At 42.2% G+C, this 70,544-nt stretch overlaps 5 protein-coding genes across 5 annotated transcripts in view; all 5 read right to left on the bottom strand.

Moving 5' to 3' along the window:
• HTATSF1 (HIV-1 Tat specific factor 1) overlaps positions 1–9,844 on the bottom strand; it is a 13,108-nt gene extending 3,264 nt beyond the window's left edge. The window contains exons 1-7 of the mRNA XM_055727414.1: positions 9,437–9,844; positions 5,411–5,615; positions 5,040–5,087; positions 3,692–3,846; positions 2,764–2,927; positions 1,022–1,121; positions 417–506 (exon numbers count right to left, since the gene is read on the bottom strand). Of these exons, the coding sequence (XP_055583389.1) occupies positions 417–506; positions 1,022–1,121; positions 2,764–2,927; positions 3,692–3,846; positions 5,040–5,087; positions 5,411–5,615; positions 9,437–9,604 (930 nt within the window). The 5' untranslated portion in view covers positions 9,605–9,844. The remainder of the gene's footprint in view (positions 1–416; positions 507–1,021; positions 1,122–2,763; positions 2,928–3,691; positions 3,847–5,039; positions 5,088–5,410; positions 5,616–9,436) is intronic.
• A 5,803-nt stretch (positions 9,845–15,647) lies between these two features.
• On the bottom strand, positions 15,648–19,594 carry BRS3 (bombesin receptor subtype 3). The gene is made up of 3 exons (XM_005436033.2): positions 19,164–19,594; positions 16,621–16,972; positions 15,648–16,055 (listed from the first exon to the last, which is right to left on the bottom strand). The coding sequence occupies exons 1-3, from the start codon at positions 19,592–19,594 to the stop codon at positions 15,648–15,650; spliced, it is 1,191 nt and encodes a 396-aa protein (XP_005436090.1).
• A 12,921-nt stretch (positions 19,595–32,515) lies between these two features.
• On the bottom strand, positions 32,516–37,481 carry LOC129737415 (adhesion G-protein coupled receptor G2-like). Its single transcript, XM_055727503.1, has 4 exons — positions 37,441–37,481; positions 36,465–36,568; positions 34,945–35,066; positions 32,516–34,162 (listed from the first exon to the last, which is right to left on the bottom strand). The coding sequence occupies exons 2-4, from the start codon at positions 36,531–36,533 to the stop codon at positions 33,886–33,888; spliced, it is 468 nt and encodes a 155-aa protein (XP_055583478.1). The 5' UTR covers positions 36,534–36,568; positions 37,441–37,481; the 3' UTR covers positions 32,516–33,885.
• A 2,618-nt stretch (positions 37,482–40,099) lies between these two features.
• Positions 40,100–43,182, bottom strand: LOC129737434 (adhesion G-protein coupled receptor G4-like). The gene is made up of 3 exons (XM_055727696.1): positions 43,002–43,182; positions 40,418–40,583; positions 40,100–40,310 (listed from the first exon to the last, which is right to left on the bottom strand). The coding sequence occupies exons 1-3, from the start codon at positions 43,148–43,150 to the stop codon at positions 40,134–40,136; spliced, it is 492 nt and encodes a 163-aa protein (XP_055583671.1). The 5' UTR covers positions 43,151–43,182; the 3' UTR covers positions 40,100–40,133.
• An 11,859-nt stretch (positions 43,183–55,041) lies between these two features.
• Positions 55,042–59,646, bottom strand: LOC129737432 (adhesion G-protein coupled receptor G4-like). The gene is made up of 3 exons (XM_055727694.1): positions 59,556–59,646; positions 55,841–56,458; positions 55,042–55,097 (listed from the first exon to the last, which is right to left on the bottom strand). Exons 1-3 carry the CDS (start codon positions 59,644–59,646, stop codon positions 55,042–55,044), a joined length of 765 nt encoding a protein of 254 aa, XP_055583669.1.
• Positions 59,647–70,544: the final 10,898 nt, after the last annotated feature.

Below are 70,544 nucleotides of genomic sequence, written 5' to 3'. Positions count from 1 at the left end.
CCATTAACCTGGCTTTTAGTCCAACATCTTTTAGACTGTGTACAAGATCGGTCAGGATATAGCTCCTCTCCAATCATACGTGATCATGTTTGAAAAATTCAAATGGCAAGTTTACAGATTTTATTCTATTGGTACACAGAACACACTTTTTGAACACAGAAAACAAATGTTTCAGCTAGTTTAGCTACAGATAAATGTATTTTTACATAGTTTGCCTTCACACAGGCTGAAATAGGTGCTTAGAAATTCATTTCAAAAACGTTTGATTTTAAAATACTGAAAAATTACGTTGCGTTTCCATGAAATAAACACATAAACCCAAATAAGTGCTCCACTCTTATTTAAAGAATTAAAAATGTTTTGCACATTTACATATTACATCGATTCTGCCAACACAACATGTAAAAAATACCTACATCAAATATGAGAACCTTCTTTACTTGACCAAACTTTTCACACTCTGTCCGCAGATCTTCTCTGATCTCATTTAGCACTAACGGATCCTCCTGCAATGCAAGCACACAGGTTAAATTAAACAAAAGCACTTCTCTCAGCTTTATTTTTGCTCAATCACCAATGGAGTGCATCTGCTAATCTATTAGAAGTTGATGAATTAAGTGTTGTCACACTGCATTTTCAAAACCACTCAGGAGCTGGCAGACAGCCCTTACCTGAATTTAATAAATGGTACTTACTGATCAGGCTATTTTGTGCTGGTTTCTCCATTCTAACATAGTTACTGTTTACTCCTCTTTCCAGCCCCAAAATTAATACTTTCAGGACGCACACAGAAAAAAAGGCAGATTCAAAAAATACATTCTTACCAACATCTTTTTCTTGCTTTTTGGAGATAGAGAAATGAATTTTAAGCAGATGCTTGGTACAGAAAAAAAACCCTGCCTGAACGGTAAGTTTAATTTTGTTCTCATCTGCTTAGAATTTTGCTAAAATTCTTATAGCAGAGTTCAGACAACATTAACTGTAACAGCACAATCTAGAGTAGCAAAGTGCATCTTCCTACCTCAAAGTCCTTTGGGTGAAACATATTCCTGATAATGACAATGCGTTCATGTCGCATTCGAGTTGTGCCATCTTTCTTCTCAGGCCTCCAATCCAGCTGTCTAATGAAATGAAGCAACAGTAAGAAGATATTGTTGCGGCTCTCTTCAGTTTCTACAAGTATTTGTTGAAAAAAAATGATTAATTTGACATTTCTTGCAATACATCAACTAAAACATTTGTTTTGACACAGAGTTACATTATTCTTTTACAAAATGCAATAAACACCCAGTTTTATCACTTCTACAAAGCAGTTGAGGTTTTCAGGTACTTAAATGCTCGTAGAGGGAATACAAATTATTTTAAAAATCAAAGTATTTCCTTAAAAACATTAAAAAAAAAAATCTTCAATTCCTTCCTAATATCAGCTCAGATACAGGAACCAGCTGATGCCAAGTATAATGAAACTATTGGTATTTTACCATTTTTTCCTAATTTACTTTGTAAAAAAAGGGATCCACTATTCCCCTTGGTAAAATTTAACTGCTTTTATTCAAACAAACATGCAAGAACACCTTCAGTCTTACGCAGGCATTGCTGCAAGATGTATTTTGTTCCACAGTGTACACAGCCACTGCCACAAACTAGCAATGTAACCCAGGGCATCTGTTCTATGACTTTGCCTTCTCACGAAAAATGTTACTTCTCGTAGAAATGCCTACTTCATATCCTATTACAAAAAAAAAAAAAAAAAAAGGACACATTCACTTACACTTTAAAATCTCACAATCTTATATTGTGGGGGAGGAGGGGAGAAGTGGAATCTTAAGTTCCTTCCTGTACCTGCTACTTTAGCTGAAGAAAACTTGGATTTCCAATGAAGGTAGTTTTGCAAGTAAATTATGCTCTTCCACTCAAAAGGAACACCAGCTGAAGTGAGTTTATTCACACAAATCACTGTCAAATGCAATTTCACTATTTTCATACGTCTCTCTCCACACTGGAGACTTCTTACAGCAGGCACTGCAATGTACCTTCAGGGCAGGTACACTTCAAGCTACTTTTATTTTTAATTAAGATACAAAGTAGCCTTTGCTCCCTTTTAATTTGGCAAAATGCTTCTGCATCACTATTAAAAATGTTTAGTGGAATGCTGCTTTCATTGAGATATTGGGGAGTCCTATATACTCAAACTTCTTTCTTCTTTAGTCCTCATCATCTTGGTTCCAAAAGGCAGAAAAAAAATTTTTAAATGACAAAAACAATGAATCTAGGTACAATTGAAAAAACAGTGTATTTCATACCAGAGAGAGATGTCTCGGGGAATCTACAGAGATACTTCAGTATTTGCTCCTATGGCAGCTAACATCTCTTGCCCTTTGCAACTAGTACAGTAGAAACAATACGTGGACAGCCAGAGTGTTATTACCTTATAAAATTAAGTCTAGATATCGTGACAGGACTTGCGGTCTCACACACTGAGAAAAAGTCTTTTATTTCCCCAGCGTTGTAATACTTTCTTCTACATCTGAAAGGATCTGGGTTCCCTATGTATTATTTTAATGTGTCAATCATAAAGAAGTTCATTATGCCAACATTTAATTTAGAAGTTTCTTCCCTCCAAATGTATGTTAAGAGCTATTTCACTGTCAGATAAAAATTCAACTTTTGCATAACTCTTAGCATTGCATTTGAAAGAAAGCAGCGCTTCACTAACAGCACTTAGAATTCAAGCAATATTTAACTGAAATAAAAAATACAAACTTCTGCTGTTGGGACAACTTCTTCTTGTAGTCTTTACATTTCTTCTTCTTTTTGCTTGCATCATACTCCCCCTTCAGTTGAAACTTTGCAACTTCAACATGCAATTTATAGCCTCTAATTTCTGCCTCATCCAGAAGTCTCAATGCAAGTTGAACTGATTCTCTCTAATTGAAGATAAAACAGAGGACAAGCTTTAAAATACATGGCACAGTCAAATTATTCCAATAAAATTTCATAAAGAATATTCTGCTAAGAATCAATTCTCTGTCACCGAAAACCATAATGCCATCTCTTCCAAGTCTCTTGACACACAGCTGGCACTGCTTTTTTTACCAAACCCCTGTATTTCTTCACCACTGCTATAGCAGATGAATGCTCCCGAAAGCAGCTGCATACATTTCATTCAAGTATTTCAAAGAAACCCACGTGCAATGGTCAAGCAAGCTGAAGAATTTAAAAGACATGAAGGAAATATTACTGCAGCCTAAAATTTTATAGTTTAATACAGAATGCAAGAACAGTCCTGAACCTAACCAGTTCTCAGCTAAAAGCAGTAAGTACAGGACTACAGTATGTTCCTTCCCATCTCATTATTTTGTATTCTTGGCCACACAGTGGCATATTTTAGAACTAAAAGGCAAAGAGGTCACCCTTTTCATGCCGTAACCACCAGCACCCCAGGCAGGAGCATGCAGACACATGTTCAGCAGGTATTACGGACATTTTCAGGGGGAAGGTAGGCATGGATAGGAGGAAACAAACAAGGTGCACAAGCAGATAACTGGGTATTTCTGGAATAAAACTTTAAAACAGACACCTAAACTCTTAAGTTATACTTCAGGTATTTCAAGAATCTTCTATGATTCAGAAACAGTGGCCACAAGTATCTGCAATGGGAAGGAAAGCTGCATTTCAGTGCATCGCTGACCTTTAGATAGCAACAGAGGCCATCTCCTTTAAGATTTCCTTCTTTATCTTTGTACAATTTGATTTTGTGTTCTTCTGTCTGAGGATCTCGCATAATGATACCACATTTTGACATGACTTGTACAAACTCATCTTTTGTAATGTCTGGAGGTAAACCTGCAAAAATTAAAACAGAAAGCTTGAGTATGTTCAATTCTTTTAAAAATTGCATTAGAAAAAAAGACCCCCAGTGTTTCTTTAAATGAAATATCAAAATTAAGAACAAAATTTTACATACACTGTAAGGAAGCACTGCCCTTGGGACCAGTATTTTTTATATTACCTTTTAAACATTACATCATACTAATAATTTGCCAATCCTTTTATTTTTTAATAGGTGTAACACATAGCAACATCTTTGTGCTCCCTAATAGGCAGACCTAGAGCTTTAGAGCTATACATGATACTGACACTGCACTGGCATGATACTGACAAGGCCCATGCAAATATAACTATCCTGCCCAAGTTTCAAGTTCCAGTCAACCTCCAGGAATTTGAGGCACAAACCCCCCCCCAAAAAAACAAACCAAGAAAACCCAACTTATGAACAACTATTTTCTCCATGCACAAATTCGACCAAACAAGCCAATGATGATGTATGGAGTTTTTAAAGTCTCACCTTTGAATTGAGAACAAGAAAAAGAAACAAAACTGAGAAGAAAATCATGTGAATGTTCCATGCTAGTTTGTCCTGAATGAAGATTTTTGAGAACTCAAGTGTGCACATTTCTGTGAATGCTCAGAACCACCAAATGTACCTTTGTGCATGCACCTAAACATAGCACCTCAGCATCCAAACCAGGTAGAGAAATACCATAACAAATGCACAGATAGTTTCATTTAAGCTTCCCTGTTACCTGCCCATTCTGTTCCCAGCATTTTCTTGTACTTATTGTTTCCTCCTTCTTATCTAATAATGATGTATTTATTAAATCAAATAAAGATTAAAATATTAAGTGATGCGTATAGTCAATGCACTAACTTACAAACTTGTTCTCATTACCCAATTCCTTAGGAGCTTGCAGAAATTGATTTTCTTGGCTGTAGCTTACTTAAAAAAACTAGTATTAGTGACTTGGCTGACACAGCTCACAGAATATCACATTTAAAAGATAAAAGCATGGAATACGTCCCTTATATTATTTCCCCATATGGGCAATTTAAAGGTCACAAAGACATTAAGCCGTCAGGAACATAACATTAAGTAGCTTGCAAGTGACAGACTGAAAGATAATACGAGAACTCAGTGAGACCTATATGAGTCTCTTTTTACCATATTTAGCTCAAAATAGATAAACGCTATTACTTACCAGTCACATAAACATTTGTGTTTCTGTCTTCTTCAACATGAAACCATCCTAAAAAAAAAAAGATTTAATACTCAGTTACGCCAATATATTAAACATGGGAGCATACACTAATGTTCGCATTCCATCAGATTTCTAAGAATTTTTGCTTGCTCACAGGAAAAGCTCTTAACATGCCTTACATTTGCCTTTTTTCCCCACCATGTACACAGACTTAGGAGAATAGCTGTGAACTACCATACAATTTTTAAACCATTCTGGAAGTTTTCAGAACCACCCGTATCTTCACTGTGTGTAACACTGAACAATCGCCAGTTACCACTCAGTACTACACAGGTTACAGCTTACACAGAGCAAAACCGTTTGGTACCTACCTGGCTCAAGCTTTCGTTTTTCTGGTTTTTGTTTTGGATCTGTTTGTTGTGGTCCTTTCTCATTTGCTGATGGTTGTGTTCCTGATGTCTTAGAACTTACTGGTTGCTTACTTTCAGTTGCTGTGCCAGAAGCAGAAGAACTGTCTTTATCATCTGCATGGAAGCCATAGTTGGCATGGTATGTTGCCAGGAAATCTTCTGTTATCTGAAAAGAAATTAGGAAAAATAATCCAAAATTTTGAAGAATTCAGGTTTGTAAGTGTTTTAAATTTAATTTAGATAGATGATGGTCATTTTCTAATCTGGCAACACAGAAAATAACAGTATTTTAAAACTGTCTTTTAATCATCTCTAAAGCCATACATACAAGAACAATCAGTTCAGGCATTATCTGAACTAGACTAACACACTAACCCCATACAGCACACGAAGTTTTAAACAAACGTTTCACTTCTGCCTGTTTTCAAGCAATGTTTTCTGCCTTCCAGACAAATTGGTATTGCCTGAAGGACAGAAACCAAGGGCTCCTGACCATGTTGAAGAGATAAAGTGACACTGACAGTAAGCCAACGACTTCTTCACAGATTATGAACGACTGATATTTGTAGGCATCTGCCTTTTCATAGAAACATTTTCAGAGGTGACACATTTGCACTTATAGACAAGAAATATTGCACTTAGATGGAGAGGTAGCTTGACACACTGTTTATAAGGCTGTACACCCTATACCCTATTAATACATAAATAATTAGCTTGCTCTTTTCTACAGCGAGACAATATCTGGATAAAATGTAAGATTGGCTAACGTCTACCTTTTAGAGACCAAAAAATCCCTACAAATTACACCCAGCATTTCTAGCCAGGTAAGTTTTAATACCAGCCATCAGCCATAACATGCAATGAGATAATAAATCATAGCTGCTTTTGCTAGCATCACTGCACTACAAAGTATTTTCTGAAGTTACACACTCTGAAATGATTTATTCCCAAAGCTGAGCCTTAACCTTTGAAAATTTACCTGACACTTACCTGTGCTGCACTTGCTTCATCCATGTTCAAAAGAGAACAAAACTTAGTATCATTAAGCTATTGTAAGAGAACAGCACAATGGACAGTACTAAGTGTCAATGATAACGTAATCTTTTATCTTCCATAGTGATTTGAAGCTTGATATTTCAACTCTAAGCTTTTATTATGACAAATCAAAAATGCAGAATGCACAGGCTTGTTGTGAATAACGCAAGATGCCATGGAGCCTCATCTAACTTAAAAGTCTAGCATGAAATAGCTCCTACACTAAAGAAGATCTGCAACACACCTCAATCAGAAATGTAAGTGGCTGCTCCTATAGACACGACACAACGCCAAGAGAAAGGAAGAGTACAACCATCTTTAGTGAAGAAAAGAAGACTCTGTGTTCTAATCAGGTTCATTATATTTGACACTAGCAATCTTAGCAAATCCTTGGCTTCACAGTTGATGAAATCCAGAGAATTAACATGCTTCTAAACTTTCCTGTGAACAGTATTACTCATTTTCATCAGAGAACCTACTGATAAATTACTGATTAAACCTGCAGCAACTAGCCACCTTCCTGCAGCAGTATTATTTTTCAGCTTCATGGGGAACCACCTTCTCATGTAAAGCTAAATTTATTCTTAGCAATTTACCTAACACAGACTTTCAAATTTTGCCAGTCTTTTTTTCCCCCCGTAATACGCTATCATCCTACCATATATACCATTACAACTACTTCAACATAAAATGCATTTTTGGAAGCATAAAGGAATTCATACAAGTATAAAGGCTTTTGTTGGAACTTAATGTGGTACCATGTCTGCACAGAAAACAGTCACAGAATTTCTTTCTTGGGGCTCCAATCCAGTTGTGGTGGAGAACATCACAGAAAGAGATCAGGTCTATCTCCATACCCACACAGTTGTACAGTCTGGAGCAATTAAGCTTATCGAAAAAGAAATACAATACTACAGGACATGCTAGCATGCAAATAACTACTGGCCACACCGAAATGGAAAGGAATAGATCAACCAAATGAAGAACAGATACCCTACACTTAAAGAAGACATCCATCTGTTTTTTCATAGCAAGTGATGACGGCAGATGAATTCAACATGCAATTCTGTGCTATGTCTGTGAAGGATGATAAAAACACCCTTGTATCCATCAAGACAGTACCATTGAAAGAAAAATTATGAAATAATTACAGAAAGTTGCAATCGCTTTTATTAAAAATTCGCCTCCATTTTTTTCCGGAAAATATCAACAGTTAGTATCATTAACTTTTTGCACTTCTTTGAAATGTGCTTTAGAAGTTCAGCAGATGCCCAATTCCTGAAGTAGAGTAGCAGTGTAATACTAGTCTGTAGATTGTGATCACTCAAGACCAGTCAGAGTATTTTAATCTTTTGTCAAAGAACACTAATAAGAAATTTTATTACTGCTCATGGAGTAGAGAAAGAACTACAACTTCTGGCTGCTGCGGTCTCTTAAAAACTATTTAGATAAAACATTCTGTTGAATAATCATCAGCAAAATGAAGAAACCTGAAATATGGTATCTAGCTCAATGTCCTATCTACGACACATAGTGCTTCACAATAATTCTTTACCAACTTCTACTATACATCATTTTTACTAAAGAACTTTGCTGTTCCTATATAATCTGTCCAACCCTTAACGTTATCTCCTCTCCAAGACACAAATTTGAGGGAAGAAAGGCATTTAGAAAAAACTAATGTCCTGAGGAGACAAATTTTTAAAAGAGGTGAGCAAAAGGGGAAGAAACAGAGCAACGGGAAGGAAGGACCCTTTTACTATGTTTACTTGGATATAGCACTCCGCAGGGAGCCAGGGATACTCGGTTATCCACTGCTCCATTTTCTGAGTCTGGATTTTTCACATATTTTTACCCCTCCGTAAGCCACCTGCTACATGGACACCTTACTAGGTTTACAGACATATAAACTTGGCACTACGGGGTTCACTCTCACTCAGATTCTCTGAATTGCAATGAATTCAGAGCCACAAATAAGAACTGGTATATTATGTTTATCAAGTATAAACAAACGTCTTAATGCTTCTAAATTAAGTAATTGCCCTCATTGATTGTTATGCAGTAACAAAACTACTGTTTCACTTGCAGATCAGTAATTGGCTCAACACATTAAATCTGTGCTCCCTCTCACTTTGAAGAGCCACGTTGTTAGAGTAAGTTCATTTTCTATACATACAATATTTAATTTAAAAAAAAAAAACCAAAACCAAGATGAAAAACTGCAACATGTTTCCATTCTGTGGAATGCCTCTAAACCAAATACACTTAATTTTCAAGTGCATTTCCAAGACCCAAGGAGAGGGAATAAGGCATCTTTTACACATGCATTGTTTCCAAATAGTAATAAAAGAGGGATATACTACTCCATTTTCACCTAGACCTCTTTAACAGACTAGGTCACTTCTTTCCTGCCAACAGAAAGACAGAGATCACCATAGTTACTGTGATAAAGAAACCTAAGCTTGTCAAAGGCAGTACCGATCCGTTTTGATCCATAAATATAACTGTGACTTCATGCCAGGCCCGAGCAATTCTACAGATTCACAGCCAAGGAGAAGAGCCAACCTGCAGCTCGTCATAACAAAAGAGCAGAAAGCAGCCGGTAAGGTTACAGACAGATGGAGACAACGCCAGCTGCCGTGGGTCTGCCTGCACATAACGAGTGTTTCAGAGCCTTCGCAGCCGACGCCCGTGTGGCTGGGTGCAGACAGGTGAGGCACCTCCGCGGTGAGGAGGCCCAGCATCAACAGTTCCTCGCTCTCACCGTTCCCCGAGGAAACCTGGGCACGCCAGGGGAAGGGCTGCCCCACGGCGGCCTGCGGGCCAGGCAAGCGCCACGCCGGACCCCGCGGGGGCCGCAGCCGGGCCAGGCCGCTCCTCACAGCGCCAGGAGGGGAGGGGGCCGCGGTGGGCCCGGCCCGGCAGCCCTCAGGGAGCTCCCCCCGCACCCACCTTGGGGAACCAGGCCTTCTTCTCCCGGTCCCACTCGTAGGCGGCCCCATCGGCCGGGTCCACGTAGGTGAAGGGGTCGGCCTCGCCCTCGCCGCCGGGCTCGGCCTCGTACTGCTGCTGGAGCTGCAGCTGCCGGTAGAACTCCTCGTTCCCGTCCTCGCCACTCATCCTGGCCCGGTCGGCGGGCCTCGGCGGGGGGCTGGGCTGGCGGAGACGCCCGCACCGGGCCTAGGCACCGGCACCGGCACCGCCGCCTGAGGCGCCCGCTCGCCCCGCCCCTCTCGGTGGCGGGGCCGTGGAGCGCGGGCACTCGCAGCCGGGAGCGGCGGGAGCGCGCAGACCCCCTACGCCTCACGCGGCCGGTGACCGCCCCAGAGCCCCGCCGCGCGCAGGAGCGGAAGCAGCCCCCCACCCGCGTACGGGTTTTTTTCCGCCCTCCCGCCCCTAACCCACGCTTCAGCCACTGAGCGGCGGGCTGACTGATCACGTGAGAGAGACACAGCCAATGGGAGGGAGAGAGGGAGGGAGGCAGGGGGCTCTTCCTGGAGCGGGCCGGCCGCCTGGGGGCGCGCGGTAGGGGGCGGGGTGTGCTTTCCCGCCTCTGGGCGGGCCGCGGCCTGCAGTGATGGCGCAGCGCGAGGGCGGTGGCGGCAGGCTGGGCCGCGCAGGGGAGGGCGCTGCTGGCTCCGGCCTAACGCCTTTTCCTCAGCCTGCAGTCTGTCTCACCGCAGGCAGGGCCTTGGCGTGAGCGCGGCTGGCCCTGAGGCTGGGAGATCCGTCTCGGCCTGCTGTGGGCAGGGAGCCGAGCCCGGAGAGGCCTTGCGTGGAGGCTGGTTTTAGTTACATGGAATCTTTTAAGTTGGAAAAGACCTTAAAGATCATCGAGTCCAACCATTAAGCTAGCACTGCCAAGTCCACTGCTATGATAAAATAAAAGCCTGCTAAGGGCCATGAAGCACTGAAAGTATTTCCCCCCTGCTGTGCCTTGGGCAGCACTGAATGGTCAAGTTGCTGCTGTCAGTTGCGCTGTGCAGTTAGCTGGCTGCCATCTGCCACTGCCACTGAAAGTCTGTATCCACACCCTACCAGAGGCAAAAATGAAACCAAGAAGAGGTAGGTGAGATGAAAATGGCTTGCTAAATATCAAAAAACCACATTGGTTCTTGCTTCTCCCTGGGCACTTGTTGGTGGTGCAAATGGGTTGAACAATTAAGCCTCCGGGGAAGAGGCATCTGCTGCCTGGATGTACCGAGGTGACACAAGTATCTGTTGTCTACAGGACAGGAGTGTGACAGCCTGAGGGTGACCAGCTACAGCTGTTGTGCTCCCTTGGGAAAGGGTTGATCCATTGATACAACGCAAAGGATGAAGCTTGTCTTCAAAATTTTGCGTTGGTTTGCATTAATGTCTGCATAAGTCTCGCAATGAGTTCTTAAGCATTGTAGTACTCTGTGGATAATTAAATATTTTAAATCAAATTTGCTTACTCAAATCAGTTCTCTTGAAATAACTTAATTCAGAGCCATCTAGTGGTTTTCACGGTGTCATCCAGGCAGCATTACACCAAAACCAAATTCAATTGCTGAAGTACCTACTTCAAAGTATTTTTATTTAGAAGATGAAGAAGCACACTTTAAGTTTTGTTTTGCAAAATTTAACACAGAGCTATAAACCCCAGGTATTAAAACAGTGCATGTGTTTTAAATGAAAATTTAGCTGAACAGCCCCATCGAAGCTGGCAGTGGCTGGTTGCCAATGACAAAGCAATCTTTCTACTCAGAAATAAAAACAATATTCAGTACAGAAGTTTTCTGGAAATAAGTATTCCAGGAACAAATATATCTTTACTGTCATACAGACTGGAATGATAATAAAATCAAAGACACAATCCTGAGCTTGCAAAGCTCTGTAGGGAGAGACCGATATCATCTAACTGGCTGGTCAACAGACTGTCAGATGAAATTGCTGAGGATATAAATATAGACTTCTAGTAACCTTTGGCTATTACACAAAGAACATCCAGCCTGGTTAATGACATCTTTCATGCTTCAAGAATTTTCTCTTGGCAGGGCTATTACGATAGTTGTCCAAAAATTGTTTTGTGATCACTTATAAACCGACAGCTTAAGAGGCATTTGTATTAGCTCTCAAATAGGTATTGGATTTTGGTGAGGAACATGAGAGGTTTAATATAAATTGTGCTTACTTAGAAAAATTGGGTAGATGTTTGGAGGTAGGGTAATCATAGCCTTAAACATTGTAAGAGCAATGCAATTTAAGTCTTAAACTACTTGTTCGATTTTGGCAAAGTTTGTTACTTCCATAACCTGAGTAAATGTGGTCAAGTTTATGCCCACACAGTACAGATTTCCCTAGTGTGCAGATCTGCCTACAGCAAGTGACTGGGGCACTGTCCTGGGGAGCAGGAGATCCAAATTTAATCTCAGACCGATGAAAGTGAGAGCATGTTTGTGTGCAGCAGGGTTAGTGCATGGTAAATCTGATCTGCACACTTTAATGTAGCTATGAGGACAAACTACCTCAAATTCCCTCACACTTTCCACAGATAACAACATGCGTGGTGGCAGCCACTGTGGCACAGTATCTTAATGTGTTGCCACCATCTGTCCTCTTCCTCTTCAGTAAAGACAGCACAGTGAGCCAGCTCAGGGAACTGATTCGGCTGGAAACTTGTCATTTTTTGGGTCAAGACAGCTTTCCTCTCAGTCACATCCTTGAAATATTATGATTCATGGCTGCACAAGCACTGCTGCAGCAAGCTGCGTGTTCTGGGGATGGTGCGAAGAGCTCCAGTGTTACTCAGCTCAGATAGTCTGAACTATCAAGAAATGGCATCGCTTGAGCGTCAGTGGGTAGCCCATATTTAACTATGTAAAATAAAACAATACTTTCTAAAAAAGAGGAGGGTGAGCATTAAAATGGCTATAATTTCATAACTGACTTTAATATTCTGTGCCATGTGCTGGAGATGCAGTCTGTTACACTACATCCGTGCTTTGACACAGTTTTGTTCTTTTTTTTGGAATTTTTGTTTTTTAAACTAAACCAGCATCTTGTAGTGACAGCACAAATTAAGAGAACTGATATTAAGCCTGTTACTAACACAAACATTATTACATTCGTATGTATTAAAGCTGTTAATGCGTGCATCTCAGTCACAAAACAAACTATAAGAAAGGTACATCCTAGAAATTGTATTTATTTACTCAGTAAGACTCCATATGAACAAGACCTTTGATAGCGTCTTGCCTTTCAGTATTTTTTGCTTTTTTTCTACCTATTTTTTCATTGTAGATATAAATAGTATACTAGTTATTCATGCCAGTTCTTTGCTAAATAATACTCATTATTTCTGTAAATAGACATTATTCCTTTATGCTCTTATACAATTACACTTGTATTAGCTAGGGGTGAAAGAACTGGTTTTTAGACCACTAGAAAAGATTGCAGAGGAAACAACTCTTTTCCCCTAAATCCGGGTATGGTAATGTGGAGACATTTTATGGGTAATTATATGGGGGGAATAGACGGAACGAATAATACCAACTTCCTTAGATAAAAATAAATGTTGACCAATATATCACTCCAATACAACATGTCATGAGGATTTGAAAGTACAGAATTACAAAAGCATAAAGTACAGAGAGTAGTTAAATTATGGCTCAAAATATTGCCAGTCTTTAACCAAAACATGTGCAGCATATAGCAAAACCATCAATTTTATAGCAGGATATGTTAGCAATAGACCATCCAGTTAGCGTAGTTACACAAGCAAAAAGTAGCTGCATGCAAAGCAAGGAAAATGATGAATTAGGAAACTGTGGTATTAAGGGCTACTGTGAGGTGTAGCCAAGGATTTTGCAGCGGGAAATTTGGTTTCCAACAGAGACAAATTGTGAAGTCCAGAAACATGTGGCAGATTTGTTTTCCAAAGGCTTTAATAAATTGGAATGAAGAATGACGTAAGGAACTCTACTGTGCGTTGATTTTTCTTTTGTTTAGAAGTCCCTACAGTAAGATCCAGGAAGATAAAAATAGGCTCATAAGTGTGTAGGCTTAATTACTTATTTCAGTCTCACCCTGCAGCTCCATTGAGAAAAAAGGAAAAGGGGAAAATACCAGTCCAATATGTTTGTTATATTTGCACGTAGCTCACTACCAGGGAATGTGTTGTATTAAGACCAAGAGAGTAAAATAAGGTCTCTGGAGTCTGATTTGCCATAAATCGTATTTCTGTGCTGTTATATTTCCATTTATTTCAGTGGTCCTATCCTGGTCTACAATTGGTACGATAAAAGGGAGAATCCCTTTGAAAATTAGTGTTTATAGCCTTGCAGCTAGTAACATGAAGAGTGTAGTAAAATAAGGCCAGGCATGATGGCATTAAAATGGACTGTCATTAAACTGGTTTAATATGGTGACAGAGGTTGTATTCCAACACCCTTGGGATTTATCATTTGCTTATATTATTATGATAAGGGCAGTCAACAGAGAGAGACTGAAAACAGATTTTCTCATCTTACAGTGAACTCAAATAACGGTGCCTTGATGGATGTATGGATTTCCAACAATGTGTTGTTGGGGCTCTGTGCAGCTGGAGGGGTGTTACATCTTCAAGGATTAGTTAAAATTGAAACTTCTGTGACTGACAGCACTATTTTGTTTAATTTATATGTTGCAACCTCTCTTCTATACTTCAACACACAAATTCTTTTTTGAGATAGAAGTCCCTTAGTTTAAGCAATGGAAAATATATTGTGCTTTCTATCACTAACTCCCACAGAAAATTTTGCTTCAGGGTACACAAAATTCATAAAAATAAGTGTCATTCAACATTTTTGTAATGTGGGGTAGGAAGATTTGCCTCCTGTATTTCCTGATGGGAAGCCAGTCCCTGCCAGCAGTGCTGCTGGGCTTTCTAGGGATGCCCAGGCTGCTCGTGGTAGGCTGTCACTGACCTGCCTCTGCGTACAGAGTCACAGTATCGGTGGATTTGAGATTAGAAGGCCTATCTCGTAAGGACAGTCTATCCTAATATTAAAAAGGGTTACAACTTGAATAACTTGAAGAATAGAAAATTAGTACAATAGAAAAATCAAGCTCTCCCAGCATGCTTGAAAATGTGCAGACCACTGAGATACGACCATGTACACTACAGCAGGAGTGGATCTGCAGGGGTTGGGCTGACCCCTCGCGCCATACACTTTTGGGGGCTTTATTTCAAATTCATTCTAGTCTGGTTCTGTGGACTGGGGACACAGTTTCGTCTGAGGGAAATGTGGGTTATGCACTCCAGACCACTCTGGGAGATGAAGTAGGGCAGGAGGGGACGTTTGAGCAGTTCACTTCAAAAGCGCACTGTAAATCCAAACTAGAAATCTAATACAGATCCACCCCAATTTCTTGATGTTCAATCACTATAACAATAAAGAACTCTGCGCTGTTGAGATCTTCTGCCCATAGATTACCAAGAATTTTACAAGTGCGGTTAACGATGATTATAGCTTTTTAAGAGAGGTGATCACCTGGTGGTTCCCTTGATTTCCTTAGGAACTGACAAGGGCACCTCTTTACACAGCAGCCAGCTCTTACCCAGAGTTTCAAAGTCCCCGACAGAGCAAAGGCTGGTGTGGATTTAGCCCATGATGCTTTTTCTTTTTTTATTACACCATACTTCAGACCTTAGCTTTCTTTCATTTTAGCATGCTTTCTGATAAGTTTGCCAACTTTCAACATTTGGGACAAGAAAAGAAATAAATAAAAAATCTGCCTGGTTGACCGTGTTATGAAAATGCGTGGTTTTGCTTGTTTGCTGTAGATGCAAGTAGTTGACAGAGGGAGCTCTCAGTCACAAGTCAAGGAAGTCACGAAGACAAAACCATCCTCGCAGCCAATTCTCGCACCAACTCTGCTGACTCCTGTCCTGCCCAGTCCAGGAATTCCAGTTAGGGATCCGTGTTCATGCTTGGGAGCATGAACAATCCCTTTGAGCTTACACTGGAAAGTTCAGCTGTTGCAGCTTCTTCTCCCACACAAATTGATTTCTTTATGGTATATTTGAAAAAATTGAGGAAATCCTGACAAAAACTCTGTCACAGACAGGGCAAGGCATGGCATCTCTTTCCGTGATGCCAGTAGTAGTGAACTGATGGCAAAGGCTCAGTTTCTGTCCTTTTTCATCCCAGACGGACTAAACACTTTCTTCTTCTTTTGTGATACTATAATCTGTTAGCAGTGTAACACTGATTTCTGAGCCATGCGTACTGCCTGTAACTGACAGGGCTCTGGTAGGTGTATTACTGTGGGTAGCACTGGGAGGCTTTGTACGAAATGTTGCCTTGCAGCATGAGACTTGCTTTTTAAAATGTTGCCGGAAACTTTTGCTCAGCCAATAAAGAGCAAAAGGATTGACGCAGGAATTGCTGAAGGCCAAGGCACGGGAAAAAATAGTAGCTATCAGATGAAAGGTGGAAGCATCTACAGAAGCATGGTATGTAAAAGAGCGGTATAGGTAGAGGATATGGTTAGGCAACCAGCAAAAGGCAAACAAAGCAACAAGCACCAGCACTGTTTTTGCAACTCTCTTGCGGGATTCAATCTACAAGAAAATAATGAATATCTGGTATTAATAGCAATTAGTAACACATGTTTATGTAGTTGGTGCTGAGTTTCAAAGGGGTCTAAAAGTCTAAATGCATTAGTAACCAAAAAACCAAAATGGAAAAAAAAACCAACCAACCCCAAGAAACCAACAGAAAAATAAATCTATTTAATAATTTTTGTAACAAAGTATTTCCAGTGCAGAGCACATTCCCTTTCCATTATAAATCACATGGCAATCTCATCGAGACTAGGGTCTAAAAGTACAATAGTTAATATGTCAGCTCACAATTCCACGTTTTAACTCCTGAGTTTAATGGGGTCATATTAAAGCAAAACAAACCCCATCCCTCCTTTGGAAAACATGCACACTCACACAGTAAAGTTAATGAGTCATGAGCATGTGCTGAAGTGCATAGCTGAATTGGGATTGCTAATATGGGCTGAGTTTATGGAGCTTTTTACTCCATTGTCAGGTAAAGGATTTGCACTCAAGAATTCAGACTTAATCAGCACGATAGATTTTGGAAAATTGGACACTTTAGTGCTTGGTCATAGCTTACCTGCTTACGGGCATGACCATGTTCTTCTGCTGGCATGTTGGCTGTACTTTTATATAAAGTTCTGGCGATAAGAAAATAGTAGACAGAAATGACAGCTAAGGGTACAATATAGAACACTAAGAAGCAAACCAGGGAGTGAGCTTCCTGCAGGATCTTCTCAGATACAGGATAGGGAGCACATGCCTCAAAAGTTACATTTTTCTCAGGGTTGGTGAAAGAATACAAATCTGAAAAAACAGCCTCTGGGATAGCAAATATCATGGAGATGATCCAAACACAGCCAGCTTTACAGCACGTCTTCAGGAGCGCATCCGAAGTCTGCAGTTCCAGGGGCTTAACGATGGCTCTGTACCTAAACCCAACCAACATCATTGTCAGAACAAATACAGAAATAATGCAAGCAGTGACAGTGCAAACTTCTTGAGGATAAAGCCATGTCTGTTCTTGCTAAAGTGAAGGTAGTAGAATCGTCTTGGAAATGAAAACAGATACTAGCTCTTTGCAATCAAGATGGAAATGTAAGAGTTAGCTTTAAGCATGTATTTTAATGACTTGGCTGGCAGGACTTATCATTAAAGCCTTGCTAAGTAAAGGTGACTTCTGCTGTTTGGGTTAAGATCAGCAAGGGCAAACATTTCTCCTACTTCTACGACATTGCCTAGAATGGTAAATGAGGGAGTTAGCATGCAAAATTGGTATGGAACAGATTAACTACTTTATAAATACATGAAACCAAGCATGTACACCTCTCCTTTCTTCCATGTTGTTAAGATCCCAGCTGAGTGCAGTGATCTGACTCAAAGTAATGCTCCAGTATTCATTCATATTTATAAAACTGGAGCTAACAGTGCTGTTGATTCATGGCTGTGATTCTGCAGCATGTGGACTGAGTCAGACGTATGAGAAAAATCTGGGTAAACGTATAGATGTGTGAAGAATTGACATCATACAGGACCAAGACCTTGGAGCTATGATAGATAGTCCAGTGAAAACATCACCTTAATGTTCAGCAGTAGTAAAAAAACATACTCCAAACCCTAAAAAAACAACACAAAAGCAAAATGGTTGGAATTATCAGGAAAACAATGGAGAGCAAAAGAGACTACTGTGCAATTATCTGTGCCTCAGGTTCATGCAACTTTTGAACACCGTGGGCTGCTCTGCACACCTTAACAAAAAAACCACATACTAAGTATAGAATATAATGTGAATAGCCTGGAGAGGTGGGTAGGGATCTCTGTCTCTTCTGGGCACGAGACCCAGGGCCATCGAATGAAGCCACGTGCAAAGCAAAATAATGTGCAACAGGCAGTGAAAGTCATTGCTAAACAAGTTCAAGAGGCTGAACAAGGTTCTAGAAGAGAAATCTATTGAGGTTATTAAATAGACAGAAACCACATCTGCTCAGGAGGTCATCGGAAAGCTTAAGTTATAAGCGTAGTGTTGGATAGTGGTTTTTATTCTTCCTGTGTGTCTTTTCTTGTCCTTATACTACTACTGCTGGAGGCTGGTATTGGCCCACATGGACCCTCAATCTGACCCAATGTGGCCATTCGTATGTTGGCTGATTTTTTTTGGTAGTACAGTAACAGCAGCATTGCTTAAATTCTGGACACATGAACTACTTGCTGTTACATACAATCCACAATTGCTGGCCACAATATCAAAATCATTTTCTCTCTTAACACTAAAATTAATTTGAGGGCTTTCCTGCTCCTTGACATGCTCATACTGATTGAACTGAAATCTCACGTTAGTTTTGTTCAGTTTAGTTAGTTTAGTTCAGAAAAGAAGTGCGTGGAAAACTGATTGATCAGCAACTCCTGACAGCAGTCAGATGGGAGAGCACTGATGCCTACTAACAGTGCTGTTGTCGTCACCTCAGTTTAATTTCAGGACCTCTGGGCTAAAATATCTCTGGAAAAGATCTAAGAAGTATAAGAGAAAATACTAAAATTGTATCTTGTTGCACTAAGCACTTATCAAGTGGAATATTAATACAATATTGCAGTAACTATCAAATTATAAGCCATTCATTTGTCCCCCAGTCTGTTCTGTGTTTTCTTTTGGCTTTTTACCCCACATGTCAATCATTTCAGTTCTAGAATTTTAGAGCCTTGCTAAGTGCGTAGGACAAAGGATTTCCACTCAGTCATTTTCAGTTTTGTTTTTCCTCTGCACTGACTACTTTAGTGCACCACTAGATAGCACCAATATACTGTCTTTTCCATGCCTTAAGCAATTTCCCTTTCCTATGCAATTGAGAAAAAACCTATGTACTATACTTCAAGCTATTAAAAGGTCAAAAGACTTGGAAGAGTCTTTCTCACTTCACGTTAAAAAGAACTGCTCAAATTTTTAACACACATTTTAAAATTAAATGGGAGAGCAGTTGGTTGGGTTTTGTTTTTTTCCTATTCTTTTCCTATTGTCTATTATAACGTGCCATTTAATATGGTGCAAAATGATCATTTCTGCTCTTTTATTAATTTCTAACTTCACACTTGCGGTATCTCCTGGCAAATCAGTTGCATCAGACCCACCTGTCAGCACTGAGAACAGTCAGGGTAAACACTGATACTCCAACTGAGGTTAACTGGATAAAAGACAGCAGCTTGCACCCAATTCTTCCGAAGAGCCAGGTATCCACAATGTAACGTGTTGCATCTATAGGCACACAAGTTAATAAAAGCAGTAGGTCTCCAAATGCCAGGCTGGTGATGAAGATGTTTGGAACCGTCTGCATTGATTTAATCTTGAAAAAGACTTTGATGAGTATAGCATTTCCAAGGAGACCCACTGAAATGATCACAGCATATGTAACATAAATTGTGCACAGTATTTCTAATCCTGGAAAGGAGTCTTCAGTCCATTTTTCATTTGTGGTTTCATTATCAGTGATTGATTTCAGTTCTGTACCGTCTGTAGATGCACACAAAGTCTGATTAGCTGAATGCAAGTATACTTGAGACATTTCTTTAACTGTTTCTTCTCCCCAGGATGGACTTAAATTGATCAAAAAATTGTTTAATATTTAGCTTGCAGCATATCAGCAAGGTCAATAGAAAGGTACAGATCTGCGTCTGAAATTAAGATTCCTGTTGCGCATTAACTACTTTCATCCCCTTCTGGGTCTCAAAACATGCCTAGGAGAAATGCATACAGATCTTGTTCTGAACTGTGTAGGAGGTGGAGAATTTTTTTATTGGCTTTTCAGCTAGTGGAGCAGAGAGGGAGGAGGAAAAAAGAGAAACGGAATTTCTTTAAAGATATTAGCTGAAATGATGTTTTTTTTTTCTTGGAGGTATCTGGCAAGTAAATCTTGTATTGTAATCACTGTAGTGTCAGAATTTACATATTATCTAGCAAATACTTGTAAATGTTTTTCAAAATATTCTAAAAAAGAAATAAAATGAAAACTTGAAATAGTTTCCTCAATAGTACAGGTAAGAATAGAATATACTAACTTAACACAAAACTCTACAGTATACCTTAATGGCAGATAAAATATCTCAGAGTATAGAGAGTATTTGCTGAAAAAGCCAGAGACAGCCTGTGCTTGTCTATGCTCTGATTAGTCTTTCCATCACAGAAATGCAGTGACCTTCCAAATGGCAATAAACGATCAAAATTTATGGCCATAATCCTGCTAACACTTACATTAAAGCTTAGGTTTGTCCCACAAACAGTCCCATTGCCATCAAAAAACCACAGCTTATGCTGAAGTTTGAATGGGTTTAATAGATAGTTGCTGTTATTTTGCAATATGTGTTTATTTGCTTTGGATAATACAACTGATGATTGAAATCTTCTGGGAGAAAAATCACTTTTCATGATGCTATATCAATCAAACATGTTAGTACTATGGGTTTTCTTATGTTTAGCTTAGTCAATACTCAAATCTTAAACTCTGCTGTGATGAACTCCTGATTAACTTCAAACTAAGGTTCAAGGAATGTGACCTGTTGAGTTAAATCTCCTGAAATTAAGAAAGCGAAGATCTAATTTCTAAATAGCGAAAGTGGAAAAGGTATCAAAGGACTGAGGTTTATGCCTTGAAAATGAAGATCAGTAGCTGGAGTATTCTTTCCTCCAGGTTGTTCTTCAGCTGTGACATTCGAGTGGAGAAGGTACCCTGCTCAAATCACAAAAGCAAGCTTATAGCCGAGTCCCTTTATCTTTAGCGGCACACACACAGACACGCAGACACAGAAAACCAAGTTTGTTTCATTTACTCAATAAAAGCCTCCTTTAAGTACTGCATATGAAAAGTCTAATTTTCCCTTTCCCAATCCAAATTCTTTGCAAATAGAGCTATGATTTAGATATCAGGCGGCGATAAACCAGATGGTAGGCGGTAGAATCAGATGGAAGACCAATGATCAGGCCAGGTGGAAGAAGGAGTCACCGATACAAAAAGGATGCATGGGTTAAAAAGTCCAGTTACAGATTTTGAAAGTGCTTTTAGAAGATAAGTTCTTGTCACGATCGACCATAATATGTCCTTTTATGCAGGCACAATATGTAGGTTGCTCACAGATTTAGGTGCCTTTGAGGATGCCCGATTATGTTGTCCACCCACACCGGCATAGTACTGTGCATTATATTTAATATTGAGTTCAGCAACTGTAGCAGATTGTGACAGCTTAATGTCAGATAGTTATATAAAATGTTTAGATTTCCTGTATAGGAGAAGTAGGGTATCACCAAACAATTGGGAATCAACTGCTCTCCACCAGGTGTTGAATACTCCAGGGTGGCATCTGAATGAAACATCAGGTGTTGAGCTGAAACTGGAATTTAGCTGAAAGAAACCTGTTACTTGCCTTGAATTGCACTAGAGGTGAGGAGCTGATGCACCAAAGTTCAGCTAGCAGCATAGATCCCAAGGGATTAGAGCTGACAACATGAAATCTGAGGCTCGGTTTATTCTGTCACTGGATCATTTTGTATGGCAGGATAGAGGACCTGAACTGATACCCCTCTGTGTAAGAGAGAATCCAGAGGACTGGAGGCTCTTGAGCTATGAGATGCTCCCAACAGTTGGTTTGCGGGATGATTCAGGTACAAAGGGCAAAACAACAGACCTCCCAAACCATATTCAAACCTCCTGAGCCAACATGTGCCCCAGATGAAAGCGACCTCAGCAAGTGACAAGAGCTTAAAATTCTGTTTGCTCCTGGTACTTCATGTGCTGTTTATTCCAAACTGGACATGGATTCATATATCTCAACCTGAATGCTCGGTCTGATGCTTCACACTTTAGAAGCCCAAATTACCTGGAAACACAGACATGTTTCCCCTTCTCTCTAATAGGCACAGTACATACGTCTAACCCAGCTCACAGCAGCATGAAATTCTCCTTGGTTTTCTCTTTCTACTGAGAGATTGTATTTTTCCCAGCTTTCTGCCTTCTTGGGAGAATCTGGAAGAAGGCAGCTCCTTCGTTTCTCCCAGTTCTTCCTACAGTCCTTGTATTACTGCAGGTTTTAGCTAGTTGGCCAGGTCCTCTCTTCATGGATCATAAGATTATGTCTTAGTCAATCGTTAGGAGGTGAAAAATAATTTGAAAAAGCACAAAAATAACATTCTTTAGACCCAATAAACCCCTGAAGGACAGATAGTATGTTTCAAATACGCAATTTGTTTAGGATGGTAGCATTTCAGTGTTTCTGTTCATCAGTTTTATGTGCTCTCATTAGTATCGTGGGTAGAAACCAGGCAAGAGAAAACACACTGTGTTTTTAACATACATTCCGATAGTTTTCAGTTGTGCAAATCCAGCTGAAAAGGAGGAGAATGGCATCATTATTCCAAACAGTAAACAACTCTAAGGCGTTATTTTAGAGCTCTGTCTTCTGGTGCAAAGAGAAAAGCAATTTGGGTAATTCTGACTATTGTTTCAAGTACCAAGCTTCACAGAAAATGTTTCTTTTGAACTCCATGTTGAAAAAAAAAAAAAAAAAGCTAGTACAATACTCAAGAGCCTATCATTTAACTGTATTTTTAATGCAAATTTTCTGTCTTAATGCAGTGTGACTGCTGACTTAAGTCATTTCCATGTGCTGCGTAGTGTCACCCACTCAGGAAGATCTCTTTTGGAATCATTTGCTCTGCACCAAGCCAAAATATGTAGAACACAGCCAAAATCTTAACTGCCTTTAAAGAAATCGATTTGCCAGAATTGTCATTATTTTCTGTAGCATATTTTTGTGATTTCAGTATGCATTGGTCATAAAGCTTTGTAGCTAGAGTGCTAGGAACACAAAACTGATCTACACTGAACTACAGCTATAGTAGCTAGCCTGGGTTTTGGGGGATTGTTTTAACCCACTTTCTTAAGTCATTATTTGTATAATTTCTGCATAGAACTATTTAGTTGTCTTAATTCTTCTTTTATGTCTCAAACCAATTTTTGACCCTTGCTTTGATTGTCTCTCTCAGCAATTTCGCCATCTGTTTATTGCTCACTGATCTATCTTTCTGTCTCTCCACTGAGCGAACTGATGTTGATGTTCCTCGGGTGTTATCGGTAGAGGGATACCAAAGAGCTTGTCTATCCTAGTCCTTAATTTTGGTAGACTTTGTTGCGTTAACTTCTCTTATGAAAGGCTTTTATCAGATTAAGATTCCTTCTATGGATGAGCTTGATTGCTCTCCACGTGCCCAAACTGTTCAGCACAAAGCAGGACTCTGCGGTGGGGTCACCATGGGTACATTCCTCTTCTCCCCGGGGGCAGAAAACAGTTTTTAAGTCAAACGGTCTGCCCAGATCAATGCAAATCTTTCCCTTCCAGCAAATCTCAGTAGCCTTCCTTTTAGGTTGTCTTCTTTTGACATGAAGATGAAGGAAGGCTTTTTGTTCCTCCATCAAGAAATCCTTTAACAATTCTGGCTTATAAACTAGACTCTGCAGTTATAACTAGGATTACGTTATCTGAAATATTTTTTTTTTCCCCTAGTGTTTTTTGAACTGGCTTTGCCACCTTTGTGTTGGGAAGAGGACTTACTGCTCTGGAGACAACATTCTTAGGGATGGGTGTGCGTAATTGCCTTGTTTCTGACTTGCACCTGTGTTGCAGCTTTAGTGTCCTCTCTTTAAACCGAAATTGCCAATAGCATGACAAATAATGGCAAGAGGAGGGGACAAAGAGCATCACAGCTCATGTCAATGAAATAGTAAGAATGAAACTTTTATCTGACAGCCATTTAATCGGCTGTAGGCCTTGTGTGAGTGTTCCCAATCCATTTTCAAGTTCTTAGGAAGGCAAGTATGAAATGGGAAAGCCTGAATGCGCACCTGGAGTGAGCGTCGGTGGCAGAGACAGTGCTCTATGTTTAGAGCAAATTACTAGCGCATCCAGGGCTGTTTCCAGTTCTGCTCTGTCCTACTGAGAGAACAAGAGTGAGTCGTTTTTATGGGCTACATCTGAGTCCCTGCTTAAACAGAGAGACCACCACCTGCCCACCTCGCCAGGCATCCATTCCAGAGCTGTGTCAGGCAACGGGAGGGAGGCTGTGTAAGGCACTGCCTACGCTGGATTTCTTCACTCATGAGTACAAGAGCTTGGTTTTGGTGTCTGCCAATCTGATGTTTTTCACCACTGAATGGGAACGTCTTCCGTATCCTGTATTTTGATTTTTTACCATTGCCCAGTGTCCTTCTGTTGGAGACAAAATAACTACTGAGCTGCTAAAAGGGAAGATACCTTTTTAGGACAGTTTAATGAGAACTTTCTTGGCTGTGTTACATTCATAGCAGAGTGTAACCATTCATTGTCAAAGACTACCCATTTAGGAGAAAAAAATACATGAGCTTGTTACGGTTTTATCTCTCTATCACCTGTGTGGAGCTGATTCTACAGCGGGGGCAGAGGGAGTTCTGCAGGCACTCGGACTCAGGGCATCAGATCTTGCAGTGATGTTTGATTGGAACTGCGTCCCTGTGTTTTGGAACTGAAGATGAGCTATCCAGTTACACTTTCAGATGCTACAAGACTTATCAGCATGTCTGGGAGCAAAAATAACAGCATCCCAGCCCTCAGTGGTGCGAAGGTGAGATGGAAGGTCAGCTTGGATGAGCTGTCAGGAGCAGCGTTTGGTGATACAGCAACAAGATAGGTATCTTGGTTAAAATCTAGGAAAATAGTTTCTGATTTTGTTACAATGCCTAAATCCAGACTATTCAGTGGAGTTGGTGGGACTCGGTCTGTCTGTGATGGGATCTCAAATGCTGTCATTAATCAGTGGCTCCAAATACCTTTTATCCTGTTTCTCCATTCTTGTGTCCTTTCCAGCCTCCTTTTCCAAGAGTTTCCTCAGCCAGCTTCAGTATGGGAATGGCCAGTGAAACTGGTGTCATTTCTCAGAAAAGAGAGAAGAATAAACACTGGAATGTATCCTTGAATTTCTTCTGTTAAAGGAACAATCAGGCAATGAAATAATATAGCAAGCATAATTCTTTTGGGTATCCTTGAAACTCTCAATGATACATTTAATTTAGAACCATTAGAGTGCCATTACATGCTAAATACTTTCTGATACCTAAAAGCACAGAGTATTGTGCATTAAGACTTAACAATCATCTTATGCAATAGGTAATTATCTTCCCAGTATTTTCATTTTCAATCTCAAATAATTTTCCATAATGATGTTTCTTTCATTGTGCCAATAATAACTGCCTGCTAAATTTAGAAAGAATTATGCATGTTGGGTGTAAGTATTGCTAACCTGTATTGCTAACCACTCTTGTAGATTCATAAACTGTCAGAAGAAAACTTAAACAAGATGACCTTTAACTGTCATCCTCTGTAATATTTATCTATCACATGGTTATCAAAGTGCTGTACGTACACTGAGCTAGAAGGCAGCTTTAGTCACTTGTCCATGCGGAGACATGAAGAGTCCCCAGGGACCCTTGAGTGAGCTGCCCAGACCTTGAATCTGCATCCACTGACCTGGTACAAAAGGTGGTGGAGCTTTGTGCCAGTCTAAATAGCAAGATGGGAGTGGGGAGGATTTTGCCCGAGTCACCACAGCTGCTGCAGTGATTTTACTATCACTTTTTATTTCTTTTGCATCATCTAACCCATTGTTAACAACCCACTGAGACCTGACATTGAATAATTGTCTTTGTAGATAAATATACTCTCAGAAATCCTTCTTTCACTGGTTTAAAAAAGAGCACGCATTTCCTGGTGTATGTATTCCTAAAAATAAGCAATCTAGGAGTAAATGAGAATGACTTAGAAATCAAAGGAGCCTAGAGATTGCTGCTTTCTCAGAGGGCGAGCAGAGTCAACTGATACAATCAAAGCCGTGGGGAGGAGGATGCGTTTGCACCGGCAACACACCGCTGCCCATCAGGTCACGTTCAAGCCAGAGCCGTGGAAGCTGTTCCCATCACTTAAAATTATTAGGATGTGACTCAGAAGCGCATAGCAATTTTTTATTAGATTTGTCTTTGTGTGTGTCCTCTCCCTGTGAAAACCATCAATGCACAATTCTGTGACAGAACGTCAGCAGAGATGTGTTGGAGAAGAGCAAATGTAATGGTGCCGGCGTGGAAGATATTATTTCAGCCGAAAGAAAATTACATGTCTTCATTCTGGCTGACAGCCTAAACAATGCCATGCTTGAAACATAAATGATACACTGTTTAGCTGGAAAAGCCATTAGGCCTTCTCAAAACAAATAGCGCTTTGCATTTTACATAAGCCAGTTGACAGGTCTTTAAAAATTTACTTCCAGATTTTGCTTTCTGAAAAAAAAAATCAATAGCAAGAACGACGACCTGGCATTGCTCTGCACTGTGCAGCTTGCTCTTCCTCCCGCTGCTACACCTCCGAAGCAGGAAACACACTGACAGATTTGCCCAAGAAATGGCATTTCCAGCCATTTCTCGGCAGCCTGAGAAGTCTTAATTTTTCCAGCACTTTCCTGACTGCTTGTTCAGCTTTTATCCAAATCTTTGTTGCCTCTAATCACTTTATAATGTTATGAGAGCTTTAGCAACAACTTTAGAAGATCAGGGTACATTTTGTCTTTTATCAGGAATCTAATAAAATAATTACAGCATGCAAGGGACAAGGCCAGGCCTGTGTTGCTCTCGTATTGATCCTCTTTTGCTGCCTTTTCATTTTAAATTAGAGTAATAGAAAACAGAGTTGGGAAGACTTTCAGCAGATCTTCCAGTCCATCCTTTACCCTAAGGCAAAATCAACTTTACTTATACCAGTGCTGGCAGATATTTGTCTTATCACTATGGGTGTTTTTCAAGACCTGCAGCGATGGCAATTCCATGTGCTGTGTGGACCACTTATTCCTTAAAATTAGAAATTGTTACCTAATGTCTAAATTTAAGTCTGTTACCTTCTGTCCTGTAAAGCCTATGCAGAAAGAATGACCGCATGAAGGACAGCAAGGTTCAAAGCAGTGCAGTACAGAAAGAGGCAGGGTCAGGCTGTCCATCCACGTAGACTTAGCAATGCCACAGCAGAGACAAAGTGGTGTAAAATGGACTCAGGGGAGGACTAAAGCTCCAGTTCCTCTAAAAACCTCTGCAACCTCCTTCTTTACCCTGCTGGGGTGTGCAGCAGCCAGGTTGGGGGTGCAGGGGGGGTGTCAGGCATAGCTTTGGCATGCTGCACCATGGCACAGCATGGCATGCTGCTCATTGCAAAGCAGGGAAAAATTGTATTCAGCAGCAGATTATGAAACAAAGAGTTTGCTAATGAAAATAAAGAATACAAGCAGAAGATGATAGTTCAAGTGTCCAACATACGGAACTGTATATTAAATTTCTTTCTTATTGAAAGCAATTTCAAGTTAGAAACAAGTGGGTATGAAGTGGAACTTGTTTGCATATTTTTAATGCCAACATTTCTCCCCAAAAGCCAAGGAACTGAAGGTGATCTGTCTAACTTCAAGTAATCTGGCTGTAGCTACTGTACATTGAAATATTAATCTTTTTCCACTAATTGCTGTGTGGGAGTTATTCACAGAATGAAAGAACCTTCTGTATTTGCTATTGTACATACCAGTTCCATTATATTTTTTTACTTCTCTGTCATCTGTACAGGTTAGTATTTCACTATATTAGCAATCACAAAAAATCTTTACTTGAATGATACAGAGAAAGGCATTCAAAACTGAAACTAGGATTCAGTTGAGCAGGCAAGTTACCAATTCAAACACATTTGCTGAAAGCAAGCCCCTCTTTAGTAGGAAAGTCTCTTTTGAGTTAGGAAATGAAGTTTACCTCCTGCTGTATTCACAGCAAAGTATTACTAAAGGGCAGGCTTCTTAATCGCCACCCCCAAAGTTGGTAGGATCTTATCTGCTGGTTTTTTGCTGTGGATTTTTTTTTTTTTTTTCAGGAGGGATAATCTGAAACCTATATTGCATACACAGATACCCATTAGAGGTAGGGGTTTCAGTTTTCTTGTTTCCACATTCCATTTGAAAGTACTGGGCAATATTTTCAAACATTTAGATAAACATCTACATCTCTTTAGAGATCTAAATCCAAGTCAGCAGTGCCAGCATGTCTGAAAATAAAAACATACAACTGAAAGGAACATCTTGGAAAGCCGAGACCAATTTCTTAATCTGTAAGTTGATCAAAGTCCATCTCAGAAAAAGTAAGGGAAGATACTGATTGAGGAACCTAGACATCCATGCCTGAGACGGTCACCCAACAGGCTCAAAAATATGACCTGAAACTCAATATTATGGGTGTGTTAGGTTCTGAGGATAAGTATAAGATTAAGAAGGGAGCAGAGGGCTGGCAGGAAGGTGTAAAGAGGAAAAAAAAGAGGACAAACTATGAGAAGGACTAATGATGGGGAAGAGAATGTTTCCAGTCTCTGTTAAACATGAGGGCTAATCTTGGAATCACAGGGGGACTGAATCCTTACGTGATCAGTACTGCCACTCCAGTGAAGCCTAGAGAGTTGAATCTTGGGACATTTTAGCTGCGTAATTGTGTTCAGAGTGGTGATTGTAACATTAGAAGTAATTATTTAGATCAATGTTTATTTCTACATGCCACAAAAGAGAACAAACATTAGATAATCAGAAGAAAACAAATTCAGTATCAATGAAAGAATCTTGCTTGCTGTGGATAGTGCAGCCCCGTGTCCATGGGTAGTATTCTTTGTGAACAAGGATGTTTGGTCTCACCATCTTCTGGAGGTACGGCACTGGGGTTGTAATGAACTTCAGCTATGGAAAAGAATTAGGAAAAAGATTCCATTATAATAATACCAGTTAATAGATTTAGAAAGAAACTTGTCTGTGCAGAACTCACTGATTTAACGTCTTTGGGGAAATAACAGAAACCAGTGTGTTTCCGACCCCAGGCAGGAATGTTTGGTGCTTAGGTCAGGATTCCTATAAAGACATTCCTTTTTCAGAACACGGGTCCGCAACAATTTCTCCATTTTAGAAGGCAAAGCATCCTGCTGGGATTCTTCTGGATTAAACAGGCTGAAGCAGGTCCTGTTCATCTTTCTGTAATCTTCAAGACCTCTTCTCTTTTGGGAATGCAGGAGAGAGACTATAGTGCTCCCTAACTGGAAGCAGGTCCCTGAGAATGAGAGCCAGCCAGCCCAGGCAGGGCATCTCGCAGGTGCCTAAGGTGGGAGCTGAGCAGGGTCCCCTTCCTGCTGGAGAAGAGCCGTACCAGGATCTTAAGGGCTTTCTTACTTCCCTTAGTACAGCAAAAGCCATCTGCAGTGTGGTCATTAACCCCAAACTGGAGGCTGGCACAGACAAAGCAGCAAAAAGTTTCCCATTTCTCTCCACTGGTTGGGATTTGACAATCACCATATGGAACCCATGCGTTCTAGCCCATGCAGAGCATGCTGTTTTTCTTACTGATCCTAAAATGTATATCCGGACAAGTCCTGGGACGGAAATCTGAACCACTGAAAGTTGAACTTGTTCCATTAGAACTTAGGCTCCACGAGGCCTGGGATGGTGATATGTGGTTTAAAGGCTTTGGTGTAGATCCAACAGTTGCACCTGACCCACTCCAGTCTGAAATCAGAATGGAAGGCACAGGAATAAAGTTCTGGATGGGTGTCACATCTCAAACCACTAGGAAGCAGGGAAGAGAAGGGTCTGTGCTTGCTTCTTGTGTCGTCCTTGTACCTACCCTGAAGCCGTGGGTCTCCGTGCAGCACAGTACACAGTTCCTGCTGGTAATTTTGACACTGGCTCCGTCCCAATTGTGCCGGTGGGGCTGGATACCTGCAATTCAGTCTTCTGTTTCCCCTTTTGGGACCCAGTCTAGTAATACTAACTTGGATAAGGTCACAGCGAAGAAGACAGGAGGTACACAGAGGAGCAGAGTGGCAGCCTTACCTTTATTTTTTTTATATTACCCTTATTGTACCATACAGCATCGCGCTGGCTCATGGTCAAGGGGGGATACTCTATGTGCTACTTGGAACATTCTTGCTGAATTCCCCCTGTGCAAATGGAAAGCTACATATTCCCCAGCAGTACACAATGCACAGGACTACTGTGTGCAGGACACGGGTGTTAACACAGCATTTTTAGTCTGGTTTCCTAAAAAGATTAAACCAACGAATCTAGCTTCTCCTTTGTTATACCCATTCATAATGTCAACTAATTTTGATAGCCACGCAGAGGTACTGAAGTTATTAATTTCTTCCACATTTCTGTGAAAAATCAACGTCACTGGGTAGCCCAGAATAAGCCATAGCACATGTTATTTCTTGCTGAGCTGGTAGACAGCAGAATCTTAGAGTAATTCAGGTTGGAAGGGACTTTTGGCAGTATTCACTCCAACCTGCTGCCTAGAGTTGGATCAGGTTGGCCAGGCATCTGTCCAGCTGAATTTCGACTCTCCAAGGAGAGAGACTTTCTCCACTGCCTCTCTGGACCAGTATTTAGCTACCCTCATTGTTAAGAAAAAAAAATTTCCTTATAATAATGGGAATTTCCATAGCTGCAACTTGTGTCCATTGCCTCTTGTTTTCTTGCCATGCGCCTCCGAGAAGAGTCCGTCTTTTCTCTATAATCACCCCTCAGATAGTCAAAACCAGTGATTACACCTCCCTTCTTCCCAGGCTGAGCAAACCCGGGTCTTGTGCATAAAAAATAGATACTAGTATGTCCAATATCCTGCATAAATTTCTGAATCTCAGCTTTATGAAGACTGGAAGGCCACCAAAAATATAGCTCACATAAGGGAACACAGAATGGCACGTGAGAACTGAATTAGAGACCAAACTGAAATATTTTTTAGAAATCTACATTTTCTACTGCAGGCTGTCACCCCATCATCGTATCATATAAGCAATTAATGGAAGAGGATAAAGACCTGTTAAAGAACAGTACAGAAGGGGCATTGAGGGGAGCATTATTTCTTACTGTAGAAAAAATGTAACACCAGCAGCAGGCAAAGACTTAGGAGCCAAGCTACACAAAACCTCTCTGCTTACCAGAGTAATTACTCAGATGAAATCTTCCCCAGAAAAAGTGCACTCGGCACTGCTTCACTACTTCTTCCTTCATTAGGCAGTGAAACACAAAGATGAAGAGCCCTAACGAAGAAAGAATTTATATTCACAGGTTTTCTGGTCAATTCTCCGACCTGTTATCCCTTTTCTAAACCCGTATGCCTCTCCGTTACCGGTACGTTAGTGTGGGCAGAGGGTGGTGCCTGGGCTGCTGTCGCCTTGGCCCAGAATTGCACTGAGCCCGTTGTGCATACGGAAGGGTAAGAGCTTTCTGCAGATTTTCTCTAAGAATAATCTGCAAGTCACCGTAGATGCTATCAACCATTTTTATGCCCCGGTGAAAAGGATTGTGCCGGCTGCAGAAAAGATGCATTTATTGGGACCCATGTTTCAAAGGGATGAATTCGTGTCTTTAATAGCGCATCTATCACAGCAACGCTATCCAAGCAACACTATTACCCCACTGTAATGGAGCTTTCCCATTAAAATAGTTAAACACTTAAAATAGTTAACACGACAGCTGTATGAGCACTCCTCTTCCCCCATGTTTCAATTACACGATGTTACAAATTTATTTCTATTCCACGGCCCTAAACGCTTGTATTTATAGCAGTACCCCATTCAGAAATTACCTTGCAAGGTGTTAAAAATGCTGAAGAGATACAAGAAAAATATCCTCACTGCTCCCCAGGCAAAAAAGGCAAAGCCCCAAGTTAAGCCCAAAAGGAACATCAAGCTGAAAGCACTTTTGAGATCTTGGAGAAAACCCCGTCTCCAGAGCCTGGATCTCTTGTGTGTCCTTGATTTCATGGAGCGGATTTGGAGGAGAACAGTGATGAACATGGCTGTATTCATCAAAAACACTAAGACGACATAGGCTATGACGGAGATGTAAAACACTATGTTCTCCTGAATCCAGCAACTGCAAGAAAGGGAGGTATATATTCCATAAGGAGTTTTGCGAGCAGTGAAGCTAATGAAGTCTGGTTTCCAAAACAGGTGTCCCGTATGGTTGTCCAGTACCTAGTAAGGGGCATTCCCTAACGTCCATTACTTTCCCTCAGCGAGGACATTCATAGAATCTGTCCACTTGCCTTTTTTATGGATGTTATAGAAATTCAGTAACTTTGAGACTTTAATATCTCTGTCAAATTCAGAGAAACTCGACAATTGTTTCACAACTTAATAATGTATACACACAAAGACACACTGCCTTAGGAAAACCAAGTTAAATACAACATAATTAGGAATCTAAGTAACAGTATAGCACAGAGATGAACACTGGTTAGCTTTTCCTCAGACATAAATTAGTGAGTTCTACTGCCTTTTTGCTAAAGGTGAGTAACAATTTTCCCACTGAGGTGTGTTTTCCTCTCTGATGGGACAGAATTCAAATTTTGCAGGTAATCTTCACCAGCAAGTCATCAGATTGCAGAAAGCAGGTGAAAAAATGGAAGCATTCGTTGCTATAAAACCCTTTTTAAAAAGGATAAAGGAATGCAGTGTTTTCCCACTGGAAAAGAGAGGAGGTTGAGATGATTTAAATAAAAGAATTTGAAACGATGAAGACAATTATCAGAATTTACATTAAAAAAAAAAACAATATGAAAAATACTAGAGCAATTATTCTGCCTTTTGGTTTTACCAGAAGTCTAGAACATGCAGGAGCATATACAATTGGACTGAGTTAATGTCATGTAAAGAAAGAGGTTTTCCAGAAAGTAAAAATTGAGTTGACTGGCAGAAGCTTTCCCTGCCCTCAAGCCTGGTCCACTGATATGAGAGTTACTCCATGTAGTAGTCATACATCCAAAATAATCCAGTGAACCAGAACCATAAACAGAGGGTTTAAGATGGGGGAGAAAATATAAAAGCAAGAGAGAAGTTGTTGCCTTCTGGTTATTTCTTGTATCTTTGAGATACTCTGGTGACCATCAAAAAGCTTAAGGTATTATACTTACAAATTGGTGAATGGATTGCTCTCAGAATGTGATCTACTGCCATAGAAGTCTTTATTTATGAGGAGCACAGTAGTAATTACAATAGCTGGTATTCCTAATATGGAAGGCAAGAGAAAAATAAATATTTAGATTAAAAAGAAAAAAGGGAGAATATGGAAAGATGTCAGATAATCTCTGATGAGTGATTACAACAGGCATGTACATTTTAGGGTCAGACTCTAACCCCTAGAGCTCCTTCTGAAACAAATGTAACGAAATGTGTGGCATGGCAGGTTTAATCTCCTTATTTATGTAAATTACAAATGAGTAGGCATAAAAATATCTGTGTTTGCAAAATGTTTGTGAGTGTTCAAACATCTCCAGAAGGGATCCAATCTGGTAAAATAAAACCAGCTGATTATTACAAAAAGCAGAGTGTCAAAAGATAAGCAGACCACAGCATTTTGTGTTAAGACCTGATAGAGAAAGACTTTTGCAGAGTATTTTAGCAGTCTTCCCTTCCACTCATTTCCCATTTCCCGTATTTATTTCAGTTCTGGCTTTTCTGTTGAACAGCTGCTGCCAACACCACCATCATGGATGGCTGCCCCAGGTACAGTTGTGTGCGCCATCAGATATAAGGACAGAGATGATGATATATGATGCACACCACTCGAAAGCCTAGCCCCCCCCCTTGAAACAGCACCTAATGGTGACCCAAAAAACACAGACCAAATTCTGCTCTGGGTCAGTTTCTCTGATAACACCTTTTCTAACATCTGAGCCAGCATTTGGGGTCTTTTTTGTTAAATTTCTCCCAAACAAGAAGAAATCTACTTACCCCAGCCAGCAATACAGCATTTTAGCACGTACATTGGGATGTAAACATTGAACACTTTTACAAGAGCCAAGTAAAAGTGAACAGACTCCAGCCACATCCACGTGAAAGCTGCAAGAAGGAAATAGTGAAGGAGCACAGCCACAGCGATACAGACACCTGGCTGGTTGTATGAGGACAGCCAGGAGTTGGTGAGGAAGACCATGTTCAGCATCAGCAGCGCAGTACAAAGATTGAGCAGGATTTTTGAAGCATTGTCTCTCCGCAGCTTTCTAAAAAGATGAGGAAAGTCCACAAGGTTATCATTGCATGAGTTGCTCACTAAAGCAAAGCAGCACAAATACGTATTTGTCATATTATAAATTGGCTTCTTGTGTTATGAGTTGTGTCTACATTAGTGTTTTATATCCCATCCCTAGTGTGTTTTTGAAGCAGATCTCCCAGCCTGAAAAAGCAGAGCTTCTACATACACAGAGACCTGCAAAGTTTTTCACGTTTGGTGGAGGAGAGACAGAGTTCACATCATCTTTTTACTACTGCATCAACTATTATTGTTGTTGCGATATTACTGGATTATGGAAGCACCCACAGTTACCTGAGTCTAGGACCCCATCGTGCCAGGAGCTACTGGCACATACAGTATAAAATGAAACCTTTCCAAAAGGACAAAACACAAGACCAAGAGAAGAGAAAAGTTTTTCTATTTTACTGTTGATATCATCCAATGTACAGCCTATACACAGGGAATATTCCAGATTCTTGAAATGATACCTTACCCATGTCTATGGGTAAATTTATGAAATGACAGAAATTTAGGAACACCGAAGTTGCTGAGCAGTTCAGACTTGTGCTTGTATTGAAGCCTGAGCATTTGAATCCCTCTTACTTCACCACACTCACAGGTCACAAAATAAAGCACCGTTTGTCACTGTCAGGTCTCAGTCTTCCCTCCTGTGCATCACAGCATCAAATACTACCAGCCATTCTGACAGCTGCTGCAATTTCATTATTGGGAAAATATTAAAAGCAGTATAAGAAAAACAATCAGACTTACTCAAGGGTTAGGTATGTCGCCAGTGTTATACCCAAAAATAGGGAAGAAGCACCACATCCTGCGTAGCTTATCAGAGTTAATACACGATCATGTGTGATGTCTATCTCTGTCTGGGACAGGTCCTATGTTACAAGATAAAGAATCACAGTTATCTGCCATAGCAGGTAAAGAAAATTGCATCCCACATTTTCACACTGATAAATAAATTGATTCCTGTTCGGCTTACTGCTACTTTTGGAGGGTTTCCATTAATATTTTTGTGTGTTTCTTACTGTATAGTCCTACAGAATAACCAGTGAAAATGCGCAATATTTAAAGTACCCAGTGATAAGTTGTGAAGCCAGAAAAGCTGTACTTTGGAAACCACAAATTCAACAAGGATTCCAGGATCTTGCCAGAATTATTCCACTGGGAACTCACTTTGTAGAAGAAAGTCTACTTTGTTTCAATGGCAGCTGCCACACTTGGGAGCTGCACAAACCTGCTAAATATCTTGGAGCGTGGGAGGATCTGCCACATCCAGAAAGCATCCCTCTGCAAAAATCAGCTGGGAGGCTGGGCCCTGCTTCTCCACAGCTGCTGCCAGCCGGAATACCGAGAGAATTTTGTTGTTCTCTGCCACAGTTTCTCTTCTATTTGATGAAACTTCGAAGCTCAGACTAGTAACCTACATCGCTGATGTACCATTGATGGTGCTGTTGTACTCATAACTGGGGTGATCACTGAAGTGGCGGTGCAGAAAAGGCGCGAGCCTGAATTCAGACTGAATTCTCTTTGCTTGAATGGAAACATTAACAAGTTGTCTGAAATCTCTAGCATCTAAATTCCTTCCTGCCAAAGTCCCATCTTTACTCCCAGGGAGGGCTCGCGTGCCTCGCTGGAGCGGGGTAGTGCTGGCCTCCTGGGGAGGCTGCACCAGCATCCCGGGGCAAAGGGATGGCTCTATCCCATCGTGCCGGTTGTATCCTGCTGGGATTAGACAGCTTTAATCTACCCCGTTTGCTTTGAATTTGCCTATCGCCTTGCATTTGTTGCAGCCCAGTCTCAGGCAGTCATCTCATTTTTTAACATACGACTTTTAGAGGCAGTTTTCTCTGTATTACAGAGAAATCAGAGATGATAGCTAATGACATCTCCCATATTTATATAAAACTTCCCTCTCTGATGAAGCGTAGATAAAACTTTCAAAAAGATGTAATGTCATTAGTTGCCGTTGGCAGGTAATAAATTTAACACAGTATTTCCAACACAGCGAATAACACATTAATTTTGATTAAGTTACATTGCAAAGAAGTACAAACTACATCTGTAAAATGAATTTGCCTTGAAGCAAGTGACATTTAGAGGACTTTATACCATAAAAATTATTATAACTGTTATGTTTGTTATTACTGGTTTTGGCAAAATTGCAGCTATCTAACAGCTTGCATAGATGTGAATTTCCCATCTCTCCCCAAAACCAGTGATGACTTTGTTTAGTGCCACGGGACATTTTTGGAGATGATTCACAGAGCACTTACCAGTAGGACTCCAAAATGGGTAAGATGGTTACAAAAACAGATTGTGTAATTCATATCTGTATATTCCATTTCACACCCCGATGTATTCCAACCACCCAATCCATCTGTGTAATAGAGAAAAAGGGATTTTTAAGCAGAGTTAGTCATGCTCAGTCATTTATAGCTCTGCAGCATGCAGGATGTGTGAACATGAGCTCAAGTTAGTACAGATTGCAGGGTCATTTAGCAGCACACAAGCGAAATTTCACACAGGAACACATCTTACATGGTTGCCTGAGAACCTCAAAACTTGGATAAAAGCCTTTGGTGGAATGAAGAAATATTTAAAGTCATTTACATGCCTGCACACAGAGAAAGCAAGAAGGTAAGGAAGAGTGCGCTGGACTAGATTACACTGCAGGATGTGGAAACACAGAAGGCAAGAAATATTTACAAGGCAGAGGATTTGTTTAGGCAGAGTGTAGCATTGAAAAAGCCAGATCTTCCCTGGTAAGATTAGATTTATGACCCTATTTATGTGGTGTGCATGACACATTCAGAAGCTAAGATCCCGATTTTGTTTTTAAAAAAATTCTAACACTTTAATTGCAGAGAAATCCTCTCCTACGTGTTCCAAGTTAACCCAATACACAATTGTCTTTCTGTGTCTGTTGACTACCTGAGCCATATTCAAGACTTGGCCACAGCAAAGCCCCCGCTGACTTCCCTGAAGTAGCTGTGAGAAGTCATCTGACATTTCATTGCATTCCTGCTTTTTTTTAGCCTAAACCTTCTTATTCATGTAGATGCCCCACTGTACAACGCCACACATGTATCCCCTAGTGAAAACACTGATTGCTGAGGTATCAACATCAACAAAAATCAGTAACACAGACTCAACAGGACAGCCTCAATTTTCAAGCTGCAATGCCCAGGACCCAAAGGCTCTGTGATGCTGGTGACAGAGAAGCGTGGCAGCTCTGTAAATAACACTTACTGTTCTTCCAAAAGTCCCAAAAGACGCAGTGCACTGCTGCATTACCCTGCAAGCAGACAAAAAGGAGGCTGTGACATTTGTTCAGTACGTCTGTATGCCGTCTGCACTTGCAGACGGTGCATCTTGCCTGTAATCAGGGTTTTATAGCTGTGGCAGTTTGATTTGATTTCCTCTGTGCTGCTGGACCAGAAAGCCCATGAATGTCTGCGATTACTGCATGGTGGTGTGGTGCCGCAGAGGGTCTGCGGGTCACTGGAGGTGTCAGCAGTTCAAGGGCAGCTGGGCACTTGGTGATTGGGAACCAGATGTGGTATTGGACATCTCATCCATGGCACTGAAAACCAGCAGAGGCTCCCAATTTTTACTTCCCCTTTACCAAGAGAAATCCTGGAAGTCAGTGAGTTTCCCAGTTTTACCAGTCTTTTTTGTAGTCTTTTAAGGAGAGCAGAGAATCTGACACGTTGTCCAGCCTAGACCAATTCCTATGTCTGATCTCATTGGCTTCATGTGGTACCTGAGAGGTCACGCCAAATGACTGGTGAAATTCAGAAGTTATGACTAAGACCTAGAATAACAACCTGAGATTTTATACAGTAAAAAACCCTACAATTCTCAACACAAGACAACCTTTATTTTACAATTTCAGTGTTTCCTCTGCATCTCTGAAACCAGGCAGGGAAGACACCTAAGAGATGAACAGATTTAAGTAAGTATTCAATGCAGTGTTTTCTCTTGGGGGCATTGTAGTTTATTACTCATAATGCTGCAGCAAACTTTCCCAAGGCATAGATTCATCTTCTTTTATTATTATTGTATTACTAATGAAGTTTAATAAAGTGCAGAGTTTACAGAAAGCCACCCTAACAGATAAGCTGTTAAGATATGTTATCTGTAGACTGTCAAATATAATTAGGCAGAGAGTCAAAGATGTAGGTTAGGATGATATCTCATTAAATATTTAATTAGGATATTCTTAAAAGGTCAAGGAGAAAAATCTGAGAGGTGCCAGATGGTCTGGTGGAGTAAAAATGACAGAAGAGAGGGGCAATCTAGAAGAAATTTCTGGGTATATATTATTTGCTAGAACTGCATGGAAAGAGCATGTTCCCATAAAAGCAGCATTTTCAAGCCCTCATTAACTTGAACTTTAATTAAATTCATCTCAGTGAATAATTTTGTTCTGCCCAAGATTTGAAATATATTGGTGTGGAGGCTGGACCATAAATACTGGCAGCACAAAAATGCTAAGGTGGCACTCCATGGACAACATTGACCCATGCCCATTTAAAAATAATTTAAGGTAGATTTTAGTTTTGAAACATAACTTTGAAACAAAACAAAGCAAAGGAGTTTCGAAAACATCTGTGCAATGTTTTGATTTTTTTTTGAAATCTACCTCTTTTGGTGACTAAAACAATTTGCTGAGTTTGGAGCAACTACAAATCATTTCACTCACATCCAAAACCTGCCATTTTTAAGCAAATAAACTATTCCTTGAAAAAAAATTGTCCAGATCAAAACAAGGAAACAAAGAAAATGAACTTTGCTGCTAAGCACGGATTTAGAGTGGAGGCCCATGCTTTTCTAACCTGCAGGAATTAAACACTGAGATCTGTGTGGTCTGTCAATGTTTTGGTTGATATGTCTTCGAGAGGTCAGACAGGAAAATGTTTTAATCTTATTTATGCTGTTGCTGGTTTATTGTCAGGCTAAGTGAAACAGGCTGTACTTCAACACATCTCTGATGAAATGAACACATCCTACCGTATTTTGGTCTATGTGCTGAAGAGTAATTGTCACAGGCTCATTAAGGTTCTGAACTGATGCATTCTCAATGCTGGCACTCACAACGTAAGTATTCAACCTCCCCTTTGTTAAACTGTCATCCTGCAGCAGAAAAATACACACATGCAAAAAGACTCCAAGCTCTTCCCTGCTTCCCTTTTTTAAAATTGTATTTCTCTGAAAAAACGATCAGCTGAACACCATGGGATGCCTCGTGTAATTTAGCTACTTGCTACTTCATTAGAAAATGTAGTTAGCTGCAAATTCAGCGACAGTCTCCACATCAGCTGAAGCAGAACAGTTTCAGATGCATCAGCTGGATTGAGAAAGCTCTATAATCGTTTCAGTACATCAAAACATCCAGTTGTACATCATTAAGCTCATTAGACAGTAGACACAATTGTGAATGCTTCTTCTGCGTGAAAAGCATTGCTCAGCACACTGTATGCTTCGTCACACCAAAAGAAATGTCTCTTTTAAATTACACTCACCCACCCCCCAAGTAAAGAAAATATAGCAAGTACTAGAATAGTCCTAAATGCTGCGTATCAGTGCTGCTATTGTTTTAATGGAGACATAAATCTTGAAATTATTTTCATGATATTTGACATGTACTATGCATGTTCCTTAAGTGAGAGCTTACTATCAGAGGAAGACTAGGGTGCGTTCTTTTCCTACAGAACAGAAGTATTAGAACGTCTGCTACAGAAAATGAACAAAAAGTCTAAGGTCTACAGGCACCTCTCAGAGCATCCTTGCTACAGAGAAGGTTTTGCTGCCTGGGTACATTTTCCCTGCACATTCCTTAGTGCTCCATCAGTCTGATGCTAAATGTGCCCAGAACCGATGACACTATTGGGATTTTTCTTCTGTACACACTAAGAACAGCCGAACTGATAACTGCTGTGTTAGCATTCGTTAGGAGTCGTAGTTACCACAAAGAGTGAAGTAGTGCCAAAAAACTTAAACTGGATCTTTGAATGCTTGTCTGGGTCAGCGTGCTCGATCCCTAGGAATTTCTTCAGTGATTTTGGCAAAAACACCGAGGCCATGGCCTTTTTGAATGGGTTTTCTTGAACATTGATCTGCAGGAGAGAGAGGTGGCATGCTCAGAGCTGCCTTCCTCGGTCAAAGACACAACAGCACAAAAATAACAGAAGGATTGTCTGGTTCAGTCATACTTTGCTCTCACCTTGAGATCCATGCCTCTGTTGTAGGAGGTAACGCCAAAGGCCAGCCCTCCAAACACGCTGGGATCTGGGTGCATCACCAGCAAAGCCAAGGAGGTGGTTATAACAGATGCCTGTCTTTCTGTGTAAGTCACCTTGTAGCCTATCTCTTCAGTTGTCTTCAGGATACTTTACCAAGAGCAGCATCGAGAAAGAAAAAAAGAAAAAGAAACATCTCTTGAAACGCTCTCCTAGCTTCATAATATGCATCCAGGAGATAACCAGCTAAAAACCTCTGCTCTGATTTATGATCATAAGAAGTAATCACTGGAGTGGAATCAGTCCATTTTGGGGTAGATAGCATTTTTTCTGGCAATTGTTTTCTTGTCAAGTGATGGCAAGCAGTTGAGTTAGCATGTTTCAGTAGGCTGGAAGCCTGGCAGGTGGGAGAAACCCTCCTGTGGGGACAGCACAAGGTGGTTCTGGGAAGACCTGAGGCAATATTCACACCCAGTCAAATACGGTATTTCATCTGGAAGGCAGTAGCGTGTAAAACCTACTAATTTGCTTATTTGCAATCATCTAATTGTACCCTCAGGTAAAATATCAGAGCCAGAATAATTCACTCTGCAAGGGACCTCTGGAGGTCTGTCCTCCCACTCCCCACCTCCTCCGGGCAGGGCATGCTTTAAAGCTAGGTCAGTTGCTCAGGGTCTTCTTATCCAGTAAAGCTCTGAATACCTCTGAGGATGGAGATTTCACAGGCTTTCTGGGCCCTGCTTTCGGTGGGGTTTAGTCTAAGTAGAGAGAAAAGGCTGGAACGTAAAGGAAGCAGCAAATTAGGGTTGTTTAATGCTCACGGGTATTAAGAGTCAGAGACAGCTCTGTGTCTTGCCTGGACTCCCGGCAGGCTACTCAGCAGCATGCAAGAACGGGTAATACTTTGCTGAAAATGTGCAAGACAGCTGGCCCCAACAGGCTAAAGGAAAACCTTCCCGGCCTTCTTTGGGCTGGTGTTATCTTCATGCATCGTCAGTCCCGGACACACAAGGCCCCCATGGGATCCTTTCAACCACAGCTGCCCTAGAGCCACCAAGTCTGGAGTTCAACTTTCCCAAATTATCTGGGATCCCAAATCTCTACTGAGGCCTGAAAGAAGGAGCATAATAGCTCTTGTGAGGATGTCATTCTAGCACTTGTCAGGTATCACCACAGCGGCTGTGCTCTCCTCGGTTTTAAAGTAAGGTCTGATTTAGAGAAAAGTTTAAATACCCAAGACTCTCTGCCCACTAAAGTTGTGAAGACATCGTTATTACAACTTGTACATTCCAACTCCGTCTCCGTTAAGGATCAGGAATCCAGGGCCTATGAGAATATCATCCTTGTCCCTAAAACCTTACATTTCACAGGAGGAGCATTCAAAGTAATGGATATTTCACTTAAAAAACCCCACAGCCTATTTGGGAAGGCAGAGGTGTTGAGTGCTGGCAGCTATCACAGCCCCCACTCCCCACGCTGCAGTGCAGTAGACTTTGAAGAGGGAGCACACAGCCAGAAGGATCACGATGCTGTCTCTCTGACAGATTTGCTAAGCTATTTCTGTCTACTCCTCCTTGCGGACTCCTGACTTCGGAAAGGCAATGCAGAGTTGTTCAGTGCAAAGAACTGGGCCATTGCATAGGCTGCACCCCACCTAGAACTTCAGCGGAAAGCTTTTCTCGCTTTTAATATTTCTTATTTTAATAGTTCTTATTAAAATATCGTTTGACGTTACGTGAAACAGAAAATTGCAGATGGGCACAGTCTTTCAGATGAGAGATGCTGAAAGGCTTTTTAATATGATGAACACAGCATCTCTCACGCTGCTGGCTAGCGTTGGGCCGTGCAAAGCAGAATAATCTTTCCCCTTTGGAGCCTCAGGCCGTGTGGTGAGAAGTGGGTGAGCTGTCTTGCCCAAATCAGAATTGGGCAAACCCTGTGTACCTGCATTTGCCTTTGTAAAGGCTGGCAGTAGTTTTCTGAACAGTGCTCTGCTCAGCAACAGAAGCCAGGCATTTCAAAAACAGGTAGTTGAGTTACCTTTAAGATCTCAAAGGAGAGAGATGCTTTTAAAGTTATCTGGCAACCTCGATTTTACCATGTGTGAGAATTGCATAATGGATGTAGGATCCTAAACGTAGATTTTGAAGTCTAACACTGAATAGCTATGTTTGAAAAATCTGTATCAGCACAGGTACAGCACCCCAGCCTGGTGTGCTGGCAGAAGGAATGTGGGTCTCCAGGCTGACCTGCCAACAGATCTTACTGCTGAGCTGCAAAGATCACCTCTGAGATGAGACGGCATCTAGGCAGCCTGCCCGCTCTGCCTCCAGGCTGCAGTGCCCACAGAGAACAACTCTCTGATGGTGACTTCTGCAGGACTGGGACTACTAAAAGCACCTTTGACAGCACAAAAACCAATTTCTACTGCCAAGAACCTCAAACATGTTTAAGGTCCAAGCACAGAAATTGCTAACTCTTGTGGTGATAGTTTAATAGACTGAATGAATTACTCCATGGTGCCGTTTTAGCTTAGGAAGCCACTTCTGGGCAAGTTATCTTACTTACCTATTGGTCATTTTTCTAACGTTCTGATCTTTTTCTTGCAGCAAAATATAGTTTAGTATAGACAATATAGTCTCTGCAAGTGTCATGCTCATATCTGCAAGCCTTGTGATATCAGAAATTTTACTTGCAACGATTTCTAATTCTTCCATATGCAGTGTTGCATCTGGCAAGAGGTATAAAATACGCTGTACAACATCTTGTGCATTCTCTAAAAAAAAAAAATATATAGATTATTTATGTGGCATAGCTATATAGCTACATGTCTCTATGATAAAGCAAGGAGTTAGTAGATTATTTATGTGGCATAGCTATATAGCTACATGTCTCTATGATAAAGCAAGGAGTTAGTTTGCTTCTCCTCTCTTCCTATATAGTCATAATGCTTCTAATCTATTTCAAAATTATGTCTTAAAAATAAGTCAATAAGCCCTCAAAATGTCAATGAAACAGGCAAAAACTTCAAAATAAAATCTGGATATTTCAGATTGTATTTTAAAGGAAGAAATAAATGTACCTCTCATAAGAATATTAACACCTGCGTTTGAGTTATAAAGGTTATCTGTAAATAATATTTAGTTTTAACTTTGGTCATGTTTACAAGCATTTGTGAATTCAAAATTCCATAAGATCTGTCCTTGCCCCCAAATGCTGCTTAACTGGTGTAGCAGCAGAAGCAAATTCTGAATGGTATAGTTTGAAAGGTTGTATTTGCCATTCATTGTCTCATCATCCTTCTATAATTTTTTTATAGACACAGAGTTTTACACCCTGGGAGTCAGACAGACTGTATGCAACTGCAGATATCCTTCAATGATCTATTATTTGATGCCACTGCTGAGTAGGTGGAGTATTGGTTTTGTTCACCATTCAAACCACTGGCACTATTTGGCATAGCTTAAAACAGATACAATCAGGTGGTAAACATCCCCTTCGAGCTTATATGGTACAGCACAAACTTTTTAATTCCATACACTGATTTGTGCTTCTTTGTATGAGATATTATGAACTACTTTGATGTGGTAACAGAGTATAGACAAGCAAAACCTGTCACATCATTCATTGGTTATTTACTTAGTTCTAAATCTAAGTGTAGAATTTAAGATAAGCCTTCAAAGAGAAAGCTAGGGAATTTTGAAGTTAATTCAGAATTAATCTAATTAAAAACACTTTAAGATGACTGGTCAAGTAGGATGCATATAAAATAACTGTATCACTGCAGTTCTTCACATGTCCAACATAAGCATTACCCAAATATAGCTATTTTTACTTTGATTCACTGTATCACTAAAGTATCTGGTGCCTTACCTTCTGTTATTGTGATATCATGGAAGTCTAAAATATTATTTGGAAGTTCTTCCAGTAATTTACATTCGGTCATATTTGGTTTCTTCCAAAAAGCTTGCTCGAGTTCAATATTAATTGCACTGAAAAATGAAAACAGTCTACATTGTTACAAGAAAAAAGATATAATGCTCCTCATATTTTCCATTCAGTAGCTAAGAACGTAATTAATTAGCCCAATTTTGAAAACTGCAAGTCAGATCTGACTTAGACTCATTTAGCAGAGTGGGGGCAGAGCCCAAGTGCCAGAGCAACCTGAAGTGCATCTAGAGGTACTGGAGGGCAGAGCCATGAAGGGATTGCACAAAAAGCTATGGCAAATCTGTTTCCCCTCCCTGCGCAAGTCGGCTTCCCGTTGTGCTGCCTTGCACTTGCGGCAGGTGATGGAAACGATGCAACATTCCCGTTCCCTGCAGCCCATGCTGGACGGGCACTGCTGTGTGCCACGACAGTCTACCATCTGGTTTCCCATCACACAAAGCCTGGCACTCCCTCCTGTTTCCCCTGCAAGAACCAAAATGCAATGATCTCATCCCTCACCAGCTCCTCTGAGCAGACTGCGCGGGGTTTTTCCTGCAGCTGACCTCCACTTTGGTAGCTGGGCTTGTTAGCGGCCAGGAATAATTCCCCTTGGAGGCTGTGTGTGAAAAGCTTTCTGGACAATCCATTAGTGCTGAGGAAGAAATACATAAGCTCTTTAAAAAGATTTTTTTTTTTTTTTTTGACTATTAAAAGACACACCCACCCCCCAACACCCAGGGACCGGGCTGTTCTCTGGACCTCCCTTTCTGATGGGAATAAGCTGTAAATTGCAGACTGGATAGGAATATTTTACCAGTTTACTGGCTGCAAGAAAACTTTTTGTTTAAATATTTCATCAAACAAAAGAGGAAAAGATTGTAGAAAAGCAGACAAGATCAGGTGAAGTGTTAGCCTCCCAGAATCACAAGCTGTTCTTAAGGACAGGCTCCTCTAATCTATCTGAAGGTGCTTTCACCCTGCCCCTCATTATTCCATCAGTGTTTTTCCTCCAGGCTTGTAGTTTTCTTGTCTGCAGCTAATCTTTTGTAAGTCTTTGGTATAAAATGTGGTTTTGAATTTCAGGTACAGGCCGTTAGCTCTTCTCTCTGGCTTACTTCTGTATTTTAAGGAGCGACAGAGACTATAACCGAGCCAATGAAGAGATTAGTTGCCATTTGAGCCAACGTGCACTGGTGTTAAGCGAATGTCAGCAGTGGGTTTGGGGCTGGTGCTTGGATCCAGTCTCCCTCAACAGCCAGGCTCTGGGGCACCGGCTGTGAGCAGGGACTCTGGGGTTTGCAGCCGTGTCAGCCTGACCTTGCCATCACTGCAAGCCTTGGGATTCAACTTTTTGATCTGGCTGTCACTGCATGATGTTCTACAGCTTGTGCATCAGATGAGGTCAGGCTGGCTGCCTGTAAGGATGTTTTCTAGCCCAGCATCCCCACAAAATTTAAATTTGATAAAACACTTGCAGCCAGAATTACAAAACATGTCATTTCCAATGAGGTTTTAATGAAGGATTACCTATTGACCTGACAGCCACATCTTCAGGTTTCACATGTAAAGATAACAGTCCCTCTTCATAAATGTCGTTCAACAACTGTTTGATCTTGAAACTTAGCCCTTCTTGTGTTTCAAGTGATGTGGCCTTTATAATGGCCTTACAGATGTAGCTACAAATATAATAGATACACAAACAAGGCTGCCATATTAGTTACATTTCACAATTATAAGTGGCTACAAAATTAAGGAGTAAGCCAGAAAATTATATTGAATTGGATAATTGATGTCGGTATTTTCTTCACCATAAAGTGCAGTCCTGTGGCAAATGTCACTAAATGCCACTTGTTATAGCTGGAAATGTTTTCTAAAGTAAAATTATTGGGAATACATTTAAAATACATAAATAAAAAAAAATTATAGTTTCATAGTAAATACCTCAGAAGGTTTCCTAATAATTTTATCTTAGCAAAGGAACATCTCTGTCACAAGTAAGCATTTTCAACCACTTTTTAAAGTTTGAAGCGAGCTAGTCATAGAACGACGAGGTAGGTGCTCGAGTACCCCTGTGTCCACACAGCAGTGACAGACTCCAAGGCTCCCTGGAAAACTGAGATTTAACTAACTGCATTCAGTATCTCCGCTGGATTCCAGCTCTTTCTTCTCAAAATAGCTGTTCTTCTGGATAACTACGTTTGCTGACTTTAGGAGGTTTGGAAAGAATGTATCATTCTTGGTGTGGCTTCAGACATGGCAGAAAGGTGCAAGAAGCCAGGTCTTGGTTGTGGGTGGAGCACCTCAACGGACCTCTAATTTAATTTCCTTGGGGCTGTGATGTTTCAAGCGTTTCCAACTCACTCCTGTCTCTGCCAATTTGTTGCCCACTCAGCATTGCCTTTGTAAACCATTTGCAACCCCTTGAAGGTGATGGGAACCCAGGTCCCCCTCCTTTTCTGGCCTGAGGTCGGAAGGCAGTTAGGATTCCCTGCAGAAGAGGTGCAGGATTCATCCTGGCAGCCTTCTCGGGCACTGTCCGCTCACTGTTCTGGCCCCAGTGAGGGATACTGCTCACAGCCAGCTCTTCTAGTGCAGCACAAACCTCCTGGTTTGCCGTGGAAGCACTCTGAGCTTCCCAAGATACGGGGAATGAGAGGGAAGCCTTGCATGCTCAAATACTTTCCCCAAATCAAGCATTATTGTGGCTTTAACTCCACATGTGCTTTTCTGATTTACGCAACTGAAGGTTCCACAGTGATTCTGAAACTAAAACAGCTGAGGAGGGATACAATTCCTCCTTATCCTGTAAGTGACATCAACTATGGAAACCCAGAACATAACCATGGGTCTTACCGCTGTGACATCTGCTTTACTTTCATCTTCAGTTCACATGGAAAGACACAAAAAGTCAGAAGCTGGTTAGAATCAACTGGCACAAGTTGGATTTTAAGGAAAGCAAACAGCAGAAACTCATTGCGCTCATTAAAATAGAGCCTATTGCCTTAAATGTTATTGGGACCTGACTCTCTCCGTTTCACAGTACTTCCAGGGGTACATCATGATAAAACAGAACATCATGGTGCATTGATGCTGCCTCATGCAGAGAGCAGAGCGGGTCTGTACAGTCAATGAGTGTGCTCACCAGAAGGCTACTGCAAAGTAGACTGCCTGCAGATGGTGCTGGGCACGTCCAGCACTCCTTTCTCTGCACAGAACACACCAATATCTATGGGGACACAGTGGCTCTGCAGCCCAACTGTTTACATGGGACACACCTACCAGACTGTAGGTCAACATTTAATCATGTCAACAAAACATAATAGTATCAAGCATTTAGATTGTGCAACTACTATAACCTCTATGCAGAGATAAGGAAAAGTAAGTTTTAAAATCAGAAAATAACAAGTTACATACATGAGTCCTCTTATAGGCGCTGTTTTGTGGATAATTACCCCTGCAAGCAAAAGAGAGTAGAATAATTATTGCATAGTAGGCATATAAATATAACATGCCCCATTCTGCTGTCACCTAAAAAAATAAATCAATCATGCAACCACAATAAGCCAGACCTTGCAGCAGAGAAGTTATCTTGAATTCAGCATGGGTATATCCACATCAATCGCCAAGACCAAGTGCTGTAACCGATATGCACCCTGCCAAAAAACGCTTCTTCCAGAATGGGACCCACCCTTCTCTTACGGTTTTCCGAATCAGACTGACCTCATGTAAACAGTGCCGTGTGTTACTGTATTGTCACTTGTAAAGCAAGCAGTAACTGTGGAAGTCAGAAAAGAAAGTAGGACGTTGAAATATGCGTCAATTAACAAAACTCCACATCTGTACAAGTGATACATTTATGAATTGCTAAATATCCCTCTCAGCTGCTCACAGTTCGGATATGAATACAGCTGGATTGGGCTAAAAGGTATGAAACAGAGGAGTCTTGTGCAAAACATGTTGTTTCCAAGCAGAGTTTTGGAACTGTAATATGCTTTCATTAAGCACTGCCACACAAAAGCCAGCGTGTACCTACTTCCACGAACTAGACAGCCCGCAGCGGTCTGCGACCCTCGCTCTGTGGATGGATGTGACCCCATGGCTCCTTTGCACTCACACGCCATCGCTGAAACAGGGCTTCAGAGCTACTAATGTGAATGATCCCTGCAGGTACCAGCGCTCTGCCCTACTTTCCATGTCCTGCAAGTCCCAAATTTTTGTACTTTTGGAATTGCCAGGAGGGCTCACCGGATACATCAGCCCACCTGACTCATTGCTCACACACTGCAGAGGCAGCGAGGTTTAACCTTCACCACGAAACAATAGATCTGGCCAAAGATCTCAGTTTGGCACCAGCTACTTGCCTTGCATTATGCAGGATATATATTTCCAGGTGAATGAGCCCAGTAAAAAAAATGTGGGTGTTCCATGTGATCGCAGTTGTACAGATCTGGAGGTTTGGTTTACACCCTTGTCAGGGGACTGGTCAGTTGTGAAACGAGTATTTGGAACCTGGCTGCAATTTCGCTCAAAGGACAGAGGGTCAAGGTGATGCCACTGTACAGCCAGAGGCTTGCTTACCTGACTTTAAAGTCTGTCACAACAAATTCTTCTCCAGTAAATATGACATTAAACTGGAAAGAAAACAACATTTTCATTAACTTGATTTATTGATATTTTATCTAGACCTGCTTGTAAATTTAGAATTGTCATCAAAATTCTAAATCCTGGTGAAAATGGCTAAAAATTTTTGCAAAATGTCAACACTCTTCCCTTCCTTCAGAATTTCATTTTATCCTGTTAAAAATGCGTTGGATAACACGATTCTGAAATGCCACAATATTGTTACACAGATACTCCTTTCTGTGTTGTCCTATCAGCTTGCATTCTGCACCAGCTGTCCTCATCATCTGATACTTGCTAGAAACACATGAGAATGAGAAAAGCAAGCTACTCACCCAGTTTTCAAGAAGCTTCCTTGCATCATAGTGATTGGGGGGTCTCTCAGTTTTGTAGAAAAGAGAGAAGTTCATGTCAACATTAAAGAAGCTGACTGTAAGAAGAAAGCATAAGTAAGATGCGTCCTGTAGTTTGCACGGAAGGTGCCTGCACCCCTTCCCATCTCCTCACCCTCTGCTGAACCCCAGCTGTGCTTCCCATTCCCATGGGGTCACCAAGGCTCTTTGGGAAACCCCAGACTCCAAGTGTCCAAGTCTAGATCACTGCTACATTGCTAGGAATCTTATGAAAGAGCCTAAGGGCCCAAACACGTGGTGATCACAGTTTAACAAACAAGTTGTGGTTCGTGCTTGTGGGTGCACCCAACTTGGCTTCTACTGCCTGCCAAGAGAGCACAGGGGGAGACAGGAGGGTCTGCTGACATACAAACACTTTGCTAAGCAGCAATAGCTTAAATATATGTGACTGAGTCTTAAATTGTCACGTGCGTGGTGTCAGTGATGATCATGTCAGCATTTAAGACAGCCATTTAGCACTTACGTGGAACGGTACCATTGGTGCTACTGGTTGGAGGTCCATTGGTACTACTGGTTGGAGGTAAGGGAGGCAGCGTGGGAGCCCTTGTTGAGGATGCTTCACCCGAGCCTGCTGAAAAGAACATTAAAAAGCCTAAGAATCCGCAGTGGCAAAAGCATGAGGAAGAGCATAGTCCAGGCGTGAGAGAGGTGCGAGTCCTTCAGCAAAGGTCATCATAAGAAAGAGCTGCTGCTGTTCCACAGACCTCTGCAGGGTGAAAATACACCTGCGTGTAGGGCTGGGGGGTTATTTCTCCAGGGGTAACTACAGCATAACAAGGGAGAAAACAGAATTTGCAAAGTTTAGATCACAAGGAAGACCAGAGTTCATGCAACGCTATCTTTTTTCATTGCTTGTGTTGGAGAGCGGTTATCTTTCTGTTCCCTTCTTGCTCATGTAACCTGTGCCAGCCTTCAGGAAAAGGCATTTGTCAAATGCTGAACACGAACAGGTTAACATGCAGTAATGCATGTGAGATGAGCATTGATAATCATGGTCTCTGGCTTAATGATAACCTGGCATAAGGATTCCCATTATAAATGCTGGCTGTTCTGCCTGCTGTTTTCAAAGTAAAGAATTCCAAGAATTTGTTTGTAGCTAATTTTCCTTGAAGTGAATCACCTTGTCAAACCAGATAGGAGTTTTACATTTCACATGCAATCTGCCACATCACCAGGCAGACAGGGACAAAACCGGGTGATGTTTGTCACATGTACTACAGAAAATTGCAGTGAACCGAATCACCGTGTAACAATACAGACCTCAGTGTTGAAAGAAAAGCAGGATCACAACACTTTGCTCTAGAGGTACCGTTTCCTTGCTATGCTGGTAATTTGTGTTTTTTCCTTCACTCACATGACTGTCAGAGGCTTGACATTCTAACTCTGACTAAGAGAAATAAATTTAACGTATGAATACAAAGCCAAATGTCTATGAACACTGTTGGAAATAAGTAGGATAAGGCCACGCTTCATAAAACATTTTCTCTACTGTAGTTCAAGGTAAGGAGAATCATTCATGCTTAAAATATAACAGCCCGTCTCTGACCCATTCAAATCAATGGCAATACATCCACAGAGAATAACAGAAACAGGGGCTGTTACCAACTTGAAGCCTCCTATTTTTATCCTAAATAGCTTCAAATTAGTTTGTGAAGTTGAAAGGACAGATGAAGTCAAAAGCCCCTTCTGAACAGGCACACTACAGTACACAAGCATCTGCTTCCCAGACAAACTAAGCCACAGGCTGTGCACTCAGCACAAAGTCAAACCGGAGCAGGAGGACAATAAATCTAGCAGAAGTCCAGCTCCGAGTTGTCTCTCCTAGATTTGCTTTTGTAGACTAAGCTCAGACCCTTCAGTCTTCATCTCAGACCTTCAGCCTCCAAAATACTCCTCCAAGGTGCCCGTCTGTGCTTTGGTGTCATCTCATGCTCTAGGAAACAGTAGCTTCACCCCCCCCAGCACCATCAGCAGAGGCAGCACGCTTAAACCTGGCAGAGAGCTGAGCCAGGAGGCTCCTCCACACCTGGAGGCAGCGGCGTGGGAAGCAGGAAAGATGCACGGGCTCTTCCAAAGATCAAACTGTCCAGTGATCTGCTTTTGCAGAGCAGTGCTCTCTATAGCACAGCCTCTGCTGCTCCCAGGGCATACAGAAAGCTGTAAAAATAGCAAGCTTGCTTTTCCCGTGATGCTTGATGAATCTTAGGTTTTCATTTGGATGTCTCTCCTTTTTACTTGGGCCTTTTGCTTCTTAGATAGTATTAAACTGTTGGAAAAAGAGAGGACTAATTTACTCGGCTTCACTCTTCCACTAAAAAACACTAGCAAGTCCAGGAGCAAGCTGCCACATCACCATTTCAAACTTGCTGCCTGCAGTAGGTCAGAAACATGACCCGATATAATGGATATTTGCTGATTCTTTATTTGGAAAAGATCCGCAGGCTCAGATCATATAGCTGCAAGACAGACCTAGATATTCAATGCACAGACCTCCTACCAATAGCTAGCTGCTAACGCTTTTAGACATACACATGAATATGCAGAAAACAAGAAGCCAGAAGTATCTACTAAATTAAAAGCAAAAACCTAGAAATGAAAGAGAACAACTCCTTGAAAGAAAACAGAAGGACCTGAAAGTAAGGGGATGTGCTTTTTCCTACAGCACCCATGCATGCCAAGCCCTCCCCATCCTCACAACACCTACTACCGTGAGAATACAATGAGCAAAACCTGGAGTACCTGACTCCCAGTGCTGCGGACAGGCAGATACTCCAGCATCCCCAGTGCCTTTCATCCCACAGCTTAAACTTCTAGGGGAAACCTCTATGCCTTCCTGTGGTGTGAACGGCAGAGATGGATTCTGCACGCACCACTGCGATGCTACAAATAATTAGTCCCTGGTTTCAAGCTGATAGAAAACGAGTGTCTCGTTATAAGCTTTTTTTAAGAACTGCTGTCATAGAGGCAGTGTGATGAGAACACAGAAGGGCCAACGCTGTGCAGACATGCCCTAGCACTAGAATAAATTCTTTTCTCCTTCCTTACAGAACTACAGACATGGTATTAGGCTATGATTTAGCAAGCCATAAACCAAACTATTTGCACACCCAGCGTTTAACTTGTCCTCCTGTCTGTTACAGTGCTGTAGATCCTCTCCAGACGATAGGAGGAATCTGCACATAGCTGGGTGATTACAGGCTCCGCTCAGTTCCGGTTGTTACCAGTGTGATGTTTCAAAAACCATTGCCTCAGGGGTGATGTACGATTACCATCCAGTGTCAGTCAGGATGAATCAGAAAAATCTGCTAGGGAAAAAAAAATAATAATAGAGAAATGGCCAAACAAAACCCAAACGCATTCTAATCAGAAATGTAAATCACAATGCTGTTTTCATCTCCTGACAAATGAAGCATAGTTACAACTTCACAGTTTTTAATTTATTTCTCTTTCTCGTTATCACCTGAAGAAACGAAATATCTGTTTATTCTCACACGTCAAGGATCATTACCAGCAGGCAGGTGTGGGACTAGACACCTGCATCCTGTAACTTAATTTGCTTTAATTAACATGCATATAATTCCATTCACGAAATGAGGGCTAAGGCGTGATGACAGATGAGATCTGAAGCTAGAAAAATACTGTACCACTGACATTTTTAAAGTCCTAGTTATGGATTTTGATTTGATAATTTAATAAATGGGGGTTTTGGCATCCTGTAAATATGTATGGTTTCCAATAGAAAAGCAGCAAAAATTAGACCAACCTATGAGAGAACTGTAATAAATACATTTCTTTATTATTAGCAGTCTTTTTCAGATATTGTCTATTCATCCCTCTCCCAGATTATTTAAAATTAAGAAAAAAAAATAATCAGTGTGTGGGTGAGGTAGGGGGCGGAAGAGAGGAAGACTGTGAGTCAGTGAGAGGATGAGAACATGCACTTTTACTTCTACACTTCTAGTAAAGGCTGGTAAAGAAAAGGATCATCTTCAAGAACTCCGGGGGAAAAAGCAAAGGCAGAACAATAACTTTACTCCTGTTATTAAGCAAAGCCAGTGCAATTATAATCCCTTATAAATGACAATTATATCCCTTCTAAAATGTTAACACACCCTCTTAAGGCTGCTTCCTGCTACATTCATATGAAAAGCTTCACTCACTTTGTCTAAATGAGCCCTGGCTTTTCAAAAGTAACTTAAGGTTTCCAAAACAAAGCAGGTTGCCCAACTTCCCAGCACAATTGCACAAACTGCCAGCCGTCAAGGCGGACCAAGCAATGCACAGGTCTATAAACAACACATATAAACACAAGAAGCAAACCTTGCAACTAGCAGTTGTTATAGGGCATAAGTAACAACGTGAGACGTGACATTAGCATTGAAACGGCACTTCCCTGTGATATTTCATTACACAGCAACACTTCGGCACAACTATTTCTTATACGCATGCTCCAGACGTCCTCATGTAAACTCAGTATGTATGACCCCATACGGACAATCCACACAAACTACAACCGAGCGCAGCTTCCCCTGTCTGACAGACATAAATCTCAGTATGTATTTATGCACTCACTGTTATCCCTACCTAGCGCATTGTCAGTACATCTCTGCGCAACAGCTAGCTCACGCATTTCAGTTAATTATAGGAAGGAGTAGATTTATAGTGGAAGCAAAGGTCTTGCCAAGGTCTGACACATGACAGATTCTCAAACCCGATGAAATTTTATGAACACGGTTGTAACTAGGACTTCAAAACAGTCATCTTGGTTATTGCTCTTGGGAAAACATCAGACTCCAGTAACCCTTCTCCCAGTATGGAATGCAATGTGGACCCAGCGGTTCTCGGCACCATAGGCAAGAGTAGCCTCAGTGCCTGCTGGTGTAGTTCATCACTTGTGAGACACTCTACTGCTTCTCCTTGCTCCCTTTGAATATTTGGGCCAATGTTTTCCAGACTGAATGTCTAATACAGGCTGCACTGGAGAATCTGAACTAGAGGAAATCACCTGGTTCTTGGGGACTGCTTTAGAGGGAAAAAGTGTTTTGACCATTGAAAGCCTCTCTCTAACGTGCTTTGTCTCACTAAAAAGCTGCTCAAATTCATCCAGGTTATTGTTTCTGAAAAATCAAAATCCAGGAACACCGAATGGAGACGTTGATTTTAGGTACTAAACTTTTCATCAGCAAACATGACTGAGCTGCTCACAACTCTTTGCCAAGCCAAGCACATGCCTTCCCCACAGAGCGAGTGGGCCCAAGGGCCAAAGTGTTAATTGGAAAAGGGAAACTGAGCCTTCCTGCCCCCTCATCATCAGATCATGTGTGTTGTCCCCCCCAGTCAGGGACCCAAGCGAGGAAATAGCTCGGGCAACAGGCGGTGCAGGAAGAGGACTGCCGGGACAAAGGCAGCGGGGCAGGGAGCCAAGAGCAGACGGGAAGGTTGTAACTCACAGCAATTGTCATTAGTGCCCCAGTTCTGTGGTGCAGAGCAAGGGGCTGTGCAGTGAGGTGTGTGTGGGGGGAAAATCCATCTGAGCACAGGTTTCGGCAGCAGCTGGTGGTTTCCTGATGCTCTTCTCATTGCCTCGGGCCCTGGTTCAATGAAACCTGGGAGCAGGAGATGGGAAAGCGCAGTGGGAACTGAAGTCAGCAGGTGCTGCGCTTGATGGAGACATGCTGACTGACGGGGTACTCCTTGAATTCTCAAGGTGGACACCAAAAACGTCCTATTACTTCAAACTGGGCCCCTGCTTTCCCTGTGAAGCCATCAGCTTACTGACAATTAGTGAAGATGCGCTCACTATTATTGTGGAGCACTTAAATATCGTAGCTTGTCATTAGTTTTACACAAGTCAGTCAGTCAGTCAATCTTGGTCCTCTGTTTTAATACTGTGTACTTTAAATACCGTGTAGTACATACAGACATCAGGATTGGATGATAAGGTAACCTAAACCACTGCTAAGGTGCTTTTCAATGAAGCAGTATCTAGGGCACACAACGGACAGGATTCCTGCAGAAAAGTGATTGCTATCATCTGACTAATGGCTCTAGTTAAAAATATTGGAAGAAAATTTCTGCATCCAACTGACCTTGCTGAGTGCCGGGCAGGCTGGTGCTCCAGCAGAAGGATGAGCCACTAGGAGGTTCATCTAAAAGATGCCACCTGCCAGCAGCCTGCAAGGGAGTTCAGCGGCAGAGCCTGCACCTGCCCGCCTCCCCTCACCCACCACCTGTGCATCTGCTTCCAGAAAAGCCTGTGTGGGGCGAGCAGGCGATGTGTGCGTGGCTGCAGCTGGGCCCACTCCTGGCCTCAACCACAACAGCAGCGACTTGGAGGCTGTTAGACAATCCCTGTGTCCTGAGCAGTGCAGGGTTCCCTACTCTCTGGGTGTGATCCCCAGCAACACACAAGCTCCAAGGAGACAAAATATTGCAAAGACTCACCACAGTGCAGGTGACGGTCCGCAACGGGAGTGATGCTGCTGAAGTTCCAGTACTCTTCCTTCCAGCTGACAGTATTGCCCATGGCGCACTCCAGCAGCTCTTCCTGACCCATCACATGGTCCCACATTTGGAAGTAGTACAAGCTACCAATGAAGCTGCTGCTTACCTGCACAATAAAGCCATTTTTTCTTTTGTGCAGATGACCCAGCACCAGGCTACCCTTGGGTTTCAGGCACTCAGCGCTGCCAATGCTTTCGGTGTGCACGAGATTACCATTGCAATAGACCTCCAGCAGATGTTTCCTGGTGTCCCACAAGAAGCACACGCTATACCACACAAAAAGGGCCAGATCGATCTCAATGTCTCGTCTGGTGCCGAAAAGATACAGTCTCAACTGCTTGTCTTCTCCAGAGAGTCCGAGCTCTATGTCATTTATGTCGGTGGAGGTGTTGTTAGCGTCATAGGAAAAGGCTGCCCAAGAGCTGACATTTGCAGCCCGGTTTAGGTCAATGCATACCGTGAACTGACATAGCTGAGGGATGCTGAAGTTGACTAGAGACACGTACTTATCATTCCTTCCCAGTAAATCCAGTCTTTCTCCATGCAGGTAACGTGCTTCTGTAAGCAAACAACATTAGGAAAGAGGGTAAAGAAGGGAAAAAAAATGTCACTTCCAAAGAAAAAGCTGCAATGTGACCTCATTCAAGTACTTCCCTGAATGTTGCTATTTCTAGTTTCTACTGCCTTAGAAATTTAATTCTGAGACCAAGCACACTACCAGTAAAGAGAAGAGTTTCATTCTGCAAAGGAACAGTTGAAGTCCCCAAGACATGCCAAATAGGAATCAATACTGAATTCAGGTCTAGGGTCCACATGGCCCGGTCAGTATGGGTGTCCAGTGCAAAGGTCTGGGTTCAGCACGCTCTGGGTAAAGAGCTGTTTGCAGGTTTGGCTCCCAGATGACATATCACACCCCCAACCTGCAGTTTTTAGTTCAAGCTTTCTGCTAAAAATAAAAATCATGTAGACTGTCCTTTTCTCAGGCTCAATAATTTGTTTGGGCATCTTTTTTCTTCATTACTTTAAATTATTTCATTATATCTTTACAACCTACTTAAAAGGTTTTGCTGACAGAGGCAACCTCCCTGAGTAATACTAACCGCAGACCTACACAGGCAGTGAGTAACTTGCTCACATGTGGCCCCATCTCTGACTTCAGAGTAGCAGAGTAGTAGCTGCAATAGCTCTAACTCAGCCAGCCTCCATCCCTGGAGCAGTTTGGCAGGGGCACCAGCGATGTGAAGGGTATTTCCCTCCGCTTGTCTGGGTTTTGCACTCCGGGTTAAGTGTCTTGTATATCTGGACAGGAGGCAGCACAGCACAACACTAAGACACGTACCTCCATTCTGGCTCCTGAATTTACCACAGCCTCCTACTCCGTGAGTGCCACCGCAGTCACCACCAGCTGCAACAACGTCCCTTTCCCAGGCACCGACCCCTGTGACCACGCACAAAGCCACGGAGCAGCACTGCTCCACAGGCAACACATTTAGGCAGCAGCACGTGGTCACCAAAGGCAGGAGCCAATCTTCCCACCAGCTCCGTCCACCACCAACAGAGTGTTTCTTTTTAGGGGGGGAGGTGGCCCCACGTGCACCAGCAGAATGGTAATTAATCACACTCAAATTGTGAGGCAGGCCCCTCCTGCACAGGTGATCTGCATCTCTAATTTGCCATTACACTCATGTGTTTCCATGTGCTTCGCTGATTCAGGATATATTTCTTCTAGATAAGAATTACCATTATGTCGAGTCTTTTATAAGCACATGTAGGGGCTTTTTTTTACAGCATTTTCCTCAAATGAATTTAAATTTTTCCAAATTTGATTGCCAGCCAAGCAAATCAGGCATTATAAATCCCCCTAAGTCTAACCTGACCAATAAATCTCCAGCGACTATTTGCACTTCTAGTAAAGGTCATACACATTGTGGATTGCAAAAGTAGCTGGCACTTCTCCCCATCTGCTTCACATGCTCCAAATTGGAGGCAAGTAGGAAATGATCTATCTGCAGAGTCTAATTCTCTGTAGGTGACCAGGAGTGGTGCATTGCTGTCCCAGCATAACCTTGTGCACTTGAAATGTAAAGAGAACATTTCTATTACGCATAACACTGCTGTCTTTCATGTCTGTCTCAGCAATAAAATCAGCTCCACTGAGCATCTCGGTGTGTTGCGGAGCGTGCACTCACATCCTGGTCTAGCTTCCACCACTGCAACTCCACTAAGATAGTGGTTTGCACCCAAAATAATTATTTTCCCCTTGAGTGGGAGTGCGTAGGACTCGGAACAGCAGTGTATAACATCATTCGGTGGAGGGCCCTGGGTGGGATGAGAGTTCGGTTCCTCTCCGCTAACACGCCAGCCTCTGCCTTAGTGGGAGAAAGCCCTTGCACATGACATCACATGGCCGGTGCTGGGGCTGCAGGAGAAGATCCGTGACGGAGCTTTAGGAGATGCAGAGAGGTGGGTGTAGCTACTCAATTATAGCTCGAGCAGTGAGTAATTCATTACAGCACAAGAAAATGCAGCAGCCGTCTTCAGCCCTACTTTCCAGCAGCTGCAGGGCCCCAAAAGGGTAAGAAGCCAGTTCCCATGGGTTTCTCCAAGGGATGGGAATCCCTGTGGGATGTACGATCGGCAGAACTGGCACCCATTCCACAAGTGACCAGAGCACCATTGCACCTCTGCTGAGACATCCTGAGAAATCACCCTTTCAGGGGTCAAGCCTCCCACTGTCTTACAGCAGCCGGATTGGGAACCTGCTGCCGAAGCTGAGAAAGTGGGTACCTTTGGCAAGACCCAGACGTTAAATCAGTCTTTTTATTATGCAGGCTGTACTTGGAAAGAGCTTATTTTTTCCTCGACTGCACTGCGCTCTGGAAGTGACCCCAGTGCTACAGGGTGCATTTTAGAAGCATGAATTATCTCTGTGCCCTGTATTGTTCTCGAGGAGAAGCCGAAGGAAGAAATAATAAAAAAAAACCCAACACAGAACTAATTATTGTTTTGCTGGGATTTATGGTGGAGAAAGGGTATTGAGTGTGTTCATGAAGCACAGCTTACTGTGTTTGACTCAGGGCGTGAATTATTACTGGGTAACTTGGTTCTCCCAGTAGCTTCATGCTTTTCCCAGAACACCATGAAGTGAGTAAATGCACAGCTCTTACTGTACAGCAACCAACGTAAAACTCATGAAAACTGTACAGAACTGCAGGAAGACACCCAGGAAGGAAACAATGGAAAATGGCAAAGCCAAGAGGCTTTTCACCTCCCAACATGGACAACAGCTGTGATGCAACCAAAACCTGACATTTCACTCCTTGCCATATTTTCTCGTTTGTACTGACTCATCTGTGCCCCAGACTGAGCCAGCATCCCAGGAGAGGGTGCGCATCATGCCCAGACCTGTAGGTCTGCAGGCCAACATATGCTCAGGGATAGACAAGGACCCCAGTACCAGCTGCAGTGAGAAGGGAGAGGTCCAGAGCAAGAATAACTGCTGCACTGGAGCCGAATGAGAGGAAAGTGGGCTCCTGTATAGATACACTGTGTGTGCACAAAGCAGGAAACCAGCAGACATCCCCTGGGCTGGGGGATGCCCAGAGCCCACTGGCAGCACCATCCCTGTGGTTAATCCTGAGGGGTATTACTGTACCTGCCAGGAGGAAAAGACGAGCAGCAACCATCAAGATGTAAAGAGCCTTGTCAGAAGAGCGGTGTCCAGGGCCACACATGAGCCTCTTCATTCTTCAGGCATGTTCTGAAAGCAAGATGTTGGTGAGCACCCCCCTACCACACAGCTGGCTGAGAAATTCACACTGCTCCTGCAGTTTGCTGAAATGGCATTCACAGCACAGGAGCCCAGAAGTCCTCACTCCCCACGACCAAGCTGAGTCACCAGATCAGTAGTCTCTGTGAAGGTCACAGCTACACAAACCCTCTGGTTCCTGCTGGTTTCTAAAAGCGATGAGCTTCCCACAATTACACTGTGTGTGTTTTGTCCATCTCTCACAATCTGCAAACCTGTTGGCAACTTTCAACCTGCTTTGACAAAAGGAGTCCATGTCCGAAGTGGTGAAGTTCCCACAAACGTGGGGAAAACAAGAAGGCCGGTGAGGTCGAGTTGGATGTGCTGACCCACGGTCATACCCCACAGGCTTTTCTGGGATGGCAGCAGACAGGGCGAGAGGCGTGCGGAGAAAGAGGACACAAGGCTGCTCACGGACAGCACAGTCAAAAAAAGTGTTTGTTCTCACCACTGGGCTTTGTCTACAGACAAACTTTCATCAGTTTAATTAAGCCCTGGGAACATACTTGTAATTGGGAAGGGCTAGTTCCAGGGTGTAAGCATACACTGAACCCTTAAAGCAAAATCCAAATCTGCCACTCTAAATTCAAAGGAGTTTGTCCTATTTTGTGCTTCAGTTTGATTGAAGTTGCTTCAAAGATGACTGTAGCTAAAGCAGAGCAACGGAGTGGACAGAGAGCCTCGATGCCTGAGACGCCCCGCCTGCCCCCCCGTGCCCCGCACACTCCCCCGTGCTCTGCTGTCTCTACTCACTTCACCAGCTATCAAAGGCGAGGGCTTATTCTTGGTTTAGGAGCACACTGCGTTAAATCTTCAGCTACTGAGGAGATACATGAAATGGCTGTAAGGGTGGACGAGGCCCTTAGATTGTCTAAGCGGCCCAGGAGCCGCCTGGCTTCACATCAGCCATCAGCCCTCAGCCCTCCCCTGGGGCTCCCCGCCGAGGGTTACTGCACTCACCACTGGCAAAATGGAAACTGTCCCGTTGTGCCCAGACATGTAAAATAAACATCAGGCAATTATCAAAAAACCTGAACTAGTAAAGCTCACTCCGTTTCCTTTTAGAACTGCGCTTTACAACACTTAGGAAGTTAGGGAATGTTTTCCATTTACTGCTGTGACAACAAATCTCTTCTCCCAGCCTTCTCCTTTATTACTCCAGAAATTATTTGCTGACTCTTGCAGTACCATTTAAGGAACAAATCACCATGCTTCCAGCCTGTGGTACCTAAGCAGGACTTGTTACATATTTCGGATGATTCATCCTTTCTCCTAAAAACAACATAGTCATTAAAAGGTGCTGCTTAAAAACTCACCTCCCTGTGTAGCACAGAAATGAAGGCAGATTTTTACCAGGTGCTCCACACTATTTCTTCTGCCAGATGCCAGAAGACCAGTGAAGAGAAATATGAAGAGAAAATCAGGTGGGATGCTGTGATGTTTTCAGTGGTTCAGGCAATGAAGAGCGAGTGATTTCTGTTCTGAACTCACATTTCTTAGGTCCTGGAAAACCTGCTGTGACAACAAATCTCTGCTCCCAACCTTGTCCTTTATTACCCCAGCAATGATTTGTTGACTTTTGCAATAACATTTAAGAAACAAACCATTATGCTCCCAGGCTCTGTTATGTCACAGGGTTTTATTAAGCTTTGTCCAGAGCAAAGTCCAGATCATGGTGCATTATAAAGCATAAATTAGAAAGAAGCAGCTGACCTGAAGAGCTCCCCTTCTTTCTCATTCAGAAGTGACTTCAACTAAAGAACAAGAGGTTGCAATTTTCCCACAACAGCTGTCTAGCCTCTGTTTGTAGTATATAGCACTATAATGTAAAGATCAACCAGTATCTTTCTTCCCTCCTGCAAGAAATTGATCAGTTATTGTCAGTTATATAAATTTTAATTATATTTATAAATCAGTTATATAATTGTAAAAGTATTAAATATTGCTTGCTACTGAGAAAGACTTTGTGCGTTGAGATTAAGGAGGGAGTGGCATGAGGAAAGGATGGTCCTGCGCGACTGTCACTTTGGCTAGCTAGAGGTTAAGTCTTGAATTTTGTGAGTTAGGTCCAGAGGGATGAAGTGGCTTGCACAGAGCCCTGGAGGGCTTGCTCCTCTCTCCTGCGGGAGTGTGATCATATATATTTTGGCAGTGGCTCCCAGCAGTTCAGCTCCCTCACTGGGTCTGATTAGGGACATAAGAGGAACTGGAGACAGCTTGAACCTCCCAAGACTGCTTAACTTTGCAGTTCATCCTGCTCCTCCAGATGCTCTAGTCTCCAAGCAAGATGGAATTGTCCCTGTCTTCTGCTTTTCTAAAGAATCTAGCCATCCCTCTTCACCTTCTTCCTGACAAATCTGTTTCCTCCTCTTGGTTACCCCCGTATAAACTCCAGACTTCAGGTTTCTCCCCTAAGAGCTACAACATCACCCCTTAGCCAAAGTGCTTCATACCTCAGGAACGCCTCCCCTGCCTTGTCTTCTCACTGTGCACCAGCACAGAATCCCTCAGAGCCAAGCAGCCATGGCCCAGCAACCTCCAGCCACAGCCAGCAGGTTTCTTCTATTTCTCTTGTGGGCAGATCATATTCATGGAAATTGCTAGGCATGCCCTGCTTGCCTCATGAAACCCATGATGCATCGTTTTGAGTATTCACGTGAACTCTTGCATGGAGAGCCTTTCTTCAGGCAGGGGACTGATCAGGGCTTTTCAAGGGTCGGTGCTTCAGAAGTCATCTTTTTGTCCCCATCAGCATTTTGTACCCATTAAACCACTATCGTGGCATCACGGTGTGGAAGGAGTTTTTACTGCCACCCCTGAGCAGCTATTGAGAAGGTTTAGCTGTTCCCTTTCTGTACTTCCTCCATCTTCTCTCTGTTCCCCCGGTTTTCAGTTTAGTTTGGTGTTGGTAGTTATTCAACACAAGCTGTTTATCAGCTTCACCAGAGATTACTGCAAAGGGTCTGGCATGCCATGGGAGGGCATCTCCTCTTTAACGCTAAGTCACAGCAAAGCCTGACCTAACGGCCAGCACACCGCATCCACTGCTGCTCAAAACTTCCCCGAGAAGTTTTAGAAGAGGACACTTGGGACTCAGACCAGAAAAACCCTGTGATTAAGGAGTACAATGAAATGAAGAGAAGCAGAAAACGAAGAGAGAACGCATTCAGACTGACTAGAACCATTCAGATAAAAAGAAATTTTGCTTTACTTTGGATGTGCGAAGATTTTTGCCAGGAGGTTGCTATGGTGACTTTTCAGCTCTCCCAAAACTCCTCGTACTGTAATTACATCTCAAAGCCTGTGAGCTGTGAATCTTTGATTCTTTGGAGGAAGAATGTGGGTGGCTGACTCTTCAGGATGTTTTTCAACCAGCCATTTTTATTCTAAAATAACACAAAAAGATTCATATACATGTGCCTTCAACAGCTGCTTACAGTTTCTATGAAACCTTCTGGCCTTGCTGGCTGCCATCCTCCCAAGACCTTCTTGAATAATTTTTAACTAAAAGGCTCCCTTTTCAGATCACCTCAGTCCTGCATTATGCATCAGCGAAGGTTATTTAGAGGATGTTTAGCTCCCAGTTGGACTGAGCTTTCTTTATACCACCAGACATTTAAATGTGGTCCTTAAACTAAAACATGCATAATGATGGGAATATTTTCACATTTCCTCAGCTTTTGTTGTTTACTTCAGTTGTCACTGACTGAGCGCTGAAAGCACAGGGTCTGTGCAAATATCCCTCGCATTTTCTAGTCAATGCACCTACCCAGTTCTGCACATAGCGCACCATTAAAAAAGAGTTAAGGCCAGAAATACATACCCTTCGAATCAGGAACAATCAGACCACTGTTGTTCGAAATAAACAGTATAAAAATATTTAACAGCAAGTGGACCCAGTGTTAAGTTTCAACATACAATTGTTATTCTTTTTCTTCAAAACAGAAGCATCGGGGTGCCTTGCACGGCCACACAGCACAGAGACCTGGCTGCACGGGGCAGCTGGCCGAGCCGGGGGGGCTGGCACTGCCCTCTGGACACTGAGCTGTACATAGCGTGCTTGGTCATTAATAATCCTGCAAATTTTATTGTAAAGTATTAGATTAATTCACTAAATAAGGGCAGGGAAAGATAGCAGGCTGTTAATCTTCTCTTTCAAAAACCTTGCAAGACGTAACTATTACCAAGTATTTTCTGAGAGAGCTGACAGCTAGCCCATTTATCACAAATTGGTTTTAGTACAAAATTGACTTTTTTCATTCCTTTATTAAGTTCAAAGCTGGGAGAAAATCTTTTTGACCATGATTTATTGAATCCTGTAGTAGGTATTTTAGAAGCCTGGGTAAAACACTTATGAAGCTGTAGGCGTTCAAGAAATACAACTTAGAGAATACAACCACACCTTCAGATTTACGCGGGTCCTTTGCTCCAGGCTGATTCTAGAATGACATATGGTTTGTTCTGTCAAAATATCAAAATATCCCAAGCAGCTATTTTTAGAAGGAAAAAAAATTTTCTACATTATTTTTTTTAAAAAAGACCGATACCTTTAAAATTCAAATTGGACCAAACATTTTGAGTGACCCAAAAGAATGTGTTCTGAAACATGCTTTCCTTTTTCTTTCTTGGTTGTGTTTCAACATGGGAAGTAGTAGAAATTTTAATGAAATTACAATCCTGTCCCGTCCCCCCGAGCAGTTATCAATGGTTCCTGGAAGAAACCTAGCGTCAGCAAACCTTTTGCACCTTGTTTACCGCAGTCTGCTGTGCCATCACCTCGTGTTGCCTTTCTACATGGCAGAAACGCTGCGTGAACTTCCAGAACATGATGTTCCGCAGGATTGCTGCCGCTCTCTTTCCCTTCCCCGGTGCCGTGGCTCCGCTGTTTCAGCAGAGTTGCCTGGGCAGGGGCATTTGCGTGTCTGTCCGTGCAATCCTCACCGGGGAAAACACGTCCCAGTTGTTTATCCGCTTGCATCTAGCTCATTGCCATGCAATTGCTGAGATGCTACTACCACTTTGCTCACCAGATATTACAGCTGGAGCACTGGGAGCAGTGTGCAGCTGCCTACACGTGCTGACCCATGTAACCACATATGAGCAGTATCTATTTGCTCTTATCAGCCCTTACTTTTTTTCTCCATTTTTTCTCCGTGACCAAAAAAGACACAATCACATCTGGACATCTGTTTTGCAGCTGCTCTTGGTCTTACTCCACCTCTGAAATCCTCCCAGGTCCCAGGAACCCCAGCTGGTGTCCAGGCATTGAGCTCAGGGCTATTCCTCTCCCCCCAGCCAAGCACCTTTCCAAACACTTGCACCAGGAGCATGGCCACAGCACGCTGCATCTCATGTGAGGTTCCTGGTGGCTCCCTGTCAGGTGGAGTGGCTCACCTGGCCTTTCACCTGTCAAAAATACTGCATCACCCCCAAGGATCAAGCCTCACCAAAATTTCTCACGGCAAATTAAGTGGAGAACCTTCTGCACGACCCATGAATCTCTCTGCAGCACCTGGCAGGTGGTTCATCGATCCAGTCTGCTGCTGTTACAACCACAACGCGTAACTGCTGGGATGGAAAGCGTTACTTCCATGCAACACACCTACACGCCACTCCCTGGCTTAATGGCCCCAGCGAGACTGCCACACGGAGATGGACACAAATTACAATGTCAGTCTCATAACTGATTTTATTCGTAGTGTCACCTCCTAGTCCTCTGGAATTATGGATTATGAATATTGCCTTGAAAGCAATTTGATGTTATGAGACTTTGGAACTGGACCTTTATGGCATAAGTGGTTAATATTGTATTAGACTCACATTGTGGGACATTTAAGTAACGGAAGAGGAAAGAGGAGGGAAGCTGATGTAGATATGAGTGGCTGGTGGCTGTGGTGGGAGTTTAAAGATTGGGAGAAAGGTTTGTAGCAAAACTTGCGTGAAATGAAAAGGCAGATACTAAAATGACCTGTTTAAACCTGGCTGGTCTCCACAACAAGGTACGATTAAAGACCCCAGGTCTGCTCTGAGAGAGCTAGCTCAGCTGCACTGCTCTGCACGAGCTGATTTACCACAGTGCTGTCTGGAGCACGGGACAGCTAAGTCCCAAGCATATCCAAAAGGGTAATGTGAGTCTCTAAAAGGGACTCTTACACAATCCCCCCACTTCTGCCGCAGCAGTCTTCACCATGTGAAGTGCTGGATTACATTTAGCTGCCCTGGATGAAGCCAGCTTTGCCCTAGGGGCTTCCCCCGCTCCCCAGGAGAACGTGATGCTCAGATACACACAGACCGGCCAGGGGAGCGGACTGAGGGGCACAGGGCTTTGGACTTGGTGAGCTGCAGTGAATACTCCTCACTTTCCCCCACTTCTTCAATTTTCCTCACTGGAATCTCAATCCCAGGTGTCTGCCTACCAGGCAATAAGAAGCAGCAGTGGTTCTTTCTGCTACAAAAGAAACTTAATTAATAAATACACCCTGCGATGCTGCAGAACTCTGTGACTTCCAACTTTGGCTTGAGAAGCATGAAAAGTAGGTCATCAGAGTAAGGGTTCAGCCTAACTATGCCTCTTACTAGGTGAGCACACCAAAGATGCACAACAAATAGCAGAAGGACCTCCAGCCACATACCATAATGGTTATGCAGATAAGCCACCAACACAGGTTTTTCTTTTTTAAGGTATTTGTGACAAATAGGAGGAACTATTTCTTACGAAATTTCATTTATACCTTATTCTGAGCAAGTTCTTGTCCTTCCTTTGTCAAAAGTGTAATCGTTATAGCCAAGAAAAGGCATGCAAGGTCTTAATTACACTGGGTGAAATGTAAAGAATTTAATTTAATGGCTATTAAAGAAGTGACAGATATCCACTGACTTCGGTGGCGAGACAGTTTATTCCTCACACACTCGGAGCTGAACTCTGGCAGACTGATGCATGCAGATGTTTGCAGATCATGGGCTGACTGGGGACCACTGGATGTCACTGTTGCCCCACACAAGTTTTGCTGATGGGCCTTTTCCTGGGCACACAGCAGGTGGCTCCTGCAAAGAAAATGCTGTCATTGAAGCAAGAGTAAAAGCAGCAGCATAAAAAGAAGGGAGCTGCTTACTTTTCAAAAGCAGCATTAAAAGAAAGAGTAGAATTGCAAGAAATGGGGACTGAATTTTTGCTCAGCGTTCATTGCTGTCCTCCAAGGGTGACGTCAACTCATCTCCTTGGGGTCTGCAGCAGCGTGAGCTCAGAGCCCAGGCACACACACAGTCCTGCAGAAGGTATCATGTGCCAAGCTGACACATGCTGGAACGAGACACGGATTGTGTCCCTGTCAGCTACGTGTTACTGCTTAATGTATGAGCCCAAGAGACCGAAAAGGCGGTTAGGCACGGCTCACAGCGCGCTGTGATCCATCTGCAGAACAGGAGAGCTGGTCTGCAGCATCAGTTAGTCCTCTGCCTCTCCTTCAGCTCCTTTTAAAATATGGTCCTGTCCAGATCCTGGGCAGATGTACAGTGCAGGAACAAACCCAGAAAAACAAACATAACAAGAATACTGTCCCGTGGTTAATAATTTCCACTGCCATTCTTCCACAAGCCAGAAACACCTTCTGGAAGAAAGGTAAGCACTGTAAGCTTACTTCCTTACAGGGCTCAGGTATTTCTTAAAGTCATCTTTAAAATCGTTTGTGCCAGTGAGAGAGAGTCCCTCTTGTGCAAGACCACCACAATTCCAAACCAGAGATTTGGCCCTGTGCCTTTAATGTGTGCCAGGTTACACTTCAAATTCCCCCTTCCTTGGTAAAATCTTAGTGATATTCATGTAAATATGATGGAGTAATGGTCCTCATCTGAGCTTAATACTGCTGTCCGGGCAGCAGTTCAGAAAGACAGGGACCTCCATAACAGTCTGTAGAAGGAGCTTCCTTCAGGTTGCTGAGGTCTGATTCTTCTCTCTGACTTTTCCATGCCTGGTGGTTGTGGTTTCAGGAAAAACGATCCCCTGCTTCAAATTTTGCATTGGACCATTTGCATTGGAAACATGCCCTGGTCCCACTTTCTGGCTGTTCCTCCCCACGCGCAACGGGACTTTCCCTGCTGCCCTTTTCATTCAGGCTGTTCCACCAAGTGTGCAGAAGGGCACTTCTGATCAGTGGTCTTCTCAAACAGGGTTCATGATGGGATTCCTAAATTCTCCCACATTTGCAGCTTCCCTCAATACATGTGAATGGAGGAAAACGCTGATCCGAAGTTTCCTGATACATGTGCCTACATTTAGTTTCCTGAATACATGCGCCTACATTTAGAAATTACCTAAAGGCTGGAAACTCACTGTTCGTAACTTGAGGATTTCTGCATTGTTATGGTGCTGCTAGTCAAAAATATGAAAACCCTGGGTAGTCCTGAGAGCCACCAAAACTGGGCGGTTCAGCAGTGATAAAAGACTAAAAATTTCGGACAGTCAGCTGGGGCTGAAAAGACACAAAAGCAACAGGAAGAAATCTTATTCCATAATAGCCTGTGGATATACGGCTGCAGATGTGGAAGACAGAGCAGCACAGCAGTGGCAGTATTTCCTCCACAGCCACTGCATCCAGCTGGGGAGTCAGAGCTGCCTGAGCGATGCGAACTATTCTGCTAGGAAAGTACGGATGACACAGAAACTCAAATAGATAAGTGTCATAGCCAAGATTTTTTCCACAGCCTGAATTCAGCGTTTCACTCATCGCTGCTTTTCTCATTCCCTGTGGCTGGGGAATTTCTTAAAGTGATAATAACACTTTCCCGAGACATGAACTAAAACCCTGTAAGAGCTTTACAGTTAAACATAATAGGATGAGATTCATAACTTATGTAAATGGATATAAATTTCTCCCTCTGCTTATGCTAGATCTGGTTGTGCAATCAGGGACCCAAAACACAGGGACTGTTACCAGCTAACAGGACAGTGCGCTGGCACATCAGCCTTTGGTACCCCCAGGACAACTGAGCTGCTAAGAGCCAACAGCCCTTCTCTAACATGTCTTATAGGCTATGATTTATCACTAGATTTTATTTTATTTTATTACCAAGCAATGCTGGGAGTCTTTTCACTTAGGCTCTTGCTCACCAGAGAGAAATGTGGTTTACCCATTAATTATGGGTACTAGATGTGAGTGGGAGGAAGAGCTTTCGTTTTCTCTCCATTCCAGATTAACATTCCATATGTTGACTACGTATGTCTGGTGAGATGGAAAAACAGTGATGCAGAGGTAAAGCCTGGTAAATCAACACTCTCTGTGGCCTGCCTTGAAGATGCCAGTGATTCTGGTGCACTTCTCATGCAGATAGTGTGCACCACACATACAAATTCTGCCAGCAGATCCCAGTGACTCCTCATTTCATGAGCTGAAAAAACAAGCCATGTCTTTTCCCTCCAGAAATTCCTCCAAGCTGAGGTTGCAAGTGGCCTTCAAAGGGAGAAAATGAAGATGGTACCCTATTCTAAGATGGACAGATAGAAGCCGGAGTGGTTGGTTGTTCTTCAACTCTATCTCAAGCCATCCTTCACCATCACGCAGGGAAAAGGGGCCCAGGGGCAGGTCAGCAGGAGGGATGATGTCCTGGCTGCCAGAGGGCTTCCTGCCCTGCCTGCAATATCCAGACCACCGTCACAACAATGCTCATGTCACCAGTTTTTGCTGAGGGTAGAAATGGGTTTGTCCTATGGCTGACCATCTGTTTTACCTCTGCTACCACAAGGCAAACCTTAGGCAATTCAGTGGTTTGATCCAAACGTGTTTATTTTAAGTGCATCCTGATGCCATCCGCACTCTGCTCAGAAAGTGTTGATTGGGAATTTCATGAGACACCCCTTTAACTCTTTTAATTCCTCTGCAAATAGGCAACTGCCTTTACTTAGCAACTGCCTGACTCATTTCCTCTCTGAGCAACCCGCTGGGTTCACCCTGCAGTACTTGCAGTACTTCCTCTTCACATTTTCTACATCTTCTGATATTTTTTCCTTTTTTAGCTGAGGCAGGCCGTTAAAAATAGCAACAGGATTGTACTGTGTGTTTGTAAAATCAATACTGCCACCCCAGAGATCTCCTCAGGCCCTTTCTCAGAATCATTCCCTTTTCAGTTTTATAATTATTGTTAAATCTTGAGGCATGAGAAAGAATTCATTTTAGTAGTCTTAAAGAAAATAAAAATCTTTATGAACATATCAACTTCTTCAATATAATTCAGATTTATGTTTTTAAATACTTCTGAAATAATATTGACATTAACGATCCCACCAGAGTAGGAAAAACAGACTTAAGGGATGAAAGCTTTTTGCTATCTTTTTATTTTCACCACGTGCCTAGAGCATATGCTAGTTTTTGATGCACTTTCCTATACTAGTTTAAGTATCACCTAGAACTGACCTAATACAGACTACAGACTTTTTTTTTTTTTTTTTCTTGTAAAGAGAAACCAAAATTTCAGTGTGTGAAAGCCCAAACCCTTTAACTGCTCAGGGGAACAAGCTGTGCTGTGCCAATCAAGACCATTTCAAAGGGGGAGAAATCAGCCCTGCTTTTAGGTAAAGAAGTAGTTTGGGATTTATCAGCTGTGGTAGCATTGCTTTAAGAAAAAGGTGAGCCTGTCCCATTTCAGAGCAAGGGCTATGCTCAGACTACGGAAAATAAAGCTTAAATCTGAGACTTCCCCATGCATCCAGTAAAATGTCCTTTCTGAAACCAGAAATGCTCAACAGCTAGTGACATGCTATTGCCACCCATGCTGGCAGAACCCCAGCCTGCACTGTCCCTGGGTCTAACCCATCCTCTGGGAATGGTCAAGGAGGCACCTCTT

The sequence above is a fragment of the Falco cherrug genome, chromosome 15 (assembly GCF_023634085.1).
Source record: "Falco cherrug isolate bFalChe1 chromosome 15, bFalChe1.pri, whole genome shotgun sequence".
NCBI lineage: Eukaryota > Metazoa > Chordata > Aves > Falconiformes > Falconidae > Falco > Falco cherrug.
Note: the sequence above shows the minus strand (reverse complement) of the source record. Positions and strands in the feature narration are given on the sequence as shown.

Bases quoted from the DNA above. Each gene is read 5' to 3' on its own strand.
- BRS3 (XM_005436033.2), bottom strand. From the start codon at position 19,594: ATGTCTCAAGTATACTTGCATTCAGCTAATCAGACTTTGTGTGCATCT. The intron at 16,973-19,163 runs GTGGGTCTGATG...GGTTGGGTTTAG, and splicing joins ACTGTTCTCAGTGCTGACAG to GTACAGAGCCATCGTTAAGC. The intron at 16,056-16,620 runs GTAAGCTATGAC...ATTTTCTTGTAG, and splicing joins ATGGTCATGCCCGTAAGCAG to ATTGAATCCCGCAAGAGAGT.
- LOC129737415 (XM_055727503.1), bottom strand. From the start codon at position 36,533: ATGGAATATACAGATATGAATTACACAATCTGTTTTTGTAACCATCTT. The intron at 35,067-36,464 runs GTAAGTGCTCTG...CTTGTAACATAG, and splicing joins CCCATTTTGGAGTCCTACTG to GACCTGTCCCAGACAGAGAT. The intron at 34,163-34,944 runs GTAAGTCTGATT...TCATCTTTTTAG, and splicing joins GCGACATACCTAACCCTTGA to AAAGCTGCGGAGAGACAATG.
- LOC129737434 (XM_055727696.1), bottom strand. From the start codon at position 43,150: ATGGAAGAATTAGAAATCGTTGCAAGTAAAATTTCTGATATCACAAGG. The intron at 40,584-43,001 runs GTAAGTAAGATA...CTCTTGGTAAAG, and splicing joins GTTAGAAAAATGACCAATAG to TATCCTGAAGACAACTGAAG. The intron at 40,311-40,417 runs GTGAGAGCAAAG...TCTCTCCTGCAG, and splicing joins ACAGAGGCATGGATCTCAAG to ATCAATGTTCAAGAAAACCC.
- LOC129737432 (XM_055727694.1), bottom strand. From the start codon at position 59,646: ATGAAGAGGCTCATGTGTGGCCCTGGACACCGCTCTTCTGACAAGGCT. The intron at 56,459-59,555 runs GTACAGTAATAC...GTTTGCTTACAG, and splicing joins TCGTCTTTTCCTCCTGGCAG to AAGCACGTTACCTGCATGGA. The intron at 55,098-55,840 runs GTGAGTCTTTGC...GTCCACCTTGAG, and splicing joins GGACCGTCACCTGCACTGTG to AATTCAAGGAGTACCCCGTC.